Below are 54,278 nucleotides of genomic sequence, written 5' to 3' on the forward strand. Positions count from 1 at the left end.
TAGGTAAATATGGATGAGATTTATGAGTTAATATGAACCCTCAAAAAACAATTAAATATGTTATTACATAAGATTATTAATATAATCATATACTTATCATAGCAAGTAAACGCAACCTATAAACACAAGTGACAGTATTAATTGGATATATTATTATGTGTATATATATATATATATATATATATATATATATATATATCACTTATAAATAATATTGTTCAGCTTAATTAATGTTTGTCTATATATTGAAATTGAATTGGGTGCAGGATATGTGTGGTTGCTTACTAGAGTCACAGGTCACAGCATAATAAAAATAAAAAGGAACGTGAAACTCCCAACACTCGTACGTGCAGCAACAGAAACTTAATCAAACGGCAAATTACGCGAATTTGAATGCAAAAATTAGAAACTTTTATATATCTTTATTATTTTATAAAACTTGAGCCACTTTTAAAAATTATTTCGATACATTCTGATGATACCAAAGTATATTTAACAATTAACCATTGATAGTTATTTAAATTTTTTTTTAAAAAATATTATTATTATTATTATTATTATGATTATTATTATTATTATTATTATTATTAGCTACAACAGTTGAGAAGCATATATATATATATATATTAAGATAAGGGCATGAGACTGAGGGGCGGGTATCATGCTTTCATATGTTTCAATAATATTTTCATATATATATATATATATATATATATATGTATATATATATATATATATGTATGTATGTATGCGTTACGCTGGGAGTTGATCAATATGTATGCACGGAATTAATTGTTAAAACATATATATCATGAATGATTGGATTTATACACATATATGGATTGTGTAAGAAACTGAAAAACACATGTATACCGAGTGCATCAGAAATTTGGAATATGCAATGTGAAATTCACGACGTTCAAACTTCACTACAAAAAAAATTTGAGTTTAGCCACGGCCAAAACCGTGGCTAAATTGACTTACCCACGGTTTTAGGCACGATTTTTGAAACCATGGTTAAATCCATCGTTGCTAAATCGTGGCTAAATTTAATCACAGTTTTTAAATAAACCGTGGCTAAATTAGCCACAGAATTAAAAAAACCGTTGCTAAATTAACCACGGTTTTATGCAAAACTGTGGCTGAATTAGCCACGGTTTTTAAAAAAACCGTGGTTAAAATAGCTACTGTTTTTTAAAAACCGTGGTTAAAGTAGCCACGGTTTTTTTAAAAAAAATTATAACCGTGGTAAAATTAGCCACGGTTTTAAAAAAACCGTGGTTAGAATTACCACGGTTATAAAAAAACCGTGGCTAAATTAGCCATGGAATTAAAAAAATCGTGGTTAAATTAACCACGGTATATAAAAAACCGTGGTTAAAATTACCACGGTTATAAAAAACCGTGGCTAAATTAGTCACGGAATTAAAAAAATCGTGGTTAAATTAACCACGGTTTAGAAAAAACCTTGGCTAAATTTGCCGCGGAAATAAAAAAAATCGTGGCTAATCTAAATTAGCCACAGAAGATCAATTGCATAAAAACTAATAAAAATATGTATCAAAGATAAAAATATCTCCAAGAACACATAAAATCAAACAAAGGAAAAATAAATCTAATCCCACAACAAACACTAAAACTAATCAAAATTATATAGTTTAACATTTAAAAATCTAAATACATAGCTAAAACAACATGTCCATAACCATATTGTGTGAATGAGATGAAGCAACAATACCGTTTTAGATAAAATGATATGAGCAATTCCTATATTTCATAACCATTAGTTTAATTCCATTCAAAATTTTTAAATAAAATGATAACCAGCAATTCCTAAAATCCATGACATGCACTAAAATGTATTAAATAAACTCATCCTAAAAATTCCAAAACGCGACAAAATGAAGAATAAAACAACTACTACATTCTCGCTTCAATTAGAATACAAAAGAACTAACTTGTCCGTCAACAGTAATATCCAAAAATACATAATGCAAAGTCAGTCTAAAAAAAAAAATGTAGCGGTTAAGCTTTCAGAAATATCAAGGTTAAGACAAAACTTAAAATGTAAAGATGTACCGAAAACTTGAAAATACAATATCCTGAAAATATAACTTGAACTCGTCCGATAGTATAACCTACAACATAATGACATTAATACATCAATATAGTATCATAAATGAGTTGAAAATGAATTAAATTCAAAGCTTTTGATACTCATTTCCGGGTATCCTACAGTACCTCGCAAAAATGGGCAGCAACCAAGCTGAAACAAGCCTAAAAACATTGAAGAACGAAACTAGAAAAGCTGGATCTAAATTGGTAGCTGTTGATGACGAATCTAAATTGGTAGCTGTTGATGACGATTGACGGTGGTAGCTCGCGAGAATATTTCCAAACAATGTTGAAATAAGCTAAAAAAGCTGAAACTGTTTCAGAATATTCAAATACCATAAACACAATTCTAATCAATTTCAAACCACCACACACAATCACGATGAATTAGTCAAAAAAAAAAAAAAAACAAGAAGACAAAAGACAAAAAAAAAAAAATTACTGTACTTGAAGGAATTAAGTAGTAAATGAAATTAATTAATAATTAAGTGATTATATATAAATTTTCCTCTGCTTTTTATCATCAATTGTATTAATTTAATTTGTTGGCCCTCAAAATGAAGATTCGGCATACGTATAAAAGTATGGCTTGTAGTTCGAATAATCACAATGACCTATGTATATCAAGTAAATTTCATTAGATTATGATGGAAAATAAGGATTTTTAAGGGATATGACGTTGAACTTCAAGACTTTATTTAGGCTTAATTCATTTTTCAATTAAAAGAATAGTTTTTCGAGTAGTAATATGCAAATAAACAAATCGGTGTCATTATCTACAACAATAGTATTCGAACTAGATATAGAACTGGGAATTTATCTTTGGGGGTTATGATTACATGAAAAAATTATGAATAAAAATTATGGAGTACCGTATGTTAAATATTTATTATGTTCATAAGTATATAATTTAACTTATTTGTTTTTTTATATTTTATAAAAAAATTATGAAAATTCGATGGGTTAATGAATAAAATATTTTTTATATTTAAAGTAAAATTGAATAATTAATTATTTATATTATTTTTTTATAAAGTACAAAATTTTGAATTAGATATTTTCTGTTCAATATCATCATATAATGTTCAATATTGAATATTTTATAAAATGATTGATATATGTAAAAAGATTTAAAAGTTCAATTAACTTCAAAGAAAGCCCATGTATATATTAATTAATAATTTAAAAATCCCAACTAACAAAATATAAAATATATAAACATATATATACACACTATGGGCTGACCTAAACTGGGCTGAAGCCCATCCTAGCCCCCCCATATAAGTCAGTCTCTGATCCAAACAATCACAAGGAGAATGCAGAGATTGTCAGCATCAACCGTGACTTTGATGACTTGTAAGATAAAAAAAAATGATTTGAATCCTGCACGATTCGATTACGGCTCGACAAATTAATAACATCCTATTATGTATAAATGACTAAATGATATTGTTAGGAAAACCAGAGTCAAATAAATGATCTCTCTATCACAAATTAAGATCTCGACAACAAGAACCAACAATCGAGATAGAATCATGCAACACAATTAATAATGCAAGGACACAATGTGATTATTACGTGGTTTGATCCTTGAACTAGGTCTACATCCACGGGAGAATCCAACCACTTCTTTATCGATAAACATGAAAGAAGATATCCGAATATTATATACACGAATCTAGAAAATAATGATTACAACTCAAGATTAATCATTGAGTTCTATATAATAATACATAGCTTACACCTTCTTCATGTCTCTCACAATACTTCGGATGATCAACTCAGAGTTCTCGGTGTTCTTCGTGCCTCTTGATTCAAGCTCTCTCTCGCCTCTCGATCTTGTATCTTCTAGCTGGTTTTCACTTCTTACGTGCAAGTGACTCCAAAGGCCGTTATGTATAACCCTGAACCGTCAACCATCCATCTTTCACCATATGCTGATATATCCCAAACTTAAGTCTGACGATCCAAAAGGCAAATTGTTATATCTGGTCCAAACAAGAGCACGTCCAAGACACAATGACCAAGTTTGAGAGACACTACTTTCAATCTTCACCTTGTCTATCAGGATTGACAGGTCTCCTGTCCCATCAAACGAGCTTAACTCATCTTCCTGACATTGATCAAGTTCAGACATGATTTAGATCTCACATAATTCAATTACGATTGAACAAACAACATCTTACATCTTAACATGTATAAATAAATAAATGATATATTCAAGATGCAAATGAATTGAATCAAATCATATATTGACGTATATATAGATATGCTAATACCAACTAGCTACTATTGTGGTGTGTGTATATCTATATACACATAATAAGTTCAAAAGAGACTCAATGAATACTAGTTAGCGAGCGAGATCAATACATATTTTTTAAAAATTATTTATTTATTTTAAAATTGATGTGAATGTGGAAATGGAGTAGATTGGAGGCGGCAACTCAATGAAATGTGAACACGTTTTTTGATAATAGCTGTTTCCGCACGTGCTCATTGAATCACAGGAGTCCACCGACCACCAAATTAATTAATGACTAATTTTGTTATTGAGGGAAATTAAATTAAAAAAGCCTGTGATTTTCAACCAAACAGTTTCTTAATTATTTTACTTCCGCTGGCGCAAACATTAAATTCTGAAACTAAACATTAAATTAAATTAATAAAATTGCAAAAAAGCCTAATATATATATATTATATATAAAAAAGCCTTTTTGTCTAAATATAATATAATAATAAAATGCATGGTGTGGGGTACAGTGAGAGCAGACTTCCCCCACTTTTCAAAAACTTTTTTCTTCCCTAGCTAAGCTAAGCTAAGCTTGGTTTCTGTTTTTTCACTTCCAACGCTACAAAACAAACCGCTCGCCATCGCCCCTTTTCGTCGCGAAAACAAACCCACTCCTCCTTGTGCATTTCCTCTGATTTTAGTGCAGAAGATGGAATCGGCGTCCCACGATCATCATCATCATCAGCAGGACCCTGTTGATATTTTCATGACTCTGGACCACTGGCCTTCCACCCCACCCTTCGACGAGGGTTCGTCTTCCTCGTCTTCCTCTGACACCTATATGCTCGGATTTGTCATCGTTAACATCGTCGGCCTCCGATACTACCAGGGTACCATCAGCGGCCGCGAGCTCGTCGCTTTGGTTCGGGATGAATTCAACCCCTATGACCCACATGCCATTAAGGTTCTTAATACCAGGTCGGTTCAAATCGGCCACGTCGAGCGCTCCGCCGCTGCGGTTTTGTCCCCTTTGATCGATGAAAATTTGGTTACTCTCGAGGGTACTCATTTTTTTTATTGAATTTTGGGTCTGCCTTTTTTCTAATCCCATTTGTTTGATTGTTTCACTGAATTTTGATTGTCTTTTTCCATAAACAATTGAAAATTAATGCCATCTTTTACTCAGTTTCTGATGCTAGTTTGGCTTCTTGATTCGTTATAAGCGTTTCTCTTCACTTTATACAGGTTCCTCTGCCAAATGCTTAATGTGTGAGTTTGGAATGTTACAGGAATTGTGCCGAAACTGCCAGGAAAGGGAAGAATTTACAGCATTTCCTGTCAAGTTCACATCTTTTCAAGAATAGAGGATTTTGAGAGGGCAAAACTGGCAATTGCTAATGGTGGGCTGCAGTTAATTGCTGAAACCGATGCATCTTTTACAGTATCAGAGGCAGTGGCCGTGAGGGAGAAAAAATGTATTTTAGAGGAGAAGAGTGTGGATGAGATATTTAAATTGTTGGACTTGAAGGTTTGTAACAAAGGTGCCGCTGAAGCATTGGAGCCACCTAAAAGCATTATAACTTCTGAACTTTTCTCTCATCAAAAGGAAGGCTTGGGGTGGTTGGTTAGCAGGGAGACTTCATGTGAATTGCCTCCATTTTGGGTAGCAAAAGATGGGGTTTATGTGAATGAATTAACCAATTACCAGACTGGTACAAGACCTGAGCCTATAAGAGGTGGAATATTCGCAGACGATATGGGCCTGGGTAAAACTCTCACTCTCCTTTCATTGATTGCTTTTGATAAAGCTGCCCATTCATCTATCGATGTGGATGTTGGAAATGATGCTGAACTACATGAAGAATGTGTTCCTCTTTTGAGCAAAAAGTCAAAGAGAAAAAGAGGCAGCGAAAAGACTGAAAATTCAAGAAAGAAGCAAAAGGTCGAGGATCACAAACAATCTGATGCATTGGAGCCCATGACCACACTAATTGTTTGTCCACCTTCAGTATTTTCGACATGGATAACACAGTTAGAAGAGCACACAAGAAGAGGAAGTTTTAAGGTTTATATATACTATGGAGAACGGACCAAAGATGCTAAAGAGCTTCAGAAGTATGATATTGTTCTAACAACATATTCTACATTAGCTGCTGAAGAGTCTTCGGTCAAGTCTCCTATAAAAAATATTGAGTGGAGACGAGTTATTTTGGATGAGGCGCATGTGATTAAGAATGTGAATTCTCAACAGAGTCGTGCTGTCACTAAACTGAACTCTAAGCGTAGATGGGCTATTTCTGGCACACCCATACAAAACTCCTCCTATGATTTGTTTTCTTTAATGGCTTTTTTGAAGTTTGAACCATTTTCTGTTAAAAGCCTCTGGAATAGTTTGATACAACGTCCTCTCTCTCAGGGAGATGAGAAGGGCATCTCCCGGCTGCAGGTCAGTATATCTTACTCTTATTAGTTCTTGCGTTTTAAGATGTAATTCCTATTTTGCATATTTAATGTAGTCCTTCAAGATTAAAAGAAATAACATCTTTAATACGCTATAATATAAATGATTCTCTGTGAGGTGCCATATTATTATTTGTTCCCTAGTGTTTGGTGGGTGACGTATGAAAACGTCCTGTTTACATGTATGCATTTGCTTAAATCTTCCTTTACTAGCAGTTCTTTCCAGGAAGTTCTTGTATTTGATGAGAATTTATCTTATTTCATGCTATGCAAACAAAAATACACTTTTTCTGTAGCATATGAAATTGGATGTATCATGTATGGTGATGAGAATTTAGCTTATTTCATGCTATATACCAACAAAAATACACTACAATTTCTGTAGCATATGAAATTGGATGGATGCATGGGTATCATGTTTCATGTAGGACGTGCTCATGTTTTGATATTCTCGACAATTTATCCTTTAAGGGGAATATTTCTATCGCGTGTGTCCAAACCTGAATGTGCTTGTATGTGTTCATACATGTTTGGTTAGCATCTGCGTGTGTGTGTTAAATTTCATGGACCTGTATGGTTTCCGATTCAGTTTGTGTATCACATACCATCATTTTGAATCACAATTGGGGTTTGAATGCTATTTATTTCAATTTCTTTTTCTTTTTTGAAACAATAGTTATTTCATTTTATTTTTCTTTTTTGACTGTTTCCCAATGAATTATTGCTGAATCTTCCATGTTTCTTAGATTATGTCACAACAATCCTATGTGCATTATGCTGTAGGGTCTCATGGCTGCAATATCTTTGAGGAGAACCAAAGAGAAGGGATTGGTTGATCTACCATCTAAAAGCATAGAGACCTTTTTTGTAAACCTCCGTGAAGAGGAACGTGAGGTTTATGATCAGATGGAAGGAGAGGCAGGAAAGATTGTTCAAGGCTACATTTCTGATGAAAGTTTGATGGTAAATTATTCTACCATACTTGGCATACTTATACGTCTTCGTCAGATTTGCACAGATCTAGCCCTGTGCCCTTCAGATCTCAGAGCACTCATTCCCCCAGGCAAAATTGAAGGTATTCAGTCTGATTTCACCATTCTCTGCGGCTCTGTGGCTTCGTCCTCCTCTAATCCATCTCATTTAATTGTATTAGGTATCCCTCATAAGTCATACCCAAGAAAGTAATTTCTCATAAGAAAGGGTAATTTGTAGGACTTTGTATCTACTGGCAATTCAACCATGAGGATGATGCAACTTTTTCTTACTTTATATCAGAACATGTTTCATCATTTGTTTACTTTCGTTGGACAGCTTTCAAGTGTTGCATGTGGGATTTGTTGCGAAATATTCCTCCAAACTTCATGCTTTTGGGTGTACTTTTCTTGATTGTGGGTATTGTTAGGAACCGAATGGCTACCTTTATTTCTAACAGCCGTCTGTACATCATGTGTAATCCGTACAGATGTGAAGAACAATCCAAAATTACTCCAAAAATTGCTCTCAGTGTTGCAAGATGGAGAAGATTTCGACTGTCCAATCTGCATATGCCCACCAACAGATATTATAATAACATGCTGCGCTCACATCTTTTGCCGATCCTGCATTTTGAAGACGCTCAAACGAACTAAACCCTGTTGTCCATTGTGCCGCCATCCTCTTTCAGAGTCCGATCTCTTCAAAGCCCCTCCGGAGTCTTCTCAGGCAATTCCTTCTGGAGCTTCATCTTCAATTATTTCGTCCAAAGTTGCTGCTCTGTTAAGACTGCTGTCTATGTCTAGAGATCAGAACCCATCGACGAAATCAGTCATATTCTCCCAATTCCGAAAGATGTTACTTTTACTCGAAGTACCACTTAGAGAAGCTGGTTTTAAAGTACTCCGTTTAGATGGATCATCGAATGCAAAAAAGAGAGCTCAGGTGATCAAAGAATTTGAAGTCCCTGCACCAGAAGGTCCGACAATCTTGCTTGCAAGTCTAAAAGCTTCAAGTGCGGGTATAAACCTTACTGCTGCTTCGAGGGTATACTTACTCGAGCCATGGTGGAATCCAGCAGTGGAGGAACAGGCTATGGACAGGGTCCACCGAATAGGCCAAAAAGATGATGTGAAGATCGTGAGATTGATAGCCAGAGATACAATAGAGGAGAGGATTTTACAACTCCAAGCAAACAAAAAGATGCTAGCTAGGAAAGCATTTGGTAAGAAGAGTTCCAAGGATCAGAGAGAGATCAGCAGAGATGATCTTCGCGCACTGATGAACTTGTGAGTAGGTTCTTACTTGCGTTAACAAACATATTTGCTCGTGTTTTGTAACTTGTACATGATGTATCCAAAAGGTTGCTACCCAGAAAGCTGATTGAGTTGTTTTGGTTGGGCTTCTGAATAGTTGATGGACGAATGCAATCGTCATATGACATTTTCAGTGATGAAAGAACCCAAAATGGTAACAATGGGACGTTTTGACCAATTGGTTGTATAAAGATGGTGATTTTGCGTTACTTAACGTGCAATATTTTTCGGTTTTGGAAGTAGGATGTGAACTTTTTCACCTTTAATTTTCAGCCAACCTATTTGTACTTGGGATCTCATGCCATTATCTTCATGATAGCTCCAATTTATTCACGTGCTACTTCCGTTGCATCCCTGTTGTAGCCTTTGCTTGATAATCATTTAAAAGGTTGATCATGCCATTTTTACTCTGCCAATTATATATTATAATGAAAAAAACATATAGACAAAATAATTATAATTAACGGATAAAGTATGCGAATGATCACAAGTATAAGATACACATAACGTCGAGTGTAAATATATTATACAGTCAAGTTTTTAAATTTCAAAATTCAAACACATTATTAGTTAAAAATAAAAATAATAATGCAAATAGGTGATATCTCAAAAAGGATTAATAAAAAAAAATAGTATTCAATTATGAATGTACTTTTATTGAAAAGTTCGATTATATTTTTGGGAGAAGAAAAGAAAAAACAATCTTTGCAATAACCCCGACAACTGTTGAACATTGTATTTGTATCACATCGCACTTTCTGAAAGTCAATCTGCGACTCCCGTTCTTTCGAAACTACATGTATGTATATGTATATATATAAAATAATCTTTCAACATATCGCGGATTAATCTTTTCAAGAATTTTGCGTTTATTTTAACCCGGTCTCTCTCCCAAGTGCACTATGTTGTTGATTTGATGGGTATTCGGGGTTGATTCGTTACTGCGTAAAGATATTCCTGCGATAACTAATTCTTTTCGGAGTTTCTCTTGAATTTTCAAGGTTCTTGGTGTTTCTTTTGTAAATTCAAATCTGGGAATCTTTCCTTTCAACCCAATTGGGGTTTGTGAAATTCTTATCTCCGGTTTCTTCCAAACCCCTAGTTTTTTCCCCTTCCATTTTCACTGACGTTTCTTGAAATTTCATAAGTTCTAAGTTATCAGTCTGGCATCTTTCGACAGTTTATGATTTTCTGTGATAATGGTGAATCATGGTGACAAGAGTAAAATTAATCAAGAAGGTGGGGATAAGACCCCATCATCTGTTTCTAAAGGCGGCGGTGGAGGAGCCACAAGATCATGCGGTACCACTGTTTCTGGTCAATCTATATCAACCAGCGGCAGTGTTGGTTCCCCCTTAAGCCGGAGTGAGGCTGCAGCGACCACCCCTACAAATCGAATTAACAATCTTGAAATTCAGGGTGATGATGCTGGGTCTCGAGGTACTGCTGGGTGAGCCCTCGAGTCTGACTACTTTTATCTTAGTTGTTAGCTTTTCCTGCAAATGTTTACTGAACTACTTTTATTAACAAATGTTTATGAACTTCTTTAGTTGTTACCCCTACAAATCGAATTAACAAAATTGTTGTTTGTAGATTTGCTTTGGACTTTTGAACTATGTAAATTAGTTACTTTGACAGGGACGCTGTTTGACCCAGTTTTGCAGTCAGGAGACCTTGTGAATGCAAGTTGATTATTTTGATCAAAAGATAAAATGTGTTGAAAGTTAAAACCTTAAAGGAGAAGTTAAAGATGGTGGGTGAATGAAGTATACTGTCTAAGTAGATCCAAATGGACATTCATTTGATAGATTCCCTCTTAAATATGAGATGATATTTGGTTAACTTGTGGTTCAAAGTCTAGTGTAATTCGATATTGGTTCTGAAGGGATTATTCTTTATCACGAAGAAAAAGGGTTTTCATTTTTTGTTGGAGTATGAGAACAAAACAAGATATAAATTTGTAACAGAATCATAGTTTAAAAAATGTTACAAAGTGATGGCTGGCTCAAAATGATGCTAAGATCAGCCTTATAGGACTTGGCGCATATGAAAGCAAAGGATTGTAAATCTAACATGAATGTAATGTTATAGTTCCTCATTTACGTGTAGTCTTGTAGACTAATATATATGTTTTCTTGTTGGTAATTAATTATAAATTACCTATAGGATGATATTTGATGCAATGTTTTTGGCATATTAAGATTTTAGAATTATTTTGTCCTGGTGCATATGACATCGGTGAGGTGCATCCTCACAATTTACATTGAGCTTTGGGTTCAAACCACCTTTGTGCTTATTGCTTTTTGCGACTTTCATGACTATCAATGGGATGTGTGTTGAATTACAAATATTTGCTTTTAGAGCTTGAGGTTGATGTCTAATATAACAATGATTATTACAATATTAGAGTCTTCTTTGTTATTTCTCCACGGGTGACTATCTAGTGTTATCTATTTGTTTTTGTATTTGGTTACGTATTTTATGTTTATATTGTTATAAACAGGAACAAGAAGAAGAGAAGTCAACGTGCAGTAGGAGGTGATAAAAGTGGCCGAGGACTCCGTCAATTTAGCATGAAAGGTTCTTTTTTTTAGAAAAAAATATTAATATGGCATGTTTTGTTTCATTTATGCTGAAAATGTCATTTTATATTATTCTTTCAACTCGTTGTACCATCGAAGGGATTGGCTATCTTCATTAGAACTTTTCTTGTCTAAAATATTGTTATTGAAGATATTGTCATGTTATTTTGTGGACTGAGGTTTGACCGAATCCCAAAGCCAACCTCCTTCGAATTGCCTTTCCAGCCAAAATTTCTGTTTTGGCCAATCGAACTAATAAGATGGCTTAACCTACGTTTACTCTTTTTAATTGTAATATCCAGTCCAACAGGATTCAAAGTTGGGCACCTTTATGCATATGCATGTGGGATGGATAAAGATCCATAAGCACATGCACGAGTTGAACTCGTGTATGCTTGAAAACTTTAATCTACTTCTGAATTATATTTCAAGAATATAAAGTATGGAGTCGTAGCCAATTATTTGATGACATTGACATATTGTGGCACCACCATAAATGTCTGATTTGATTATGCCCAACAACTGCTTTGTTGGTAAAGAGATTAATCTAGTAGTAATTTAATTGAAATCACAAAATCCAAAAAGCATGACGAGGTTATTTTCTTTTGTAAGTTGTAGGTCTCGGGTCATATACTACCTGTCCCTTGAAAAGTGACATAGTCATACGGTTTCATGTGCGTCATGATTATTGTATTTGTCACTATCTATTGTATTTCTACTGGTTTAAAAGAAGTGCTATGCAGAAAAGAACGTTAACATTGAACCTGAGCAAATGTTTAAAGCAATTGATATAAGGTGGATGGAAAAAATAATTCTCAAGTATGGGATTACTGTTAAATAATTTGTCTGACCCTAGGCTACTTCAAGATTCTATGTAATAGGAATTATTTTTTGCCATATACCGTTAAGAGAGGGGTTAGAGCCTAAAGAAGACAGAGGCATGTCTATGGTTAAGATTATGGGTCTTGCAACTGGTATTATGTCCTTCTTTTGGGACAAATAATCAGATCGTAATGATGCTTTATTTGGTTCAGTTCTTTGTGCGGGACATATTTTAATATAAAAGTTGATAGAGGATTTGTATGTCATTCGCTTTTTCCTAGTTTGCATTTGCTATCAGTGTGAGGTAGAACGCAAGTGAAAAGCTTATGTTGGAAGTGGTCACGCCCTGAGACAATCGGCTCCTCTACCAACTACTTCGTATTCGTTCTTGCTTCACAAAAATGGCCAACTCAAGTTGATTTAGGAATCCCTTGTAACCTCTTATTAAAATAGTTTAAGCTTTGAGATTTTAACCCTTGTGAGATAAGAGATATCACAGTAGTTTGATCAATCTTTGGAATTTTTTTGCGCATTATCAACGCTTTGTTGTTAAAAGTTCAAACAGAGCTTTGTTAGGTTATTTTAACTTCTGAATATCTTGGGGTGGGCGGCGGGTTTGTCGGTTTCTTTTATATTGTTTGTAATTCTGATTAAAAATTTGAGTTACATGGTGATTAAGTGTGTACCTTCTCTTGTTGATAGTGTGCGAGAAAGTGGAAAGCAAAGGAAGAACTACATATAATGAGGTAAGCTTGCTCTTTCAATATCTTAATTAACTTGGAATCTTGTTTCTTGGAAATACTCATTGTTTGTCTATCCACAGCTTCGACATGGTTTGGTGTTTCCGTACATCAATGCACAATTAGCTCACACATTCTGATCTTCAATTTAGATAGCCATCCGTTACACATGCATTCTTCATTGCTTGACACCCATGTTATGATGGTTTGCTATGAGAGAAAGTATTGCAATTTTTTTTTATTGGAGAGTGGGAGATCATGCAGCTTGGTTCTAGTCTTTTGCTATTTATTTATTTATTTATCACTTCATTTAGAGCTATAACTTCTGCAAAACAATTGTAAGTAATAAGTTTTTCAAATTTGTTTGACAATAATTTCGTCAAACAACTTATAAACATTCAAAATAAGATGTTTGATAGCTTATAATTTGTTGTAAAAAAAGTTGGGTTACTCGAACTTATTTTATAAGATCTTTAAATATTTTTAAAAGACCAAATTACCCTTATTAATTTTAATATGTCTCAAAAAATCTACCCTCGTGTTATATCATACAAGTTCATTCATATAATAATTATATTTGTTATTATTTATTTATTTATTATTAATATTACAATTAATATTTAATTATAATAATTACATTTGTAATTGTAATTGTAATTGTAATTATAATTTGTTACAAGTAATAGTGTATATATAATTATAATAATTATATTATTATAATCATTAATATTTATTATTAATAATATAAAATTATTTTAATTATGCTTTATTAGACACTTTTATTATAATTTGTAGTAATAATAATATTAATAATAATTATAGTTATAATTATTATTTAATTAGTAATATGTAAAAAATTACTATTATATTATTTTTATAGTGAAATTATGTCTTTTTTGGTAATTGTTATACTAAAAGATCTTAAATACCAAACAATTGACATCTTTAAGATTCATTGTCTTATTTAACCTAAGCACTTTAACAATTTATTTTAAAATAATTCCTTATAGCTTGTAATTTTTTAAAAAACTTATAAGCTGTTAAAGTTTTATAAACTTAGTTAAACACCTTAGAATGTCATTTTGACCATTTGTGGTTCACTTTTCGGTGGTGCTTTTATTTGCATTTCCAAATTCACACATTCTAAAGCTTCTCATTTTGAAACTTTGAGTTTCATCATTATTTTCATAAGACAGGTGCACAATACTTTATTCCTGAAATTACCGGTGTAGGGAAAACATGTTAAATCTTTTCAATAAGCGTACAGAAAGTTGATGTACCTTGTAGAAATCAATCTAGAAAAGCATGGCCATTTTGTTGGTTTGCTTTTGTTTCTGGTGTCATTAACTTATGAACTTACAAAACATTATTTGGCGTATCCAAAATCAATTTCTTTGGCAAGATGGTTGAAATATGAAGGAAAATCCGATAATCTTGCCAAATGCTTCAAGAACAGGGCGATCAAATTTGACCCTTTTTAGGTATTACAGTCAAGATCGTTAATGCTGAATAGGAGCTCAAGATCTCCCTTTGTAAAAAAAAAAGAATGGAGTCGTGTGCTGCTTTGTTTTTGGAATGGAAAGAAATATTAAGACCTACGTTTGTGGAAATGATATATCTATTTTTTCTCGATCATTGATTTGGGATGACCACACAGGAGTTAGGAGCTCTTTCTTTGTTTTTAGTTTGATATATATTTATCCGTATCCGGCACGGCATCTTGTAACTTTTTGGCTCTGTTGCTGTTGGCTGTTATGCCCTCTCCACTTTGATAATATTGCTGAATCACGCATTTGTTATCACTGAACTCCACATTTTACATGTATATCTTAATATGACAATTTCAAGTCACACCAGGTTGCAGATGAACTTGTGGCAGAATTTTCAGCTCCTGACCATAGTAATGCAACTCCGGACCAGGTTTGTTACTGTTCTAGATCTGTATCTTTTGCTTGGGGGTAACTATGAGGGCCAAGCATTAAGCTTTAAATTTTTATTACCATGCATGTCTGACAGCAACAATATGACGAGAAAAATATACGACGAAGGGTCTATGATGCATTAAATGTGCTGATGGCCATGGATATTATCTCTAAAGATAAAAAGGAGATACAGTGGAAGGGGTTACCTCGGACTAGCTTGAATGATGTGGAAGAATTGAAGGTGGGAATTTAGTTCCATCTTTTAATGCCTGCATTTCCACCCCCACCCCCACCCCCCCAACCCCCACCCCTTTTTTTCTTAACTTTATTTATTTACTTTTGTCGTTATACATCTGCAACCTAAGATTAGTGGACATCTAATGGATTGTAGAATGAACGTATCGGATTCAGAAATCGTATTCAAAAGAAAGCAGCGTATCTGGCAGAGCTGGAGGAACAGGTACGAGTCTGTGAGAAGATATTGCTGGCTTTTCTGACTTTTGCAGTGTCTTTTTTAATTTCATGTGTCTTACATTAAGTAAATCATGCCTAACAAAGTTCCTTTTTCATTTTTTTTTCTCTTAATGATTTTTTCATTTTTTGGCCTAATAATTCTTCATTTTTATGCTTATCTGTAGTATGCTGGCCTCCAAAGCCTCATACAACGCAATGTACAACAATATGGTTTGGGAAATGCTCCAAGCGGTGGTGTGGCTCTACCTTTCATAATGGTGCAGGTAGAGTATATGAGAAATTTGCAAAGATTTGTCGCATCTATTTATCTAAAGGAACTGCTGTGCTAACACTTTGTTATCTATACAAAATGCATGTTTTTCTTACCACATATTAGAATTCTTGCGTTCTTCTACTGGCTCCTGTTGGAGTTACTTTATAGTTTCCAATTTCATGTCCACAAACATGATTTGCTCGTGTTAGCTTGCTGTTATTTGATTCATGCGTTTATAACTAAGCCAGAAATAAAGTGAGCTAGTCAACTGACGGGAGACTGTACTAACACTTGGGATATTCCACAATTGCTTAGTCTGTCATTTATAAATATAAATATATATACAAACGAGAAATCACTTAATATGCACGTGTTCCTGAGTTTCATTTCTTGCATGGTTAACGTCTTTGCACCCGTACCTGGATTCTTTTTTAGTTCATTATCATGCTAGAAGTCAGTTCTTGCTTCTGAAAATTCTTGGCAATGGCTATTGTCTTGACATAGGTTCCCTTCTTCTATTTAATTCCCCACATCTCATTTATGCCTTTAAATTAGACTCGTCCCCATGCTACGGTGGAGGTTGAAATATCAGAAGATATGCAGCTTGTGCATTTTGATTTCAATAGGTATTTGCTTTTGGCCTGTTATCCATCTAAAGAAGTTCTTGTAAGAGATTTCTTTACCGCAACCTATTCATTTATTTTCGTGGCAGCACGCCTTTTGAGCTGCACGATGACTATTACGTTCTAAAGGCAATGAAATTCTGTGAAAAACCGGTAAGGGAAGCCTTGGCTCAAGACCTCCCTACAGATGTCGGCAAAGATTCTAGCATTCCCAGTATGTCTCCGTCTGAAATAACTCATTCATCAAGATCGAAGCTTCCAACTTCGCCTCCTCTTCCTGGGATACTAAAGTCACGGGTTAAGCATGAGCATTAATCTGTCCGGGTCGAGCTCGAATATATCTGCTGTATATCGTGTAGAGAGTCAAATGGAAGCAGTCTGCCTATTTGTGGGGTGACATTCGAGAATTTTTTTACTCAGACCAAATGAAACCATAAGGCGGTAGGATTTTATTTTATTTATTTTTTAAAAATTTTGTCCACAGGTTAGCTATTACTATTCATTTCGCATTTTGTAGTTAATTATATATATAAATATTATTTTCTTTTGTTTTGGGTATCATAATATGACATCAATAAATATTTCATTAGGTGCCTCAAGTCCCCCTCTTTCTGGTGTTTCATATTTAGGAAATTAAATAAATATATATAATGATAATTTAGGGGCTGGGTGATTGGTGATTGGGCAATTACCACTGACAATCTGACATCCTATCAGGGGACAAGGGGAGAGTGCTACTCCCCATGTTCCCATTGAGTGACACGTGTCCCCCACTATTCTTTTACCTTTTCCTTTTCTTTCTTTTTTTTCTGCCCGTTTATTTTTTTTTCGTTTCATTATTATTATTATTTTTTGACATTTTCATTTTTTCTTTTTTAAGTGTAGGGTTTTATACTTTCTCCAATATTCATGTATATATAAATAGAATATTTTTTTTTAAAAAAAATATCTCCAAATAATACTACAATTAAATATTAATTACAAGCATATTTTTGAAAAATATATTTCGGCAAGATTTTTTTTAAAAAACACTTGTTTGTTTTTATTTATGTACATGAAAATTGAAAATTATGCTATTGGACTTTGATTTATTAGATTGCTATACATTCATAATTTGAATGATTATTTTTTTTTTCATTCTATCATTTGGCTAAAACAAAGATGATTTTTTTATGAGTATATTTATGTGTTTGGTTTGTAGTAACATATTTTGTGATTTTATAAATATTAAAAATATATCTCTATATTTTTACAAATTACTTTACAGTAATATTTTAAATTTAAAGTTAAAAGAAAAAATATATTTTGTATTTGAGGCATGTAATAAATCTATTTTTTATGATGAGTATAAATTTATTATAATATTTAATTTTCAAATTCTCAATTCTATTACATAAATTAAAAAAAAATTGTTGTCTCTGGTAATATAGCATTCACAAATAGGAGGTATAATAAATTTTTTTTTATCAATAATCATAAATTCCCTTCTAATTTAAAAATTCGATCATTTAGAGATTTATTTTTCTATGATTGAATTTCTATTTGTAAACAGATTGATAGTCAAAGAAGGACACATTGAGTATGTAGATTTATATGAATTAAAAAAGGAACAAATTAATAATATATAGTGAGAGAACAGGTAAATAGACAAAGGAACGAAAATAAGAAAGAATAAGGAGCAAAGAAAAGCAAAAAAATAAAATCAAATGGAAAGATAACAAATTGAATAATAAATTTATGAATTTAACTATTAGTTTCTCATTTTGATATAATTTATATAGTTAATAAAATATCATTTCATGTAGTTGTAGCATTTAATAAATTTATTTTTCATATTATGAATATAAATTTATTATAATATTTATTTATATTTAATTTTAAAATATCCAATTTTAAAATTCTCGATGTTACACAAAATTAAAAAAATTAAGAAAAAAAACTTGTCTGTGGATTATTTTAGCATGTATAATTAGTAGGTTAGAATAATTTTTTTTTATTAGTAATGATAATTTCCTTCTAATTTTAAAATTTGATCATTTTGAATTTAATTTTTTTTAACCGAGCTTTAAAATTTTAATACCATCTAACATTTAACCGTAAATATATTGATAGGAAATTTTATGGGAAATTACAATAGTTAGGAGATAATAAATAATTTATTAGAGAAGAAATATGGAGCAAAAATGGACTAAATCAAAGTGAAAAATAAGAAATGAATAAGGAGGAAAGAGAAAAATGGTAAAGAAGAATGAGACACATGTGACTTAAAAGGATTTAGAGGGAGTAGCATTCCAGGAGAAGCATAGACTCTCCCGGGGACAAGGGTGTGGTGCCTCCCCTTCGACCCCCCTCCTTCCGCTGGCGCCACGTAGCATGATAAACGTGGATGCTGATATCCCTCACGTGACTGTTTAGCGCGTCCTAAACACTCGTGCCGACAAGATATTTTCAGGTGTGACGATTACACTTCTTTGTTTGGTGTAACTTAACTAACCCCGTACTCAAAAAAAAAAAAAAAAACTTAACTAACCCGTTGCCTTGCATTATTCCCGTCATCTATACTATGATATAAAAATTGAGTTTATTATAGTAACTATTTTTGAGGATATCAAAATTTTTTATTTCATAATTATTCCTTCTTATCCACTATCTCAATAAATCTCTCAATTTTTTTTTTGTTTAAAAAAATACATAAAAAATCATTTATTTTACACATGTAAAACATGTGCATTTTGCACTAGTCTCAATAATCCATCTACCCACCGCACTCTCATTTGCAATTTCGAATAATTTTCCTATGTTTTTCTTTCAAATTTCACATTAATTTAGGAAAAATCTTAATTTTATTCCTGCAAGTCTTACTATACTCAGGGTATCATTCTTTTTTATTGTGTACATTTTGTTTAATCAATTATAGTGATAAAATTATGTTTTGAAAGATGTGTCAAGATTAGGGTGTAAACGAACCAAATATGTTCGTGAGCTTTTCGAATCGGCTCGATAAATATTTGATTTGTATTCGAACTTATCGAACTCGAGCCGAATTCGAAAATGTTCGAACTTTTTTTCGAGTTGAGTTCGAGCCAAAATTATTTTATTCGATAGTTCGCAAATAGTTCGCGAGCTTTAATATTTAATTAATATAATATAATTATATAATAAATATATATATTTCGAATTTTCTCGAACATTTTGAGCTTTTTGAACCATAATATTTGAGCAATAGTTCACGAATAAGTTTGAATATCTAGAACTCGAACTCGAACTTCATTTCGAGCCAAACTCGAACTCAAACTTTATGTCGAGCCAAATTCGAACTCGAATTTTTACTCTCAACTACCCATAACTCACTAGTCACTACGTATGATCAAGAGTGGGGTTTCTTGATAAGGAATAACCCAATTTTTAATAAATTAGCCCTACTAACTAATGTTAAGATTTCAGGATTTGCATGAGCGATACTTGATCACTTGGATCCGACATCGCACGTTCAGCTAAATTTCAATAATTCAGATAAAAATTTTATTTGGCTACATCAACTTAAGCTGATGTACCCAAAATAATTTCACCTGAAGCAGGTAATATCAAGGAGATGTACGAGTGTGGTCCACACATACAGACGTACTCGTGCGAACATTAAGAAAAATAAGGAAAATGTCATCCTATATGTACAAGCAAGTTCCCGAACACTACATCTAAGAGTGAAAATTTATTCATATATGTGGGATCCATTGAAAAAATAGTTAACCACATATATTGATATATCTCCACCTTTGGATCGATGTTCATTGGTGTAGTACCCATACATAGGATCCAATTTACCAAAAAATAGTGGGTTATCACCTGTATCACAAATGGATCGGAATGTTAGAAGTTTCAGGGTTTGCTTGGTGAAAATCCTCATGCGCTTAAATCAACACTGCCCCGAAATTAAGCAAATCAAAGGAAAAAAAACTTGAAATGCTCATACGAGAACTCCCTTCAAATGAAAGGTGAGTGACCTATTTATAGATATACGAAGAGTCTCAAAAGTTCTCTCAAACACTACTTAAATAAGCCTAGTACAATGAATGAGAGCCAATAAATAATGAAATTTTGTGAATGAAAAATTAAAAAATATTGCTTATTAAAAGTACTCTCGAACACTTAATAATGGAATTTGTCAATTAAATATCGAGCTTCATTGCAGTTATCTACACTAATTTGAGTTAAGACCCCATTAGATCGTGTGTATGTGTGTGTATATATATACATTTATATATATATATATATATATATATATATATATATATATATATATATGTGTTTGTATATATATGGTGAAGGAAAATAAAAGAAAACAAATGATTTTCTTGAATTTATTTTGTAAAATAAGATCACATTTTTACGTCAGATCGCCGTACTAACATAGTCATATATTTTCTAACTAATAACTAACTAACTACTGAATCTTTTAATTTATGACGCAATACATTGCTAGACATATATAATAGCGGAAATAATTATTTACCCAAATTATGTGAGAAGTGATTGTATATATACTATGACATTGATAGAATGATTTGTAAGATCAGCAACTTAAAACAACAAACGTATCGTATATAGTAATGGTTTTAGGTAGTTTTTCGGAAAGCTTTTTAGAAGCACTTTTGATAAGCTTTTATGTTAACAAAAATTTAAAATTTTGTAAAATTTTGTTAACAAAAAACTGAGAAGAGCGCTTCTTATAAACTCTCTCAAACACTACCTTAGTCCATCAATGTGCTACCAAACTAAATTCAAGTACATTTGGTCCTCTTACTTAAATTGAATTACATGCAAATATTATCCATATACTTAACTTGAGTTACATGCAAATATTAATAATCAGAAACATTTCTATTAAGAAAATAGTTGTAAAATAATTTTCAAAAGTTGCACATAAACCATGTGAATCTTGTACCATTCGTTTAAATTAAGTATATATGACACACAAAATACAAAATATGAACAATTGAATTTCTGGTTTTGTAATTAAGTTGAGTACATTTTTATTTTTGGTTTTGTTATTGGTCAATTCACTTATTTTTGTCTATTAACTTGTATTTTGTTTCAATTCTATTTTTTTTTTATTAAAGTACTGATGTGACATTGAACATACAAGCAATATCATCTTCAAATCATGAACCATGTTTTATGACACATTATCATCTTTTATGTCACGTCAACATCGGGATTAAATTGATGAATTAGCATAAAAACACATTAGAACTTCTATAAATTGACAGATAACTGGACAAAAACTTTAAAACATATAAGTTAGTGAACAAAAATATAATTTTCTCATGCCAAATATGATTTTAGTTTTTACCTTTTGATGTATACACAATACCTAACCTAACTATTTGTCTGTACCATATAATATATATGGAATTTGTAAATGCTATATTTACTGCGAGTGTAAGATTGACACATTGACAGTGCCCCAAATCTAACCGTTATATGTTCTATACACACAATCACACACATTTTGACGCACACTCACATATACATATAGTTAATTTTGATATTATGACCATTCACCAATTGTGAATATCAACTGAAGCAAGACCTTAAATGTATATGACGTCATCTCAGCGATGGATACACCCGTAAAATACACTCAAAGTGGCCGAGTGTATTGGATAGTGTAGCCATCACTTTAGTTTCACGACCTTTCATTTAATGTCCATTAGGTTCCAATCTGAAAAGAAGCATTATAATTAGCTATTTGTGAAGAAAAGAAACCCCACAATTAATTTGTTTCCTGCAGCTAGCAGATGAGCTAGCTACCAGCTTCTTCTTGAGCTCATTATTTTTCATCTCCATTAAATATATATATTATTGATCTCCATTTCCAAGAAATTTCCTGAATTTTATTAAGAAATGGAAATGGAGAAAGCGAAGCAAAAGAAGCCGAATAAGGTGCAGCCCCAAACCGGGAAAAGTAGTACTACTAAGCAGCCACTCAAAGTTGTGTACATAACAAACCCTATAAAGAATATCAAGACCAGCGCCTCCGAATTCAGGTCTCTCGTGCAAGAGCTCACCGGGAAAGACTCCGATGTGTCGGAATCATCCAAGTTCGCCACCGCCGACGGTGGCAGTGGCAAAAACATCAAGGGGAAAGAGGAGGCTAATATTAATATTTATGATCATGTTCCAATAAGTCGAAATATAGGGCAAAGTAGTACTATTATTAATGGTCATGATTTGCCACCAGCAGGATCCGAGTCCGACCCGTCATCATTAATCGATGAAATGTATACGATTAATGAGGATTTCATGGGTGGTTCATATTTTGACGACCATTTCTTCTGAAGATCCAAGCCAGCTGCTCTAAGTACGTACTAGATGATCAATTAGGTATGCAGCGCGCTTAATTTGTTTTTCAAGATTAATTGTCATGATTCCATTTATTTTCGCCGGCCAGATTTTATTTCATGCTTACTATTCGAATCTTCGATTGTACGTACGTGGGTTTCATTTTTAAATTTTAATTGAAAATCTTCACAAGGATGGCTTTTTTCTCCTAATAATTTCCTCTTAAAATTAAATGTAGACAGATTTGCTATAATTATAATTTTGAAGTATAAAATTGTACGAAAAATTAATCTATTGTGTTCCTTTTTTTTTAATAATTGGATCGACTCTAAAAGGGGATGATTATAACTAGTGGGGCAACCAAAAAAATGATAATGATAAATCAAAATTTGGCCTCTGTATGTGAAATTGGTCATCAATTTCCATTTATTTCTTGAACTATTAATTTTTCTGAGAAAAAAATAACATATATAGATTTGCTCTCTATTCTCGTATATATGTTAAAAGTATTAATTTTAAGAAGGGTTTTAAATGCATATAGTGAGACCTAGCTAGCTAATTAAGCTACACGAATGTGCTACTATTTTATAATTGAAGTGATATATCGGATTTATGAAGTACTTAATTAATTGGCCTTCTTTTAATAAATGATTTGAGTACCTCATCACTTTAATTAATGCTTGCTAAGTGCATTGGGCATTTCTAACTATATACTTGTTTTCTCACAGTACTATTTCCATGTACTTGTGATTATTTTACAATCACGATTAATTTAATCGGGAGATTTTGCTAGAATGAGAAAAATATCGATTAAAAATATAATTCTAAAAAATGCAGTTTCTGAAACTTGCCATATATACTGGCCTGCCTTCTCTTTTTTCTCTTTCTTTTTTCTTTTTTTTCCCCCCCCTTTTTTTTTTTATTTTGTTTCATGCATAGATATTATTATTTGATTGTGAAATATTATATGTGTGTGTCTGGCATTCAATATTTTAACAAAAGTATTGATGTGAAAATATAAAATGATCTAGATGATGAATATACGTAAGTTTTCTTTGGTGCATACATATATATATATATATATATATATATTAATTCCAAGTGTGTGAAAGTACATTGTATTGTTATCTGCTCAATATTTGCACGTACAGTTTTATTAGGTAGATGAACTGAACTTTTATAAAAACATAGTAGAAAAGTGTTAAAAGATTTCGCCATTTTTTACTTCGGCGATCACTATTACCGAAGTAATAGATAGATATTTACTTCGATTGTAAAACTAGCGAAGTAAAATGCACTTTAGACTTTATCAATAAAAAAAAACGGGCTTCACTTATAATTTTAAGTGACGATTTACTTCGGCATATGTTTCTTGACGAAGTAATAGGTTGAAAAATTATAATTTTAATTTATAAGTGGTTAAGTAATAGGATGAAAAGATAGAAACTGGTCTTCTCTTTACAATTGATCTACTCTCCCATTCTCACACCAACACGTCAACTTTTCTTTCCCATCTTTCTTTCCCGCTAGGCACCCGAGCAGTCACGGTATTCGGCTCGTATCTCTTTCATCCGACAACAAAATTTCAAACGATTTGAGGGGTTTTCTTCCTTACACCAGCAACTTCGTTTTGAGCCATGAATCATAGTTTTTTATGCTCGTTTGTGCCCACACCGAGCCTTTTGAGCCACGAATCATATTAATTTCAAGTGTGTGAAAGTACATTGTATTGTTATCTGCTCAATATTTGCACATACAGTTTTATTAGGTAGATGAACTGAACTTTTATAAAAACATAGTAGAAAAGTGTTAAAAGATTTTGCCATTTTTTACTTCGGCGATCACTATTACCGAAGTAATAGATAGATATTTACTTCGATTGTAAAACTAGCGAAGTAAAATGCACTTTAGACTTCATCAATAAAAAAAAACGGGCTTCACTTATAATTTTAAGTGACGATTTACTTCGGCATATGTTTCTTGACGAAGTAATAGGTTGAAAAATTATAATTTTAATTTATAAGTGGTTAAGTAATAGGATGAAAAGATAGAAACCGGTCTTCTCTTTATAATTGATCTACTCTCCCATTCTCACACCAACACGTCAACTTTTCTTTCCCATCTTTCTTTCCCGCTAGGCACCCGAGCAGTCACGGTATTCGGCTCGTATCTCTTTCATCCGACAACGAAATTTCAAACGATTTGAGGGGTTTTCTTCCTTACACCAGCAACTTCGTTTTGAGCCATGAATCATAATTTTTTATGCTCGTTTGTGCCCACACCGAGCCTTTTGGCTATCTGTCTCCTGCACGATGTTCCTGCTACGAATTTTTTTATGATTCTAGCTTTGATTCTGGTGTTTTCAACCATCTTTAGTCTGTATTTGAACTATAGGACAAACTTTAGTCAAGCCCTACCATTTTACCAATTTTCTGATTATCCCAAGCATTACACGAAGTGGGATCTGTTGGACGCAGTAAACTCTTTATCTTGGCAATTTAAATTCTACTTCATTTTCGTCTTAAGCATGCTGGTTGTTGAAGAATATGGAGGAGATGGTCTTATTACAGGTAATTTGTTCCTTATACCGTCGAACTTTCATTCGTTTCTTTGTTTTATTCTTTCATGTGTCAGAGCCGAACAAGAGACTGGGATTCACATTTTCTTTCCCAGTGAAGCATACTACAATTGATTCAGGCATCTCATCAAATGGACAAAGGGATTTACCGCTTCTGGAACTGTTAAGTTTATATTTGTTCATATTTATATTTACAGGCAAAGAAAGGCATAGTTTCATTCTTGAACGAAGCGATGGAAAGATTGGGTATGAACATGCGAGTATCCGCCTTGGTACATTCTTGTTCAATTGGTTTTGATTTTGATTTTGTTTAGCCCTTGTTTGATTACGTAAGATTTTATCTGTCAAAGGTGTGAATTTTTTTTAAAGAAAAATTGAGCTATTGTTTCTCTATAGGAAAAACAGTCAAGTGCTTCAAAATACCAAAAAAATACGGTCCATATTTGATCTGAAAAATATGTTTCTTGAATCTTGATATATGTGGTTTCGGATTTTGAAGTTACGATTTGAACAAAAGTTTTAGTGCTTTGTATTAGCTTCGATTTGGTACTAAGATCAAGTCATGTGATAAAAATTAGAAAGAGATACACCCATATTTCTGAAATTGGTATGTGTTAGAATCTTAGTTAATTCTTGTTTGTGCAATGACCTACTGTTCTTTTGAAATCTGGTATTGATTGAGATATAATTCAAAGTTTAATTTCAAATAAATCTTATATATGATTTCATTTTCTTTGAATTTCCACCAGTTACAAGCCATTTGGATGTAAAATAAATTTCATATGATTTTTCTACGGAAACTGATCTAATATACAGAAAACTAAGCATGCGAGTGTCATGTGTGTTATTGCTGACAGATTTAGGCTTAGTAATTGATTTTATTTGGAACATAATTGAGAAGATGAAATGTAGGGAAATATGGTAGCTTTAATTTCCAATTTATAGAACTTGTTTTTGATCATATTTGAATTTAATATGAATTTTATAGTAACATGTGACTAATTTGGAATTCTGCTGTGACCTTGCTGTATTTTCTAATTGTATTTCGAACATCTGGGAATTATACACTAGGAATTTGGAATACATTTCAAATGAAAGTTATAGTCCCTTAAGTTTAAAGTAAAATGTCTTTAGATTCGCCCAATTTTGATTTAAATTGAGCGAGATATAATAATTTTTCTATACTTGGTTTTGTATAAGAATTGCTCTTTGTATTTAACTATGCAAGCATATGATGGTGTTTTAAAACTTAAGAAACATTATAGGAATGGAAGGGTATTTTACTGTCATTGTTACATCTTGCCACTTCGTCCCTCTATAGCTGGGTAGCAAGCAATGCCACAATATTTGTCGTGGTGGCTCTTATTCTTTCTTTGTTTCTCATCTTCGAGCATTTAGCTGCATTCAAACAGCCAGAGGTTCATCTGTTACTATGTCTCTATTTCCTAGCTTTGATAAATAAATTGACTTATTCCTCTTTTATTTCATTTGAGGACCTAAATTTATCATCTTTTGTTCCATTTCAGGAGCAACTTTATCAATGTGAGTTTGGTATATGTGTGTGTATATAGGATGAGTCATCTATTTTTGTAAAGATATTAGTTTCTATAGGGTTCTTATTCCCATATTTGTGAATTTGTACTAATATTAGGTGATGGGATTCATTCGTGCGTAATTGAACTATGCGCAGATCGTATACCATGGTACTAATATTTTTGTAAAAACTATTAGGCCTATTTTGGTTGCTCATTTATTCTCCCATTATATAGGACATTAAAAATTTATATAAATGTGAAAGTAGTTTCAGATTATGACCTGCTCAAGGAGTTGTTGAGATGTTTTACCTCCATGTACATTTTCATTTCCCAATCTACTTGTTTATTAAATTTGTTATTATTATATTTTGTTAAGGTTTTAAAATTTTTTAACCCTCATTAGTATATGATCATTTGGGCGAGATGTTTTCAACACTCATTCTTGAAAGTTATGTCTTTTGTATTTTCTTGTACAACAAAGTAAGTGCTCTTGGCAGTACTCTAGTAAACTTAAAGTCCATATCAATTATCTACCATATATCTTATATTCTGAATAATGTTGCATTAAGGGTCTAATTGCACCACCTTCAAGTGATTCTGTGCCATCAGGAAATATTGTCATCGATTTATATTGGGTGAGCGCCGCATCAGCTTTCCTTTCAAAGAGGATCTGTAGGCTCATCGGTGAGATCCTTCAGGCTTATATTCATATCAACCTTTCATTTTCCTTGTGTTTTACTCTGATCTCTGTGGCGTCTTCTAAATAATAAAAGAAGTTATCTTGGAACTTAAGCTAATTTCGGAGATTGTGGGAGTATTATTCTGGAAACTATAGTGTATTCGAGTACTTGTATTAGATAGCTTAAATTTCAGAATTTCTTGTTAAAGAAAGGAGATTGTTTTTTTTCTTTACTATGAATCAAGTGATGTTGTACATAGAAGTTAGCGGTTTACTAAATTTGGTGCTATCATGTTAATGGAATTCTAGCTCCATTTAATGTTTACATAATGTTCTTGCGTATGAGTAATCCACAAATCTCTGATTAGCAGCTATGATTTGTTTATTACAAGTGCTGAAACTATTGATTTATTACTTTGTCAACAATGTCTTTCCGCAGTTTTTCGAACTAAATATGTCGATTAATATTTGCAGGGAAAGAAGCTGTATCCTTGCATTGGAAAGAACTTTGATATTAAATTTTTTACGAATTGTAAATTTGGGATGATGTGCTGGGCTGTTCTTGCTGTGACCTACTGCATAAAGCAGGTAATATTATCATATATTATGATACTACAACGTAATATTGCACTTCCTTATCGTCTTATTAAATATTCCACATAAACTAAGTCCAAATGATTGTATGTTTAGCCTATAACATTAAAAATTATAAGTTGGCAACAGTAAAACTTAAAAATTATAAGTTGGCGTCTATGGGTGTGATGCAGCTGAAAACCCCATAATTTGTCTCATCGGAAGCTAGCGACGCCGCTGCAGACTCGTCGCCTCCCTCTTTTATCAAAGGTGGTTGTTATTATTGCTTTGTTTCTTGTTATTTTCCTACTAGTAGCTGAATACCTTTTAATTATTGTTGATTTAAGACTCGATTTTGGCTACTTGTGTAACATGACTGTGAGATCTGGAAATCGTTTTGTGCTCGCAGGTTTTATTTCAGCAATGAGGTGAGGAACTATGAATTTTGGATTTGGTAACTGTTTAGTGTTTTGCTATTTTTTTTGTCATCAAAGTTTCGCCTTTTTTCTTACTTCATCTCATTTATTTAATAAGATAAGCTGAAAAATATTGTAATTTTGTAGAATATGATAAGATATAAGCATTCAATAATCATGGGAAAACAAGTTAGTACGATGGGAAACTAGAAGTTTCCCTTCTCTCGAATCCAGGGAATACACCCGTGGTAGATTTAAATGTCGGTTTTGATGCCGAATGACTAGATGAATTAATACAGCAGATAACCTGTTTATAGATGAGATGCCAGAAAAATTGTTTCTTGGTTGCTTAGGAGGTGAAGAAGCGAGGTATAATCTGCTCAACATGTTTTACATATGAAGTAATAGGCAGATAAGTAATAGGCTTTCCCATTTGACGTAAACCTTTCGTTTTTGTCGGTAAGCATATACAACTGTGCATCTTCCTTTCAAGTTCTATTATATATATATATATATATATATATATATATATATATATATATATATATATATATATATATATATATTATTGTTGGAAGAAAGAATTTGCAGGGAATAATTATTCTCTATTATTGTGAGAAGTGTTCTTGATGAGTTTTTTGATTTTCTCACTCACTGCGTAGTCTATGAGCATTTCTGATTTTTTAGCCTGCATGTTTTGGAGAGATTTGGGCTTTGTAGTATATTATTTTTGTTGAATCTGAGATTAATTAATGTTATTCCAATTTATGCTATTTGCAGATCCGATGGATCCTTGATTGGAGAAACACCATTTTTTCATGTTTTAATTTAGTGAGGAATCTTCAGTCATTTTAATTACTTCATGAATTGCTTGAAAGTAACATTTTCTCGATGGATTTATGGTAGGGTGTATTGAAGGAAGTAGCTTCAGTTGTATGTATTCATCTATTTAAATTAAATATATAATTAAACATATGTAGCATGTTTGATCGACTTTGGACCTTGAAATTTCAGAGGTATAATCTGCTCAACATGTTCTCATTTGAATTTACTATTTAGAGGGCGCATTGAAGGGAGTTATGTTGAATCCGATATTTTGGTGATAACAAACAACAACTGTGCTGCCAACCATTGTATTTCAGGAATCTACTACAACTTCTACCGGAAGCTTTTCAACCGCCCTTGCTCTCGACCGGCTGAAGACACAAGGATAAATCTATCTACCGGAAGCTTGTCAACCGCCTATGTCTCTCGACCGGTTGAAGTCTCAAGCCTATCGACTGGTTATTCAAACCAGCAGAGGACAAATATCTCTACCGGTAGAATGCCAACTGCCTATCAAGATATCTCGAGACAAGTACCTGTGACAAGATGTTCTTTGCAGGATCCTTTATTAAAAGCAGAACCGGCGTATCAAAAGATTTGTTGACTCCTGCAAATCAAGACAACAGGTTGTACCAAAATGGCAAAAACACAGAATGACTGCAGATAAAGCATTCGACCGTTTATTCCAGTTTTGGACCCTGGAAGTTGTCTGCAGTGTACGATCTTCATGCAGAATCATCAATGCATTTATGAGCATTAAATGTGCATTCAATGCAGCATCAGAACGTTTAAAAATAAAGACGTTGATGATTGACCTATATAAAGAGAGGATTGCTGAAGAAGTGATTTACAGACATACAGACAGACAAAAAGGAGAACAACAACAAGTGATACGAGACAACGAAGAGAGACAAGCAATTCAGAAAAATCTCAATCACTTGAGTAATATCAGAAGTCCTCATCTGATATACTTGAGCACACTTACAAGATCATTCATCTGCTGCTCAAATAAACCCTCGCCTACAGTTCACGTATCTGATCATCAAGGATCATCCTAGGGTTTCCAAGCCTCTCGACCGCTCTGCAGTCTGAGAAGCTCAACTCAACTATACTCAGTGTTGAAGAGACTTGAAGCTGCTCTGAAAGCTTCCACCAGTCTGATAAGAACTGAGAATCTTATCTGTGTAAATCTAGGAGTTTTGGATTAGGCATTGGATAAGTCCTAAGTCTGAAGTGGGTGTATTACAAGACGTTGTAATAACCAAAGTCTTCTAGTGAATTCCTTCCTAAGCGGAAGAAGGGGAGACGTAGAAGGATTAAGCCTTCGAACTTCCATAAAATCGTGCTTTAGCCTTTACTGCCATTTATCTTACATCCTGCTCATACATTGCATTATAAACTTTGCATCACTAAAACCTCTGAACTATTTCCGCACTATTTAAGTTGTTCAAAACGTTTTAGAAGTTGAGAAAACAGATTAAGTGAACTAAACCTCACTTGATCATTTTAAAGAAGAAGAAGAAAAGTTTCAGAGTGTATTCCCTCTACCCTCTGAACCGATCCCAACAAGTGGTATCAGAGCGGGTTCCTTTCTCAACTGCTGATCTAAAGTTTTAAAATCATGACTTCTTTCAACAGAATTCCTATGTTTTCTAAAGAAGAGTATGATGATTGGAAAATTCGCATGCAGGCACATCTTGCAGCACAGGATGATGACATGCTATATGTCATAACAGACGGTCCTATCAAAATTATGAAGGTCAACCCAGCTCTAGCCGATGGTGCAGGACAAATGATTGAGAAACCAAGAGCTGAGTGGACCACTGAGGACAAAAAGAAGGCCAATCTTGACAATGTGGCCCGGGACATCCTATACAAAACACTGGACAAGAATATGTTCAGCAAAATCAAGTCATGTTCCACAGCAAAGGAGATTTGGGAGAAGCTCACTCAGCTGTGTGAAGGGAATGACCAGACAAAGAAAAACAAGCTCACCTTGGCCATTAAAAAATATGACAACGCCAAAATGAAGCCAGGGGAAACCATGGCTGAATTTGATGAACGGTTCAGTAGTATCATTTGTGATCTTATTGCTTTAGGTAAAACTTATACTAACCGTGAAATTGCTGTGAAGGTTATGAGAGCTTTGCCCAAAGAATGGGAGATCAAGACAGTGGCCATGAGAGAGTCAAAAGACTTGAGCAAGGTTGAACTGCATGATCTCTTTGCAGATCTCAAAGCCTATGAGTTCGAGCTCAACATGAGAACAGAAGATGAACCATCTACCTCTCAACCAACCAAGGCCTTAACCTCAACCGTGATACGTCCACCGGTCGAGGAAGCTCCAAAGAGATCAGCTGAGCAAATCAGCAATGAAGCCATGACACTCTTTGTCAAGAAATTTGGTAAATTTATGCGTAAAAACAATTCTAAATTTAAAAATTATCATAAATCGGACCATACAAACGATGGTCCTACTTGTTTTAACTGTGGCAAGCCAGGCCACTTCATTGCAGAGTGCACCAAGCCTAAGAGCAATGATCAGAAGCAATTTTCTGAAAGAAGAAGGGGCAAGGAGGACAAGAGGACCTTTAGAAAAGGAAGAGACCAAAGGGTTCTAGTAGCAGACGAAAGCAAAAGCAAGTGGGCTGAGTCTGACTCTGACAACTCCAATACCGGAAGCTCTTCAGATGACAGCGATGATGAAAAGGTGGAATGCCTTATGGCTGACATCGAAGAAGAAGCTGAGGAGGTATTTGACTTTGGCTCACCTGAATTTACTCACAGTGATTTGGTTACTGCTTTACACGAAATGGCTAATGAATACAAAGCATTATCCAAGGAGTTCGAGGAAGTAAAGGCAGAAAGAGCCGACCTAAAAGATAAGTCAAGCGAATCAAGCTGCATGCAGCAAAAAGAGCTTGATGGTCTTAAGGTCAAGCTAAGTCTGCTGGCTACTGAGAACGACACCTTGAAAAGAGTATTCCAAGATACCTTGATTGAGAATAAAAAACTACTTGAAACCATTAAGGCTTGGAATAAATCTTCTGTAACCATTGACAAGATTCAAGAAATCCAAAGACCGGCACATGATAAGACCGGTCTAGGGTTTGGAACAAATGAACAGTCTATGGAGTCCTGTATTCAGTCAAGCCTGGACAAAGGCAATCTTAACAAAATAAGATTTGTCAGGTCCAGCACGATATATAAACACGATAAGTGCAGCTTTGACAAAAATCAGAAAGTATCTAACGAACGAAGTTCTAAGCATAGAGGGCTGGGATATGTGGATCCCCAGATCTCTAATCAAAGAGGAACTTGGATCAAACCTAAACCTAATGAAAGAAGAAAGGGAAACCAATCTAATTTCAAAAGGCCATGAAATGAGCCTAACTACTCTAAGAAAAGATGGTCAAAGGAGAAGCCTTACCAGTATTTTAATTGCAGGCCAGTTCAAAAGAGGTACAGGCTAACTGATAAAAATCAAAAAGGCAAGCAGCACACAGCAACCTCACAAGCACACACATTTACTGCCTATCGACCGCACAGATTTCTGGACACACACACGGGCAAACCTGTAAGGGTGTTCCAGGTGTGGGTCCCGAAAGGGCTAATCCGACCTGGACCCTACTAGATATGGGTACCAAAAGTTCTTCACTCTTTGCAGGTACTAAAAGTCCAAACTGGCGAGAAAACCACCTCTATCAAGGACACTACCTGGTGGTATTTAGATAGCGGTTGTTCACGACACATGACAGGGAATCCAGAACTTCTAACAGAAGTGGTGTTGTGCAAAGGACCAAAGATCAGCTTTGGAGACAACTCCAAAGGTAAAACCGTGGGTAAGGGTAAGATTATCCATGGTAACATCATTATTAAAGATGTGTTACTTGTTGACAAACTATGCTATAATTTGATAAGTATTAGTCAACTATGTGACAATGATCATTCGGTCGAGTTTCACAAACACACTTGCCTCATAAAAAATGACAAAGGTGAGACTCTTATGACCGGTGTACGAGACCTAAACACCTACAAGGTAAACTGGTCTTGCTCACATATTTTCTCACCTACTTGTCTTACTGCTCATCATGATAAACATTGGTTGTGGCATAAGCGATTAAATCATCTAAATTTTAAGTCCATTTCTAACTTGAGGAAGCATGATTTGGTTTCTGGACTGCCCGAAGGAGATTTTATAAAAGACAAAGTTTGTCCTGCTTGTCAACTAGGAAAGCAGGTGAGAGCAACTTTTAAAAATAAAGGGTGTATGTCTTCTTCCAAATGTTTAGACTTACTTCACATGGACCTATTTGGTCCTATACCAGTAAGAAGCTTAGGGGGAATGAGATATGCTCTTGTTGTTATAGATGACTTTTCTCGATTTACTTGGGTCATCTTTCTCTCTTCAAAAGATCAAACTGCACCTCACCTGATTAAGCTTTTTAAACGCTTGCAAAATGAACAATCTACTGTGATAGATAGGATCAGGAGTGATAGAGGGACTGAATTTTTAAACACCACTCTTATGACTTATCTAGATGATCAGGGAATCAAGCATGAGTTGTCAGCTGCTAGATCCCCACAGCAAAATGGGGTGGCTGAAAGAAGGAACCGTACTTTAAAAGAAGCAGCCAGAACTATGATTGCTGATTCAAATGTTTCTCAAAGGCTTTGGGCAGAAGCAGTTAACACAGCTTGCTATACTCAAAACAGATCTATGATTAATAAACGATTTAACAAAACTCCATATGAGATCTGGAATGGCACAAAACCTGATATTTCATACTTCAAAATTTTTGGGTGCAAATGCTTTATCCACAACAATGGCAAAAACCATTTGACAGCCTTCGATGCCAAAGCAGACGAAGGAACTTTTATTGGTTACTCAGCCGTTAGCAGAGCTTATCGAGTGTTCAATCAAAGATCACTAACGGTCGAGGAAACCATTCATGTTGTTTTTGATGAATCTACTCTTTGTACAGAACAAACTCAAGGGAGCATAAATGATTTGAGTCACAGATTGGAAAACACAAATCTACAGGAAGAGAGTGACAGTGATCTATATCCTCCAAAGAAAGATGATCCAGCTCCCTCTACCGTTTGTGATCAAACAAGGCCAGAAGTGGATCCACCGGTTGATAACGATCCTCCTGCCAATGATGATCCAGTAAACGAGGACGTTCATCAACCAATTGATGACAACCCTTTAGGGAATTATTTTAGGTGGAACAAAAATCATCCACCTGGGTTGGTCATAGGTGACCCTTCTGCTCCTCGAAAAACACGTGGTCAAATGATTAATGAATTCTTGCATGCAGCTTTCATATCTCAGGTAGAGCCCAAGAAGATAGATGAAGCCCTATCAGATGCCAGCTGGATCGAGGCAATGCAAGAAGAACTGAATCAATTCACCCGCAACAATGTTTGGCATCTAGTTCCTCGACCGGAAAATCAAAATGTGATTGGAACTAGATGGGTGTTTCGTAACAAGCTCGATGAACATGGCACTGTTGTGCGTAACAAAGCTCGACTTGTTGCTCAAGGATTCAGACAAGAAGAAGGCATAGACTTTGAGGAATCTTTCGCGCCAGTTGCAAGACTAGAAGCAATCCGCATCTTTCTTGCCTATGCAGCTTTTAAGGATTTTAAAGTTTATCAAATGGATGTCAAGTCTGCATTCCTCAATGGTCTACTTCAAGAAGAGGTGTACGTTGAACAACCACCAGGTTTTGTCAATCCTACTCATCCTCAATATATCTATAAACTTGACAAAGCTCTTTATGGATTAAAACAAGCACCACGTGCTTGGTATGACACATTACTAAAATTTTTACTGGAACATGATTTTCAAATTGGAACGGTCGATAAGACCCTGTTTAAATTTGTAAAAGGTGATCATGTGTTACTAGTACAAATTTATGTTGATGACATTATATTTGGGTCAACTAACCCCAAGTTGTGCTCAAAGTTCTCTAAGCTAATGCAGGAGAAGTTTGAAATGAGCATGATGGGCGAGCTAAACTTTTTTCTTGGACTTCAAGTGAAGCAACTTGAAACTGGAATATTTATCAATCAGTCCAAGTATGCCAAGGAATTGGTAAAGAAGTTTGGAATGGAACAATGCTCAACTGCATCTACTTCCATGAGTACATCAATCAAGCTTGATAAAGATGAAAGGGGAATTCCGGTCGAGGTAACCATGTATCGAGGCCTTATTGGCTCATTGCTTTATTTGACTGCCAGTCGACCGGATATCATGTATTCAGTCTGTCTATGTGCTAGATTTCAAGCAGCACCTAAGCAATCTCATTTCATTGCCGCCAAACGAATAATTAAATATATTAAAAGAACTACTAATGTGGGTCTTTGGTATCCCAAAGATTCAAATCTTAATCTTATTGGCTATTCAGATGCAGATTATGCAGGGTGTAGAATTGATCGCAAAAGTACAAGCGGCACATGTCAATTCCTTGGAGATAGACTGATTTCGTGGTCAAGTAAGAAGCAGACATCAATTGCTACCTCGACCGCCGAAGCAGAATACCTTGCTGCTGGCAGCTGTTGTGCTCAAATACTCTGGATTCAACAGCAGCTTAAGGATTATGGAATCCGGTCGAGTGAAGCTCCAATCTACTGTGACAATACAAGTGCCATAGCCATCACTCACAATCCAGTGATGCACTCTAGGACAAAGCACATTGATGTCAGACATCACTTTATCCGAGATCATGTCTTAAAGAAGGAAATCAAGCTGGAATACATCTCTACCGATCAGCAAGCAGTAGACATATTCACCAAGCCTCTACCGGACGCTAAGTTTTCCTATTTTCGAAATATTCTTGGCTTAGTAGACTTAAGTTAGTATGCATGTGTTTAGGGGGAATGATTGTCAAAATGACATTAATAGATTAGCTTTTACATTGCCATAAATATTGGCATATCATCCGCCTTAAACTAGTGTTTGACAGGCTTAGTACTAGCAGCCTTGTGCTTTGAACCAGTTGACATTAATTGGGCGCGGTGATTATTCTCTTCAAAACTTTTTGAATTTCAAAAACACTTTCTCATGACGTCACCCTATGGCCCATAGGTTCCTATATATACGTCTTTACACTCGTATATCAACCTTTCACCGTTGCTACAGCTCTCATATTGTATTAAACGCTCCATCGAATTACTCTCTAGATTTTGCTTACTCTCTGCTCAAGCTCTTATCTACAGATATCATGTCGATCCAGAAGACTTGCCTCGCAATCAACTTTGATTCCGTTGTTAAGGCAAACAACGCAGGAATAACAGAGGTCTTCACCATGCTTGAAGCCTCTGGACTGAAGAAATTTCTGGAATGCAGTGCCATCTGCGATTTGCCTGTTTTGAAGGAGTTCTTCGCCACCGCTCAAATCGAGCATGGGACTATCAAATGCGTGATCAAGACAGAGACCTACTCTTTCAATCAGAAGTTCTTCGCTAGCACTTTTGATCTGCCCTCCAGGGGTTTGACAAAATGCACGGATCTTCCAGACGGTAACTGCTGTTACTGGTTGAAGGAGTTCTCAACCACTGATGCTCCAATCAAACTGCCGGCCCAGAAGACATCTCTCAAAGCTCCATTCAGGCTCTTGACCAACATCGTGGCCAAGAATCTTCTGGCCAAGGCTGGTTCTTACGACAAAGTGACACTGGAGAAATTTCAATACATGGCGTGTATTGCCTCCAAGATCAACATAAACTGGTCAGACATTCTGTTCAATATTCTATGTGAAATGATCAGGGGCAAAGGGCAATCCGAGGGATTTGCTCTGCAAATTTGCCATATTTTGAGCGTCCTTGGAGTGGACTTCTCCAAAACTGAGCCTCTGCATCCCACCAAATGGCTCAATAAGTACACGATTCTCAAATTCCTGAACAAAAAGGAGACTGCGGTCGACACCTTGCCCTCTACCGCAAAGGTTATTGCTATCCCACAACCGCTTTCAACGGTTCCGATCGTGGCCAAACCAGTCGACACCAAAAAGTCTGCCAAGCGCCAACTGATCATCGAATCTGACTCTGAAGACGAATCACGTGAGAATGTTCCACTGATTCAAGCTTTCAGCAAATCATCTCCTTCTCTATCCAAAGCAGCTGTGTCATCCACGCCTGCAGGCGAGAAGAAGAGGCAGCATAAGAAGCTAAAGTCTCTGTCTGGCCTTGCTCCTACCCTGCCAACGGTCGAAACCACTACTACTGTTGCTTCTACTGCTCCTCGTCCTGCCAAGGGTGTGATAATCCAGGAAGGTGCCTCATCAGCTCCTAAGGTCACTCTAGCTGATCCCAAAGACAAAGGGAAAGGTGTGATGATCTACACACCCAAGGCTCAACCAGCAGCTACGGTAGAACTCAATTTGATCATCTCACACGTCCTCCACACTGTCAAGCGTCACCTACAACGCTTTGACAGATGGCATCACTCCCGCACTCACTTAACTCTGGCTCAAATATTTCCTAAATGGAAATCTCTAAACGTCATTGAGCAGAAGATGCTTCTATTTGCTGATACTGAAGACATCGTGGAGGCTTTGGGAAGAAGACAGCTCATAGACTTGAAGCTTCGAGGAAGCCTGCTATCTCTGCTAATTAATGAGCGTGTCAAGAATTTCAAATCCAAGAGTCCTACCGCTGCCGATGACTTTGTGATTTTGACTGGACTACAGGATAGTCTACGTCAAATCACTCAACTACTTCAGCACTACCAAGCTCTCAACTCTGTCAACACACCAGCTTCAGCAGCCTGTTTACAAGCTTATGTGCTGGAAGGACAAGTGATGATGAAGACCTTTCTCACTCAAGATCAGGGTGAAGAAGACGTCTGTGCTTTTCCTTCTTCAGATGGGATTCTGACCGATCTCATCACTGCTGACCTCTTTCAATCATCTGCTCTAAGATCGAGTGTGGCAGCCTCTTCATCGGTCGACCCCTTCTCCACCGCAGTCCAAGAAGTCACTCAACCGGAAGCAGTTGTGATTGTTCACTCCTCTCCAGTGACGACCGCTCCAACCTCTCCAAGTCATCCACAAGTGGTTGCACAAGAGATACCTGTCACCTCGGTGACAGAGGCTACTTGCAGTAGTGAAGCAATAGTGCCCCCAACGGAGATTCCAAGCACTATTGTATCACATGCATCTCCAGAACAGCAAGTGACTGATGCTGATCAAGCACATCAACCGTCTCCATCTACTGAAAAGTTTATGGAAGATCTCATTATGGATGAACCAAGTGCTGATCCTGATACTCCACCAACCATATTGGCTGCAGTCGAGACTATTACATCTCCAACTGTACCATTATTGGAGGGTCCATCAGCTAGCTCTCCAGCCAGATCACCATCACCACGTCTTCCTGAGTCTAGCCCGGTCTCACCGAGGAATGACCAACAAGGGCAAATGCTTCAGACTGATGAGTCTTTGATTGACGCCATGGCCGCAGCTCTCGATCATACCTTGATTAATAGGCTACATGAGCTAACGCAAACGGTTAGGTCTTTCTCTCAAGACATCACTAACTCCTCCTTCTCTGTTGATAATTCACGCCAGACGATGATTCGTCATTTCGAGACCGTGTCTCAAGACCTTGCTCGTCTGACCACGGAGATCACTAATCATCATCGCACTCAAATCAACACGCTCTCTACCGTCTCTGAACAAGTTGTACGATCCGAAAACCGCCTTCACAAGCAGTTGAATGATCGGATGGACACTATGCAAGCTACTCTACTTGCTCAACTCGATGCAAAAATTGACAATATGCAAGCCTGCCTTGGCACTCAACTTACTGAGATCATCGTTCGACTCAACCAAGGTGATGCCAAAAAGGGGGAAGAAGAGCAACGTAGAGCAGCAGAGGCAAGAAGACGAGAAGAAGAGTCCAGAAGAAAGGAAGAAGCCGACAGAAGAAGAAGAGAAGGCGATAGGTCGGGAGGAGCCAGTTGGTTCAAAAGATGAACAACTTGTCTCTTCTTCACTTATCTCAGCTGCATCTCATTTTGTCTTTCTTCTGTAGGTGTAATAAAAATGTTTATTGTACTTAATGAAATTCATTCTCTCAATGAAGTTCATTTTACTGCTTTCATATTGTTCTTGGGGCACTTAAGTTTTGTCATCACCAAAAAGGGGGAAATTGTTGAATCCGATATTTTGGTGATAACAAACAACAACTGTGCTGCCAACCATTGTATTTCAGGAATCTACTACAACTTCTACCGGAAGCTTTTCAACCGCCCTTGCTCTCGACCGGCTGAAGACACAAGGATAAATCTATCTACCGGAAGCTTGTCAACCGCCTATGTCTCTCGACCGGTTGAAGTCTCAAGCCTATGGACTGGTTATTCAAACCAGCAGAGGACAAATATCTCTACCGGTAGAATGCCAACTGCCTATCAAGATATCTCGAGACAAGTACCTGTGACAAGATGTTCTTTGCAGGATCCTTTATTAAAAGCAGAACCGGCGTATCAGAAGATTTGTTGACTCCTGCAAATCAAGACAACAGGTTGTACCAAAATGGCAAAAACACAGAATGACTGCAGATAAAGCATTCGACCGTTTATTCCAGTTTTGGACCCTGGAAGTTGTCTGCAGTGTACGATCTTCATGCAGAATCATCAATGCATTTATGAGCATTAAATGTGCATTCAATGCAGCATCAGAACGTTTAAAAATAAAGACGTTGATGATTGACCTATATAAAGAGAGGATTGCTCAAGAAGTGATTTACAGACATACAGACAGACAAAAAGGAGAACAAAAACAAGTGATACGAGACAACGAAGAGAGACAAGCAATTCAGAAAAATCTCAATCACTTGAGTAATATCAGAAGTCCTCATCTGATATACTTGAGCACACTTACAAGATCATTCATCTGCTGCTCAAATAAACCCTCGCCTACAGTTCACGTATCTGATCATCAAGGATCATCCTAGGGTTTCCAAGCCTCTCGACCGCTCTGCAGTCTGAGAAGCTCAACTCAACTATACTCAGTGTTGAAGAGACTTGAAGCTGCTCTGAAAGCTTCCACCAGTCTGATAAGAACTGAGAATCTTATCTGTGTAAATCTAGGAGTTTTGGATTAGGCATTGGATAAGTCCTAAGTCTGAAGTGGGTGTATTACAAGACGTTGTAATAACCAAAGTATTCTAGTGAATTCCTTCCTAAGCGGAAGAAGGGGAGACGTAGAAGGATTAAGCCTTCGAACTTCCATAAAATCGTGCTTTAGCCTTTACTGCCATTTATCTTACATCCTGCTCATACATTGCATTATAAACTTTGCATCACTAAAACCTCTGAACTATTTCCGCACTATTTAAGTTGTTCAAAACGTTTTAGAAGTTGAGAAAATAGATTAAGTGAACTAAACCTCACTTGATCATTTTAAAGAAGAAGAAGAAAAGTTTCAGAGTGTATTCACCCCCCCCTCTACCCTCTGAACCGATCCCAACAAGTTACTTCAGTTTTATATTTTCTGATTATAATATATAATTGAATTATATATAAATAATATTTGAGTGCCAACGTGAGCACTCAAGTAGTTAAATGCATTAAGTGCTTCTTGTGCCAGACTGCTCGGTGGAATTCCCTCACCCAGCCCACTGAAGTATCCAGCCTGGATGAATCTCTCCGATGAGCTCATTGAAACATAATTGACAGCAGGTCGTAGTTCATTACATTCAGTAAGTACACTGAATAGGCTTTGATATGAATTACGTCCACCGCTAAAGCTATGGACACCACTTTCATAGGGATCCCAGAAATCTTGGGCACCACTCTGACCTTTTTACCAGTTCTCATTCACCTATACACTGTTCAAATGAGGTTGAGAAGTAGCTGTCATGCTTACCAAGTAACAGCAGCCCAATCATGAATATTGACCTGAACCTACTACTGCCTTGGCATGTTAAAACGACTTCCATTAGAATACATATTGTCCTGAAGGGTCTGATGCATGTAAAAATCATTCAATCTCTTCGAATTTGGATACAAATGAAGCGATGGGAGAATTTGTTCCATCAAATGCCCATCAAGTTGACTTTCGTTCATCAGATCATTAGCACGCTGGAAATCTACACCCAAGTGCTTTTGCTTGTGATTGTATGATAAACTATTAATATTTCTCTGTATATTTTTATAGTAGGGTTTATATATATATATATATATATATATATATATATATATGTATATGTAATGTTCTTTGATACATGTACATCAACTAAAAGATTAAAAATATTAGTAAATTACAACTAAAAAGGTGATTATAGTGCCTGTGGCATCTCCTTTTCACTGTTCTGTCATTTTTTTTCCTACAGTAGCCATTTTCACATGCTAGCATGCTTAACTTTTTTTCTTTTTTTTTTTTTTTAATTTTTGCAGGTGCAAGGAATTTGTTAAATTTTTGCAGCATAACAAGGATTGGAAATGTAAGTGGAAATTTTTGAGAATTATTTAAATCCTTGTTTCAATTCTTAGTTTCAAGTGTTTGACTTGAGTATTGATTATAATAATAGAGTTGGTTTTATGTATTTTTATGGAACATACTATGAAAATCTATTTGTCCAATTTTTTGTTTGCTAAATAGCTCGTATCAATCCTGCATTATATATCATAGATTTTTTTACATTAAAGTGACTTCACCAAAAAACAAATACTAGTATACTTGTTTCCTGAAGATGATGACATTCCTATTGACATTGAGCTATCATTTTTACATTTAAGTTTGCAGGATCTATCAAGAACCAATATTACGGTCAAGATCAATATGATGAAGTTAGAAGTGAATGCATTGAATTCGTCTACTCTTATGTAGGTGCCTAAATGTGTCATGCATGTTGGGATAATAATTTGTTGTCTCTGTGGATATAATTTTAGTTTTGAAGAAATACTTGTGGATACATGCATATTTTCGGGTTATTTTGGTGGATATACTTGTGGATTTATGAATGTTCGTCATTTTGGAGTGAATAATTTATAGTCTATTTTAAGTTTCAAAAATATATTTATATTATGATATTATTATCTAAATTTTAATAAAGTTTAACATATGTTTTTTACTTCACTAAATTTCAATGGTGAAGTTAAATAAATAATTTACTTCACCATAAATCCGTAGCAACGAAGTCGTTTGAATAAATTACTTCACCAAAATACATAAATTGTGAAGTTAAATAGACTATTTACTTCATCAGTCAATGTAAATGCTGCAGTCATATGTCTTCTATTACTTCGGTAATTTCAATAATCAACGAAGTAAACAAATGTTTTTTACTTCATCGATTAGTGTCATTGCTGAAGTATAAACTTATCTTTTACTTCGGTAATTTTATTAATCGACGAAGTACAATAATATCTTTTACTTCGTTAATTAATGAAATTTCCGAAGAAAAAGAAATGTTTTTACTTCGGCATCGGCTCAATCTTGAACCGATTTTGGCTCCATGAACCGACCAAAAACTTCGGTAATTTCAGGGCTAAGACTTCAATTATAACGCGAAGTAAAATAGTACCCTATTACTTCACGTGGCACTACTTCGGTAATTATCTACCTACAACTTCAGTTAATAACCGAAGTTTTTTGCGATTTTTCTACTAGTTATATATATATATATAGATATATGTGTGTGTGTGTGGGTGTGTGTGTGAGTTTTGAATTAGTTTCTATATATATAGTTGCAATATACTAATTCGGTACTAGTAGAATTTAGGCCTTTTACTTCGCATATTAACTGAAGTCGTAGATAGATAAGTACCGAAGTAGATGCACGTGAAGTAATAGGTACCATTTTACTTCGCTTAATAACCGAAGTATTAGGCATGAAATTACCGAAGTAATAGGGTATCATTTTACTTCGCTTCATATTGGACCGGTTCTGAAGTAAAATCATGCTTTTTACTTCAGCATTTACATTATATGACGAAGTAATATAACATTTATAACTTCGCCATTTACGTTGACTGACGAATTAAATGCGCGTATTTTACTTCGGCAGTTTTCTTAAGTGACGAAGTAATAGAACATATATGACTTCCGTTGATTCATTAAACGATGAAGTAATAGAACATATATGACTTCGGTATTTACATTGAGTGATGAAGTAAATGCTCTATTTAACTTCAAATATTATGTAACTTGGCGAAGTAAAAACATGCCTTTACTGCAGCAGTTTCATTAATTGACGAAGTAATAAAGTACATATGGCTTCGGCTTTTACATTGATTGATGAAGTAAAAATATATGTATCACTAAATCAACATTAAAAAATTTTAATTAGATACAATAACACCATTAATATATATATATATCTGAAACGTAAAATACACTAATTAGATTGATAAATTATCCATCCAAAAGTACATCCATCAATATAAAATTATGCATCCACGAGTATTTCTACAAAAGATTGATAAACTATCCATCCAAAAGTATATCCATCAATAAAAGTATTATGCATCCCAACGTGCATATGACCAATTTATGAACCTACATAGGAGTAGACGAATTCGCTCCATTCACTTCAAATTTCGTCAAATTGAGCTTGGTCGTAATATTGGTTCCTGATGGATCCTGAATACTGAAATGTAAAAAAAATAAAATACATTAAAATAAAATTTAAGATCAAGGATTCATATTTGCCAGTTCACAAATAAGGGTAACGACATATGCAGGTACTGATCACAGGTTGTCATTGCAACAGATGATTAAATTAAAACATTACTAAATTAAAACACAGTACTCTATCAAGGATACATATATATTTGTCATTTCACAAATAATTCCAACAGCTAGCTAATGAAAAGCTTGAAGCTTCAACATAATAGATCTAAAGAAAAATTAAATAAAAGTATTTGTGGGTCTATAGCATCACAAACCTTGCCTCGACCATTTGCAACACCAATTATTGAAATTCTTGCAATCTTATTCCTTTTTCATATTACGTTTTTGGTTTGGAAATGAGTGCTAAATTTGCAGAAGTAGAGAGGCAGAGAATGCGAGAACGAATGGACAGGTGGTGAGAGATAAAGAAATAGCCAATAAGTGCAGAATCAAATGCCCAGAACATAGAACAGTCGCACGAAATACCACTGACCCAATCCAAACTAGAAACAATAATCCATACATCATAGAGCAGTCGCAAGTAATCTCAGAAAATTTTGATTCCAACATTTATCAGCATGGAATAATGGCCTTTTTCGTACGAGAAAATATGATATAAACCAGCGAGCAAGTACAATATGTCAATATCTCTGAAAAAGAGTTGTTTAAAAAATAATTATAAAACCCTTTCACCACTAACAGTGCTAAGACAGAAAGTTTGGAAAGAAGAATGCCAAAAATGCCAACTTCAAAACAGATGCCAACTTCAGATTCATTTATGAGCAACTAAGTAGCAAAAAAGGATGGAAACAGATTTTCACGTAAACCAAATCATAAAATGAAAAGGAAACTCACCATTTTATCCAAATGTAGATTTTCACATTCAACTATATCTTTCATATACTTCATCACACAAAATCCGCATTCAATCGAACCACTTTGTTTTATATTACCCTACAATGAAATAAAAAATATTTCAGCAATAAGTTTAGAAAAAAAAAACTGAATTAGGTAAGCAAATGAGTAAAGTTCTCAAATATAATATAACACTAAAACACCATCCCTAGTCCCTATAGTACAGTACTTTAACGCCATCAAAATATTGCAATCACATTCATGTTTTCATATGTAAGCACAACACATACCGTCAATTGTTTAAAAAGTGGCCCTCTAGGAATACCTCTTGAAGCATTGTACATCTTGACCCCACTACATTTGATAAAGTCAAAAATTATTTTTTTTTCATATGTATAAGAGAATTGATTCGTCAACATAATCTACTACCTACTTTGTCACTATCTTTTTCCATTCCTCATCTCGACATCTGTTAGTAGTAGAGTCCAGCAAATAGATCATATGTGACACCCGGAGCCAAAAAGTCCTAGGGCGGTACATGGTCCGCAATATGGGTGGTTAATACCTGAAAGATGGAAACCCCACCAAAGAATGGGCGACGGGTGACATGAATGAACTGATCCCACACCGGAATGAGAGGTACAAAAGATTTGATATGTACAACTCATATCAAGAAGGTGCATCTTCTTTTCGGGAGCTCATCACATAAGAACTCCAAAGTTAAGCGTGCTTGACTTGGGGCAATTATAGGATGGGTGACCCCTGGGAAGTTTCTCAGGGTGCGTGTGAGTGAGGACATAAGCACGCTGAAAAGACCCGTCTTGATACAGTGGGTCGTTACAAATGGTATCAGAGCCTGGCCTCTCCCAGTACGGTGTGGTTCGGGGACGAACCAAGCGGAAGCTGGTGGGCATGTGACACCCGGAGCCAAAAAGTCCTAGGGCGGTACATGGTCCGCAATATGGGTGGTTAATACCTGAAAGATGGAAACCCCACCAAAGAATGGGCGACGGGTGACATGAATGAACTGATCCCACACCGGAATGAGAGGTACAAAAGATTTGATATGTACAACTCATATCAAGAAGGTGCATCTTCTTTTCGGGAGCTCATCACATAAGAACTCCAAAGTTAAGCGTGCTTGACTTGGGGCAATTATAGGATGGGTGACCCCTGGGAAGTTTCTCAGGGTGCGTGTGAGTGAGGACATAAGCACGCTGAAAAGACCCGTCTTGATACAGTGGGTCGTTACATCATATTTTTATCTTCATTGACGATAGTCAAGATCCAATGGTACCTGCAAAAAATAAAAAAAAAATATAACATTGACTATCATGCAGTATGAATTTTTATATAATTAAAATCATACCCAGTGTTGTATGGGATGAGGCATATGATGTCTCTACACACTGCTTCCAACTGGTTAGCAATATGCTGTAATAAGTGGCTGCCATCTCTGTCAATTGGGCATGTAGGTATGTGGCCAGGATCCACAAATGAAATACTATCAGCCCGGTTTGCTTCCTTCAAATATTTATAGAGGTGACTGCAATAAAGATTACAAACACGATGAGAAATCTTTTCAAGAGTGACAAGTTCCAAATAAAATATTTAATATGCAAACATTGAAGGTTAGACACAAAATTACCCCATATAAACCAAAATATGTCCGGCATCTATCTCTCTCATCTCCATAAAGGATATGATATCTTGTCTCAGCAACCGCGATCCTTGAGGACGTCCAAACATAGCATCATCAAACTTCACGTAGATGCTGTCATATTCATCCATCAACCTAACAACATACGAGTATATATACATGCATGCCATGGGTAATGTTTTTTCAACGTCCTTGAACTTCTCACGCTGACCAACAACGTCCGAAATAGCAAATGGTTGCTGTCTCTCCTTCTACAGAGCAGCAAGCAACATTCTTATGTCATGAACAAAGCATGTGCTTAAAAGAAATCATAATGCACAAGCAAAGAATAAGATGGGAGTGAACAAAATCTTCAACACGAAATCATATTCCCGATTATTAATCAAAATGCATCTCTTCATCTCAAATAAACTTCAACCAATGATCTACACATATAGAGTGCAAGTGTATTATTCGTGAGAATATTTCTTATAAAACCAATAAGTATAAAAATCAAGACAAATGCAAACTATTTTTCCTTGAATTTTGTAGATGGAGATCATACAGACACACACACATATATATTCTAAATGTTAGCAATAAAATCATCTCCTCTCCCAATTTTCATAATTAAAAATCAGTATACTTGGTCACAATACCTTTTTCTTTGGAAAAATTACCAACTCTTTAGGCCAACCAACAATGGCTCCAATTGCATCAGTAACGATTGTTGGTCCAGACTTAATTGGGATTGGAAGCATTGCTGTTTCATCTAACACAACATCAACAGACACCTTGAAGTTCTCTTCCCCAAGTGGAACATTGTGAATCATGACATTTGGGCCTCCCTCTGATATTACTGTGTCATACGCCACCACATTTTCACATTTTTTGACGGCAAGGTGGCATTTTTTACCCTTTAAGAACAATAATTATTATATATACATATGTAAAATGTGATTAAAAAAATCAAATTTCCCATGAAACATATTAATATCGAACCTTCATGTCAGGAGGGCCGCATTCATAAAAATCTTCCAAATCCTTTGACAACTTTGGGTCCATATCCTTCGATTGTTTTTGCTTTGGACATTGAATTTCTGAGGACTTGTTTGATGCTACAATCTCAGAACTTCGATCATTGATGATTGGCAAAACACTAGCAAGTTGAGCCTTTAACTTCTCTAATTCAGCCTTCAAAAGTCTAGTCTCCTCCAATTGTTCATTGCTGTTTCCCGTCGTAGTTTTCTGGAATGATTCCCTTTTTTTTTCTTGGAGATTTAAAAAAAACGTGAGGTTTTACAAATCCTCTCACACCTCAAACCCTTCCATGGTGTTCCTGACTTCCTAAGGCAGTGGTTAAAACATCATTCATTCCAGAAACCTTGAATTCTCCTTTTTCTTTTTTCTCCAATAAGTCATCCTACAAATGAGACATAAAAAATCAATCGAAAAAATTTAATATATTTATGGAATATGGTGATTGATAAAACTAAACATTTACAATTTTTTCAGCAACTTCTGATGTGTCCGAACTCGTAATGATTCCAGATTTGTCTTCACGAGCTTTTCGCCAAAGAATCGATCTATCAACTACTTCGTCTTCAGCAATTATGTTTTTCTCCCTCTACAATCCCAAAATTTTCATCTTACGAACATTAATTACTTTCTGAAAATGAAAAATAGAATGATGCATAGCTTACACAGTTCAGCCTCCAATCCGATGTAACCCTTTCGAGACATTTTGTGGTGATATCTACAGTGCATTGTTCGTTCTTTTTGCTTTTCATGAGTAGCCTAAATCATTTTGTTCATAAGTTTAAGTATGGAATTAATAATTTTTAAAAGAAACATGAAAATTGTCATCAAAGTACCTCCCATGATGGATCTAGTCTCGCATTCACAAATTCCTTCCAATCTGCTATTGGGAGTTGATACTGACTAGGCGGAGAAATCAATTTTTCAGGATTATCTCTGTTAGGCCAAACAAATCTGCTGGTCAATTTGTTTTTGAAATCTCGCCATTTCTGAGCTGCTGAACTCATCACCGAAGACTGACTTTCTGGCGCTATCTCGAAGACATTCTGCAACAGAAAATGTTGGATTTTATTTCATATGATATATACCATTAGGTGAAACTGTACAATAAAATAAGAAATGCTCATCAAATAGGTAATTAAGGTTGAAACAATTTAAAGTTTTACTATTTTTCAGAATTGGTTAGCTGGATCTAATCATAAAAAAACATGCTACACTATCATTATTTTAGTAATAAAGAAGTTCCAGAAATAATCAATCATCACTGACCGAGTACAAAGTAGAAGCATACACATATCATGCCTAAGATTACAACAAGAATTGTGTAATGCATAACTTTCAAAATGTCAGAATGACAAAGTATAATGAATGGATGCAATTAATTTTCATATTTTCCTTAAGCTATCAGACTAAATTATTCTTAACAAAATCAGAAATAAAGGAGGAAAAAAGGCAACATAACAAAATAGTTATGGTCCAATTATAAAGGGCGAACAACTAAAGTCAGCTTATGGATAATCAAGCAAGATTGTAATGCCATTATTGAAATAAAATCTTGAACTCACCGAGATCTCTTCCCACACTTTTTGTTTGATGTTTTCTGGAACATCAGGCCACGATTTTATATTGATTGGCACCATAGATCTAGCAATGGATCCAATGTATGATTGTAGTGCCCTACCATTTGCATTGTATGCCGGCCGCCCCATATCATCATAATAGATCTTCGTTTTTTTTCCCATCTTGCAGCTGTACTTACTTTAGCCATCAATGTAGGGCCTCGCTTCTTTTGAATATTTACATGATGTGCTTCTCCATCAGTAAGCCCAAGTTCCTCTTCATCTCCATGATTTTCATCAACATCTAATTCTTGAAGCTGCTCAACTGAAACTTTCTTTTTATGTTTTCTTTGACTCATTAAATATGTTTAACACTGCATAAATGTTTTGAAAACAAACGTTAAATAATAATGATAACACAAATGTCATAAATAATAACAAGAATTCAAAAGACACAAATAATAACAATAAAAAAATAAATAAATAATAACAATAATAATAATAATAATAATACTAATAAACGGGTCATAACATATGTTTTTACAACACATAAAGTGTCTTTTGCTTATCCATAACAAAACATGGCATAAAGTACAAAACTTCATTTTTTCTTGTTCGTTTCCTAGACACCCTCGTTTTCCGCTCTAAAGTATCTTTCGTGAATAGGTATATCATGAGTCTCAACATCATCAATTGGTCGAGACTCTGGAATACTATTCCAACCATCATCCTCCCCCTCATAGCACCTATTTGGCACTGAGAGCACAATTGACCATCCTTTTTTTGATGGGTCATCAATATAAAAAACTTGATTGACTTGACTTGCAAGGGAAAATTCATCATTCTTGTGCCCTCTTTTGTTCATGTTGACCAAAGTGAAGCCACATTCATCGTTGTTTATTACTACCTTATCATTTGCAACCCAAAGCACACTTGAAAAGAGGAACTTGAAATTGATGATAGTCTAATTCCCATAATTCTTCAATTACTCCATAAAAAGACACATCAGCAATCAAGGGATTTTTATCTTTGGCACTACAGACCAGCATGGTGCTGGCAACTAGAGAAACCCCACTGTTTTGGCAAACTCTATCATCATCTCGCGCCTTTGTTTGGTATAAGTTGCCATTTATCACGTAACTACTGTACTTAATGACTTGCGGGCGTGGTCCATGAGCTAGCCATGTCAATGTCGATGTCGTTCCATCATTGCAACTATCTATTTCAGCAGCCACCTAACATGTATTCAATTAGAAAAGAGTGATAAAAATACTAGATAAAACATGCTCACCGCAAATTCTTTAATAAATATTTTTTCATCTAACTAACCTTTGCGCGAAACCAGTCAATGAACCTCTTATTGTGAGCATCTTGTATCCATTTTTCATCTTTCTCTTTTTTCGGAAATATGGACTTCAAAAAGGTTTTATGTTCACTGTGGAAATATTATGTATAATATTTTTTAATAAAAATATTTGATAGTCACAAATGTGCAGAATTATATATTAATGAGTTGAACTTACATTATGTAGGGAGATACTTCTTCTGTATTTTCCAGAACAGTCAAATGTGCTTGTTGCATATCAATTTGCGGCACTACAGTTGGTGTTTTGCATGCTAAAAATCCAGGAACATTGGATTTGGGGTCTCGGTTTGATTGAGGGACCCCAACAAGATCAAGTCCGTTGAGGTATTCAGAACAAAACTCAATTGCTTCTTCCGCTGAATATCTCTTAACAATGCAACCTTCATGATGTTTTCGACTGCCAACATAACTCTTAAACACCTTCATGCATCTTTCGAATGGATACATCCATCGAAAGTAGACAGGTCCACATAATCGGACTTCTCGAACAAGGTGGATTGTTAAGTGCACCATAATGTCAAAGAAAGATGGGGGAAAATACTGCTCCAATAAGCAAAGTGTAACAACCAAGTCAGATTGCAGCTTATCTAACTTGGCTACATCTATAACCTTGCAACAAATATCTTTGAAGAAAAAACATAATCTTATGATGGCGTATCTAACATGTTTTGGCAACGCATCACGAATGAGTATTGGTAGGACTTGCTGCATTAGAACATGGCAATCATGGGATTTCAAGCCAGTCAACTTCAGCTCAGACAAGCACACAAGATTCTTCGTGTTCGATGAGTAACCTTCTGGAACTTTTATATCCATTAATGATTGGCACACTTGTAACTTCTCTTTTTTTGTGAATGAGCATGCAGCAAGAGGAATATATGTTCTTTTTTCTCCAAATTTAGGTGTCAATTCAGGCCTAACTCCCATTTGAAGCATGTCCAGCCTAGCTGCCAGATTGTCCTTAGATTTTCCTTTAACATTCATCAAAGTATTAATGAGGGATTCAAAGACATTTTTCTCTATGTGCATCACATCGAGACAATGCCTAACATGAAGATGTTTCCAATAAGGAAGATTGAAAAAAATTGACTTTTTCTTCCAACATTTTTTAAAATCTGTTTCCCCTAAATATTTTTCTTCTTTGCTGTCTTCCACATTATTCTCCTTTGATTTTTTTCTCTTTTTACCTTTCACACTGACCTTCTTTCCAAAAACACATCTTATGTCCGCAAGCTTGTCAAACAAGGCAACCCCAGATAATGGTGTGGATTTTTCTCCATGTTCTTCCATGCCATTGAATTCCTTAATTTGCCTTCGATAGGGATGAAACATTGGTAGGAAACGTCTATGACCAACAAATGAAATTTTCTTCCCATTTTCCAAATGATTTGCACAAGTATCTTCTCCGCATACTGGACATGCATAATAACCATGTGTAGTGCATCCACTAAGGTTACCATAGGCAAGAAAATCATTAATGGTCCATAATAAGACTGCTTTAAGGGTGAAAAACTGTCTTCGATAAGCATCATAAATGCCATCAACTCCTTCCCACAATCGTTGCAAATCTTCAACTAGCACCTCGAGGTAAACATCTATATCATTTCTTGGTTGTTTAGGCCCTGAAATGAGCATAGTTAGCATGATGAATTTCCTCTTCATACACATGCTTGGAGGAAGATTATAGGTGGTCAACATGACTGGCCAGCAGCTATACCAACTACTAAGATTGCTATGAGGATTAATGCCATCAGCTGCAAGTGCTAGGCGAAGATTTTTTGGTTCACTTTCGAATTCGGGCCACATATGATCCACCAACCTCCAAGATGGGAAATCAGATGGATGACGTAACTGACCAGCAACTCTTGTGGTTTCTGCATGCCAAGTTAAATTCTTTGATGTCTCTAAAGATTTGAACATGCGCTTAAATCTTGGTATGGGAGGGAAATACCACATCACCTTGGCAGGAATACCTTTCTTCTCAATGTTCTTCTTTTTTAGCTTCCAACGCGACGATCCACATTTAGGGCAACTTACACAGTCCTTATATTGTTTCCTATAAAGAATGCAATCATTGGAACAAGCATGGATCTTTTCATGACTCAACGACAGACAACTCAACGTCTTTTTTGCATCATACGTTGAGGATGGTAGATTGTGATTATCTGGCAGCATATCCCCAAAATCCGTTAGTAGATCTGAAAATAAAGCATCACTCATCCCATGCCTTGCTTTGGTGTTGTATAGTTTTACAAGTGCACTCAACTTTGTGTAACGTGTACATCCATTGTACAAAGGTTTTTCTGCTTCCTCCAAAAATTTCATAAACGCTTCTGGATTTTCTGTATAATTATCATATGCTGCCTCACACATATTAGCGGTTTCAAAGTCGTCATTATAATCACCAATTGGCTCCTGGTTGGTGCTTAAATTCATTCTATCATTTTCGGCAGACTCGCCATGCCAAATCCAAGTCATATAATTCTGACTAAAACCATGGAAATAAAGATGCTCTCGAATGGACGTAATCGGTCCTTTCTTCAGATTTTTACATTTGCAACAAGGACAATGAATTAAATTCGAGTCAATATGGAGATTTTGTAAACAACCGCTAATGAACTGTTCCACACCCTCCTCATATTGTTTCGACCTTCTATCAGAGTGAATCCAAGATTTATCCATAATTAACAACTTACCTTCAACAAAGAATTAAATAAAGATAAGTTATAATAAAACATAATTAAAAATTTTAATTACATGACAATCATTTAGTGATTTTCACTTCAAACACTAGTTACTGCGACTCTCCAACCAATATAAATTGTGAAATTATATTCGATTAAAATACAATAAATAGATTAAATATTGCAACATTGATTTAAAAAATAAAAAATAGTGAAAGACACATTGTCCTTTAATTTGGATGGATTCAGTATCATAAAAAATGAAATTCCTGACGCAAACAATGAATCATCATATAATCAAAATATTGAAAGCACATGGATAAAATATGCAATCAGGTTTAATTTCAAAGCACATTAAAACTCCACCAAAGCAGAACAAGTTCTAAAAATACCTGATTTTGTTGCGGCAGTGAAGTTTGCTGCTTATACAAGTTTCGTAGTCTTTTAAATTCTCTTTTGAGCCCTTAATGCTCCACTACAAAAGCATCCAAAAATTTAAAATCAGATTCCATAAAAACTTGTTAAATGTGTAGTGCAAGAATCCACGTTCAGATTTGTTAGATTCAGGTGCGAGCGAGAAGAGCTAGTATGCTACTTTCAAGTTCAGCAATATATATTGTATACCAGCTAAATTTATTTCAGCAAATTTGTAAAGATTTCTAGCAACTGAAATGGTTTTCTTGTTTCCTAGGAACATCGCTGTGAAAAAACTGTCATAGGTGCGGCTTCGTAGCCTCATCAAGTCATCATTTTTTATTTTTTCAAGCTAAAGTACCAACAAATTCAGTAAGTCACAGATACATAATAGATTTTATTTTCTGTTCAGTTTCTCATGCATGATTTAAAGATATATAGCTATATTACCTTCAGTTCTTTTTCAGTGGCTATATCGTGAGATAGTAGAAGCTTTCTGATTATTTCAATAGGATCACCAGTATCTCAATTGAGAGAATTTTTCCCACCATAAAATAGTAATTGTATATTAAAAAACAACTAAATGTTAAATGATCCGTGAGAAACACGATATGCACCAGAAATTTTGTTGTCAACATG

The 54,278-nt window shown here is 35.0% G+C and overlaps 3 protein-coding genes and 1 long non-coding RNA gene across 17 annotated transcripts; all 4 read left to right on the plus strand.

Moving 5' to 3' along the window:
• Window positions 1–4,888: 4,888 nt before the first annotated feature.
• LOC140880260 (putative SWI/SNF-related matrix-associated actin-dependent regulator of chromatin subfamily A member 3-like 1) lies at window positions 4,889–9,305 on the plus strand. 2 transcript variants are annotated; one of them, XM_073284551.1, is made up of 4 exons: window positions 4,889–5,409; window positions 5,638–6,794; window positions 7,592–7,961; window positions 8,271–9,305. In XM_073284551.1, exons 1-4 carry the CDS (start codon window positions 5,058–5,060, stop codon window positions 9,071–9,073), a joined length of 2,682 nt encoding a protein of 893 aa, XP_073140652.1. In that variant the 5' UTR covers window positions 4,889–5,057; the 3' UTR covers window positions 9,074–9,305. The 2 variants fall into 2 exon arrangements, with proteins under 2 accessions (XP_073140652.1, XP_073140653.1); XM_073284552.1 differs by having other exon boundaries at window positions 7,592–7,883.
• A 517-nt stretch (window positions 9,306–9,822) lies between these two features.
• On the plus strand, window positions 9,823–17,107 carry LOC140881732 (transcription factor-like protein DPB). The gene is made up of 9 exons (XM_073287276.1): window positions 9,823–10,546; window positions 11,600–11,676; window positions 13,203–13,246; window positions 15,098–15,160; window positions 15,257–15,403; window positions 15,554–15,622; window positions 15,801–15,899; window positions 16,445–16,515; window positions 16,602–17,107. Exons 1-9 carry the CDS (start codon window positions 10,296–10,298, stop codon window positions 16,825–16,827), a joined length of 1,047 nt encoding a protein of 348 aa, XP_073143377.1. The 5' UTR covers window positions 9,823–10,295; the 3' UTR covers window positions 16,828–17,107.
• Window positions 17,108–24,925: 7,818 nt separating this feature from the next.
• LOC140881003 (7-dehydrocholesterol reductase-like) lies at window positions 24,926–29,441 on the plus strand. Of its 12 annotated transcripts, none has more exons than XR_012149780.1 (6): window positions 24,926–25,704; window positions 27,537–27,651; window positions 28,121–28,234; window positions 28,414–28,489; window positions 28,567–28,647; window positions 29,416–29,441. XR_012149780.1 is itself a non-coding variant. In XM_073285944.1 (4 exons), the coding sequence occupies exons 1-4, from the start codon at window positions 25,401–25,403 to the stop codon at window positions 28,426–28,428; spliced, it is 228 nt and encodes a 75-aa protein (XP_073142045.1). In that variant the 5' UTR covers window positions 24,926–25,400; the 3' UTR covers window positions 28,429–29,157. The 12 variants fall into 12 exon arrangements, 2 of the variants coding, with proteins under 2 accessions (XP_073142045.1, XP_073142044.1); XR_012149775.1 differs by lacking the exon at window positions 27,537–27,651 and having other exon boundaries at window positions 24,926–25,424; window positions 25,630–25,704; window positions 28,629–28,647; XR_012149779.1 differs by having other exon boundaries at window positions 28,414–28,647.
• Window positions 29,442–40,945: 11,504 nt separating this feature from the next.
• Window positions 40,946–42,462, plus strand: LOC140884685 (uncharacterized). 2 transcript variants are annotated; one of them, XR_012150700.1, is made up of 2 exons: window positions 40,946–41,913; window positions 42,209–42,462. It is a non-coding gene; the product is annotated as an uncharacterized lncRNA (long non-coding RNA). The 2 variants fall into 2 exon arrangements; XR_012150701.1 differs by having other exon boundaries at window positions 42,216–42,462.
• The last annotated feature ends 11,816 nt before the right edge of the window (window positions 42,463–54,278 follow it).

This window comes from Henckelia pumila, chromosome 2, assembly GCF_033568475.1.
Source record: "Henckelia pumila isolate YLH828 chromosome 2, ASM3356847v2, whole genome shotgun sequence".
NCBI lineage: Eukaryota > Viridiplantae > Streptophyta > Magnoliopsida > Lamiales > Gesneriaceae > Henckelia > Henckelia pumila.

Coding starts and splice junctions, on each gene's coding strand:
- LOC140880260 (XM_073284551.1), top strand. CDS start 5,058: ATGGAATCGGCGTCCCACGATCATCATCATCATCAGCAGGACCCTGTT. Junction 6,795..7,591: donor AGGGCATCTCCCGGCTGCAG/GTCAGTATATCT, acceptor ATTATGCTGTAG/GGTCTCATGGCTGCAATATC. Junction 7,962..8,270: donor ATCTCATTTAATTGTATTAG/GTATCCCTCATA, acceptor TAATCCGTACAG/ATGTGAAGAACAATCCAAAA.
- LOC140881732 (XM_073287276.1), top strand. CDS start 10,296: ATGGTGAATCATGGTGACAAGAGTAAAATTAATCAAGAAGGTGGGGAT. Junction 15,623..15,800: donor TGGCAGAGCTGGAGGAACAG/GTACGAGTCTGT, acceptor GCTTATCTGTAG/TATGCTGGCCTCCAAAGCCT. Junction 15,900..16,444: donor TACCTTTCATAATGGTGCAG/GTAGAGTATATG, acceptor CCTTTAAATTAG/ACTCGTCCCCATGCTACGGT.
- LOC140881003 (XM_073285943.1), top strand. CDS start 25,401: ATGGAGGAGATGGTCTTATTACAG. Junction 25,425..25,629: donor AGGAGATGGTCTTATTACAG/GTAATTTGTTCC, acceptor TTATATTTACAG/GCAAAGAAAGGCATAGTTTC. Junction 25,705..27,536: donor ACATGCGAGTATCCGCCTTG/GTACATTCTTGT, acceptor TGTTGCATTAAG/GGTCTAATTGCACCACCTTC.